The sequence below is a fragment of the Cricetulus griseus genome, chromosome 7 (genome assembly GCF_003668045.3).
Source record: "Cricetulus griseus strain 17A/GY chromosome 7, alternate assembly CriGri-PICRH-1.0, whole genome shotgun sequence".
Lineage (NCBI taxonomy): Eukaryota > Metazoa > Chordata > Mammalia > Rodentia > Cricetidae > Cricetulus > Cricetulus griseus.
Genome location: NC_048600.1, coordinates 4400590 through 4472678, shown reverse-complemented (window position 1 = coordinate 4472678; position 72089 = coordinate 4400590). Strand labels below are relative to the sequence as shown.

General features: G+C 39.2%; 1 protein-coding gene across 3 annotated transcripts; it reads left to right on the top strand.

Moving 5' to 3' along the window:
• The first annotated feature begins 16585 nt into the window (after positions 1-16585).
• On the top strand, positions 16586-59363 carry LOC100759529 (regulator of microtubule dynamics protein 2). Of its 3 annotated transcripts, none has more exons than XM_027426036.2 (12): positions 16586-16716; positions 20366-20834; positions 27540-28430; positions 40704-40878; positions 42024-42126; positions 45135-45195; positions 52027-52102; positions 52954-53031; positions 54534-54632; positions 57611-57664; positions 57753-57833; positions 58834-59363. In XM_027426036.2, the coding sequence occupies exons 2-12, from the start codon at positions 20383-20385 to the stop codon at positions 58885-58887; spliced, it is 2124 nt and encodes a 707-aa protein (XP_027281837.1). In that variant the 5' UTR covers positions 16586-16716; positions 20366-20382; the 3' UTR covers positions 58888-59363. The 3 variants fall into 3 exon arrangements, with proteins under 3 accessions (XP_027281837.1, XP_027281836.1, XP_035303358.1); XM_027426035.2 differs by lacking the exon at positions 16586-16716 and adding an exon at positions 16818-18292; XM_035447467.1 differs by lacking the exons at positions 16586-16716; positions 27540-28430 and adding an exon at positions 16825-18292.
• Positions 59364-72089: the final 12726 nt, after the last annotated feature.

Here is a 72089-nt window from a genome sequence, read left to right as displayed (position 1 = left end):
GGGTGCTGGGAATTGAACCTCTGGAAGAGCATCCAGTGCTCTTAACCACTGATCCATCTCTCCAGCTCCCAAAGGCATGTTCTTAAGAGCGTCCCTCATACAGAAGCCAAAGGAAAGAGACAAGCACATAGTGAAAGCTCAGCAGCAGCAGCGGAGAAAGCCCAGGGACAGAGGAGAAACAAGGGAGGTGAGAGAAACCTGGCCAAATTTGTCATAGAGGCCAGGCTTTGGTGACTCCCAGTACTAGCATGGCAAAAGATACAGAAGAGAGATTCCAGGGGACTCCCAACTTCACCTCACTTAACTTCACTTGGTAAGTTGGGAGAAGGTTTGGTAGTACTTTTATAAAGTGGATTTTTAATAATCCCAACGAATCAAGTGAGTTCATCTTTCCTTCCTATACAACTGATACATTTATTTAATAATCTTCATAAAGTTCAAAACTTAATGTTGTTTAAAAAAGAAAATCAATATTCTATTTTGTGATTTCAAAGGATGATCACTTCTTCGGAAGACCTACATGCAGTTAAAGAAAAATTTTAGTCTAGTTTTTGGAACAAGAATAATTTGTGCAGAGTTGAGTTCTAGCTTGTGGGAAGGAAAGAGCAGACACAGGCATTGGGGTCAGGGTTCCTAACAAAACCATGTGTGATTTGTCTGGAATGTTCTACAGGCAGGGATTTCCTTGTCATCCCTAGAGGACATGACTGTACTGTCACACTAATTAAACTAAAACGTTAAGAGATTTATTTGAGCTCCACTTAAATTCCCCCACTCACTGTATTTTCTTTTTCTCTTCTCAGCTCACTAAACTTAAAATAATATATAATTAATCTTCTGATAACTAACACAAGAAAAATCCATCCTCAGGCAGCTGAGATAACTATAATGTGTAAAGTAAATAAAAGAGAATGTCCCAAAGGACCAGGGCAAGATATTTTACACCTTAAAGTCCAGAAAAGTATGACGTGGCTTAGGTAGACCCTTGCTTCACTTCTTCCCACATCCTTTCTTTTCTGGTCTGAATCATACCCTGTCTCAGGGAGGAAAAATATTGGGTTTTTTGATGGAGAAAGCTCTGTTTAACCTTTTAAAAAATTCATAGAAAAGAATGCTTGTTGTGAATTTTATCATTCACACTGTATGTTTAGTGGTGTACTGCATGACATTTCAATTCAGTGTGTGATGATCTCACAAGGGTAATTTGCATACCCATCATTGTGTGAGTTACTTTTGAGTCACTGTGATTGTCTTAGTTAGGGTTACTATTGCTGTGATGAAACACCATAATCAAAAGCAACTTGGAGAGGAAAGGGTTTATTTTGTTCATAGTTCCATATAACATTAAGAGATTTATTTGAGCTCCACTTAAATTCCCCCACTCACTGTATTTTCTTTTTCTCTTCTCAGCTCACTAAACTTAAAATAATATGTAATTAATCTTCCATATTCCATATAAATTCATCGTCAAGAGCAGTGAAGTCAGGAACTCACACTGGGCAGGGACCTGGAGGCAGGAGCTGATGCAGAGGCCATGGAGGGGGTGCTGATTACTGACTTGTTCCTCATGGCTTCCTCAGCCTGCTTTTCTTTATAAAACACAGAACCACCAGCCTAGGGATGACACCACCCACAAGAGGCTGGACCCTCCCCCATTGGTCACTAAGAAAATGCCTTACAGCCAGATCTTACAGAGGCATTTTCTCAATTGAGTCATCTTTCTGATGACTCTAGCTTATGTCAAATTGACATAAAACTAACCAGTATAGTGACCAAATAGTAAGAAGTTCTGGAAGAAAATATTTCTCTAGCTCATTGTTTCTGAGAGATTTCAGGGAAGGCAGGCATAGGTCATGATGGTGGACATCTGCTCACATGGCCTGGGTCAGGAAGCAGAGAAAGCAAGGCAGGACCAGGAGCTGGCTGAATCCTCGAGTCCTACCCCTCCTCCTGCCGACTATATCCCACCACTGAAAGGCTCCACAGCTTCCTAATAACTACCAGCCCAAGAACAAGTAAATGTTCAAACACAGGCTTGGGGGAATAATTTTAAATTCAAACCACAACAATCATTTCAAAGATCTGCCAATTCTTTGTGTTAGGAACATCTGAAACTCTACTATTCATTTAAGTACTATGCCACAGAACATTAGAAGTTGCCACTGCTAGCCAACTGTAACCTCATATCCATTTACGCAGTTTCTCTCCATCATAGCCTTCCCATCCAGGAGCCTTTGGTAACCAGTGTTCTACTTGGCTTTTCTATGAGATCAACTGTTTTAAGTGAGAACATGCAATGCTAGTCTTACTGTACCTGACATATTTCACCTAACATAGTCTAGGTTCATCTGTTTGCACTGATGTCAGAATGTTATTCTTTTTCTGGCTGAATGACATTGTATTGGATACATACATCACATCTCTCCTTACCTCCTCATCCATCCATGGACACCAGTGTGGATCCATAGCCTGGTTATTGGGGAGTGCTGCAGTAAACATGGAATAGTACACTTCTGGACACCTTTCCTTTGATATGCGTAGCAGGGAGATTGCTAGATCAAATGGCAGTTATATGTCTAGCTCCATATGAGCAATTTACCTTTCTAGAAACAATGAAGGAGAGTCCCCCCCCCCTTGAAGAGTTGTCATGGTAGTTACACAACTCTATAAATTTGTTTGATTGGTATTAAATTTATTTTATGGGGGCACAAGCATGTCCCACCACATGCATGTGGAGGTCGGAGGACAAGTTGTGGCAATTGGTTCTCTCCTTCCAACATGTGGAAGCCAGGGATCAGGTCGAAAGACGTGGCAACAAGACTTTAAAACTCACTGAGCCATCTTGCCAGCCCCACTCTATAAATTTAACAAGAATTATTGCCTTTTTTAACTTTAGTGGCTGGATTTCAAGGTATATAGCTTGTACCTTAATATATTTTTCCTTTAAATAATGTTTAAAAATAAAAAGGCTGTCACAAAAAACTTGTCCAGTCACATAAAAATGAAATTTGTAGTAGCTTTATTCGCGACTCAAAAAGTAGAAACAACCCAAATGTCCATTGACTAATGGGTGAATAAATAAAAGCTAGTCTATTTACAACATAGACTATTACTTGGTAATAAAAATGTTGTACTGATACACTGATATGTGCTGTGAAAAAAATGAACCTTGAAATTTTTATGTCAGGTGAAGGAAGCCAGACATAATAAAGTGGGGTGTTTTTTTTTTTTTTCCTAAAGGGATGATATAGCTTTCTATGGTAAATTTTTTTATTCATTTAGAATTCTTAGAGACTGTAAGAAGGGATCTGGCAATAGTTTTTCTAATAAAGTTAGTCAATTGTGCCATCACTACCTCCTTACTAATAATTCTCTATTTCTCCTTGGTTACTAAATGCTGTGTGTATGTAGGTCTCTACTGGGCTGATGCCCCTTTCATTAATTTTGTGATTTCCCCATACTGGTTGTATGCTGTTATACTATTTTATAGTAAAATTTAATAATCAAGAGAGCTAATTCATTTTACTATTATTATCCAGTTCATTACATTTGCATGTTTATTCTTCTATTTCAATGCTAAGATCAAGTCTGAAAATGAACTGGTTTGAACAGAAATTTTGTGAATTAGTTTATGCAGACATCTTTAAAACAGTGAATCTTTGTGTGCAAGAACACAGTACGACTTTTCATTTAGTTTAGCCTTCTTTTATGCCTGTGATTGGGGTTCTTATCCTTTGTTTTGTTTTTGTTTTTGTTTTTGTTTTTGTTTTTTGTAGACCTTGAACATTGCCAACTAATTGTAATGAGACACCATGGTGCAATGTTTATAATCAAGGGCTCTGGAGCCAGACTGCTGGGACAACAATTTGAGTACTTTCTCACCCTTGACTACACAAATTGCATCTCACTGTTTAATCTCTAAAATGGAAATGGTGGGCCAGGAGATAGATCTCAGTTGGTAGAGTGCTCCCTTGGCATGTGCAAGGCCCTGCATACAGTCCCCAGTTCCTCTCATGAATTAAAATATAAGTGACAAGATTTACATTACAGGGTAGTTGGGAAAACTAACCAGATTTTGTGAGAGACTTTAAAGAGATTATTTATGGAAACCACTGTTTTTAGAATGCTTAGTTCAAGCTCGACATGGTGCTACACTGTGCCTTGCACTTGGGAGGCTGAGGAGGATTCAAGGTCATTCTGAACTACATAGTGAGATTGTCTTTAAAAGGAAAAACAAGCAAGTAAAAGAAAAGAAAGAGGGTGAGGCTGGATCATTATAAACAATATAACACACGAAGAACTTCACAACCATAACCAAAGGTTAACAACCAATAGAAAACCTGTTAGCAGTTTTCAATTGTACAGTATTTGGAGGACAATTCAGCATTACCTATCCTTTTTGTACATTTACCCCTTTGACCCAGGAATTCTAAATTTAACTACATTAATTACCTGAAAGAGACACTGGAATGAACACAAGATTTGATTTGCAGTGGGATACTTTGGGGACTATGCTCTGCAGTGCACACTCTCAGAAAGAGGCAGAAATTCTACAGTTGTTTATCTCAATAAATTTTACCTGAAGGTAGGGTATACTACAGCTAGGACAATGGTGTGCCTGGCAAATAATTGTTTTCCGTTACTTAGCAAGGGAAGTAGATCTTTGCCATTTGGGGCCACACAGTATCCTTGTTTAAACAGACTATTCTTTAATGTGTTTATGGCAAACAATGGTTTAACTGTGAAAATGGGACCAGTTCATAAAAATATTAATGCCTACTGTTCAAACCTGTCCCTAGCTGGCAGATGATTTCATTTTTCTGTTTTTCTTGTTGCTGTGATTTTTTTAATGGATAAGGGTTTATTGTAGCTTTCAGTTCAAGAGTGTGGTCCATTACAGCAGGGAAGTCATGGTGGAAAGAACTTGAGGAGACAACTGGCCACATTACCCGTGCAGCCAAGAGGCAAAGAACAGTGAAATGTCCTGATCAGCTAGCACCCTCCTTTTATACAGTCCAGGACAGACCCAAGTTCAAGGCATGGCACCTCTCTTCTTTAGGATGTCTCACCACCTAAAGGAACCTAACCAAGATTATCCCTCCTTAGCCTGCCCAGGAGTTCACTGGATATCAATAGTCCCTCAAGTGTGTGCCCAGGGACTTGTTTCCTAGATGATTTCAGACTCTTAGAGTGGACAATATTAATCATCACACTACCTCATAATACACTTGCACTAAATAATATTTAATAGAAAACATTGAAGATAACCTAGATGTCTACTAATTCACAGACTAGTTAGATATCTAACAACAAAATACTTATGAGTTATCAGAAAGAAAAAGGCAGAAATGAAATTATATCTATGATGCATTAATTATTATACATGTTTTGAATAGTACATATAACACACAAGCATGCCTGTATATTCAAGGAAAATACACAAAAATGTGCATCATAAATCATATTTTGCTTCTGGAGAGTGAAATGGTCTAGAAAGCACAAGACATTCTCAATAAACTTCCATGCTTCTAAATATTTCAATGTTGAATTGTTAATAAAAGGACTTTAATTAGAATTCAAATAAGTTTGTCTTCAATTTTCAGTATTGATTGACCTCACAAGAAATGCAAGCAACAACTAATCTAATGGATTAGAAATCCATTTGAAGTGAAGCTTGCTCACTAAGACTATTATACTGTAAAAGATAAGGTCATTTATTTTGGTCAATTCATCCAGGGAAAATTTGATTCAAATAATGCTTATCAGAGAATGTCTACTGAGCAATACTGTCTCTCGTCTTTCCTTTAGCTATAGTATTACCATTGGAGTGTCTAAGGATCATTAAGGTGACTACTTGATGCTGGGCTATATTAAGTTTGAATGAAAGCCCATTCATTCCTCCTGTGTGAAGAACTAACAATAGTCCTATAGGATGAGATGCAAGATACTAGAGTTTTATCAGGTCCAAATCTCATGCAGTGAGTTCCAAGTAGCTCAGCAGTGAAATTGAACACAGTGGGTTTATGTTAGCAAGTGTGAAACCAAACAAGTACAGCTGCAACATCAAGTACAGAGATTGGTGTGGTGATATCTTGTTTGTACAAATAAAGGGTGTCTGAAGATCAGAGGGTGGAGCTTGCCACTTGCTAACAGACAGACAGGAAGTGAGATGTCTGGGCAGAGACAGGAAGTGAGATGGCTGGGCGGAGAGAGGAATATGAGCAAGAGGAAACAGGAACTCATTCTCTTTTCAGCTGGGAAGTTGGCAAGGTAAGGTGCTCCTCCATCTCTCTGATCTCCAGGCATGCTATATTTGTACAATAAAGATATCACCACAGATTGGTTTATTGCCTTACCACAAAAAGAGATTATTTTGTTTCCAAAATGATGCCCTCTTTGAACAGAGGGAGCATGGGGGTTTTATTCAGGGATCCTATTCATACTCATACAAGAGCTGGCCATTCCCAAGCATGCCTAGTTAAGACTATAATTTAAGAGGAAGGGATAGCTACAACTTAGGGCTTGCTTATCTCAACATCCTGAGGCACATGTTTAAAATATTGAAGTGAGAGACAAAAATGTAAGCATACTCGGCTTGAAAAATAAAAGTTTAGTTAAAGATAAAGAACACTTGAAGATGTATCAGCATAGAGTTCGGCCCTAAATATTGCCATCTTGCACAGTGGCTAACAGAAGTAGGCTCTTGCAGAGTGGGTCTCTGGTCCCCTAACACTTTGTGTGGAAATGCAGCCGTCAACACTCCAGCCTTCATTTAGTAGCTCTCTCTCAACCTACATCAGACAGGACTTGCCCTCTTTCTCCAATCATATTCTCTCAACCCACATGTCTCCTTGCTTTTTGCCATCAGAACACATAAGAGGGTCAAAACAAGGCTTCCTCACGAGGCTTCCTCCTGTGTGCCCCTTCAGGTTGGTTGTGATGTTCCCTTCATTGGAACAGCTTTCGGTGAAAGTTGTCATCAAGGGTCCTCTTTCTCTTAGCCATTGCCGCTGATCCAATTTGTAGAAACATTGAAGCCTAGGTATGGGCAGGTGAAGTGTACAAATGAGCAGGCCTACACCGGCACAATCCAAAATGGCTTCCTTGAGGAGTTTCACCCTCAAGTATATCCTGCTAAAGACAAAATAGCACAGTTTTTATGATGCACTTGCCTTTTCTGTTTCCCTGTAATGGTGCTCAGAATGCCTTCAGCTTTCCATCACATCTGCTTTTAATCTAGGCAACATCTTAATATTTCTTGGGAATATTGTTCTCTACTTGATTTTGCTATTGCTGGGGAGCCAGGACACTTCCTAGACTTAATGGCATTTGGAGCCTAATAATGATCACTAACTCAAGTTGACCTCCAACTGGATATGAAGCCATATCCCAGGCTGTTGAGCATTCCAGTGGTTCTCATGGTGAGGTCCTGCCCCTTCTCTTGACCCTTGGCTATAAGAAGTGCATGAAGCCTCTAGCCTCTTTACCAACCGTGCAGTCTTCCTGAGGTAACTTATTCCTGAAGAAACTCAGAACCAGGGTGAAAAGTGGAGTGCTACCTCTTCACATGCACTATAAAGACATGCTTCTTGACTTTAAAGTTACTCAGTATTTCTTGTTTTCAGATAAGGGGTTTATCACTGATCCCAGGAGAAGCAAGAATAATCTCATTTGGCATCTCCATTCTTTCTGGGAGTTCATGAGCCCCACGCTTTCCCTTTGTCTGCTCAGTGCCATCCTCTCTGTGTGCTGCCACTAGTTCTGAGCCTGTGTATTCATCATGACTTTGCCTAGTACACAGCAAATAAAAGAAGACTTATTTGTATCCTATGTCCTTAGAAATTTGGATGCACAGGTGGGCTGGGGAAGTAGCGTCTGTGCTGCCTCTGCAGTCCCTCTCTACATTCTGAGTCTTTCTACCATAATTACTCCCATGCGACTGACTCAGTGCTCTGCTTGATGACCTCAGGAAAACACTCAGTTTCTGGTATTCTGGATAAACAAAAAGCAAATAGGTACATTTCCTCTGAGCAGAATATATTCCTAGCCATCCATACAATGAATAACTTTAGCTCGTTATGAAATTGATTCAAACACTGTCAAATTTTAGTCTCGAGGTATGCTCCAAGAAGCTCATACTCTCAGGGAGGCTAACTGTCAGAAACTGAGACACTGCCTTAAGTAAATTCCTACTTTTGCAAGTGGTTTGAACCTGCAAACTTACAAGTTCTCTGCCAGTGTCACTTGACCCTGCAAAGGCTCTCTCTTGCTGGGAACAAACAGAGCATGTTTCCCCCAAGCATTAAGAGTTCACAAGCCCAGCTGGGCATTGGTGGCCTTTAATCCCAGCACTAGGGAGGCAGAGGCAGGCAGATCTCTGTGAATTCGAGGCCAGCCTGGTCTCCAGAGTGAGTTCCAGGATAGGCTCCAAAGCTACACAGAGAAACCCTGTCTCGAAAAAAAAAAAAAAAAAAAAAAAAGAGTTCACAAGCCCATGTGCCCACTACAAAGCCTTCCACTGTGTTTGCAGAACCTTATAAGAACTCCAAATATCATTTTAAAATGTTTGGAATAAGTGACTTCCCCAGATCCTTTCAAAGTGCATGAACTTATAAACACGCTACAGAACCTTACAGCAAAGATATAAACAAACTGTGTCTCCCAGAAGAGACCTGGACTGAACCTAATTTGGAAGCAACTTAAATCAATACTGGAAGATAATCAAAGTACCTTAGCAGTAGTTAAGGTCAAAAGTAAGGACATTTCCAGACCAATGTGGCACCTCTATAGGCAATCATTTATTAATGAAGGATAACATTCCTATTCTTTAATATTTTTAAGTTTTCATCTTTTAGATTAAATAAATAATACACAAGGGAGAAACTGAAAATGAACCACTCATTTTGTTCATCAAAAATTAATTAGCATTATATTCCTCTGTTCTCTGACTGAGCTTGCCATCTTGAATATCAGAAATTAAGTGAACACCATGGATGGATTAATCCATAACACCTCTTAAATTTCTCATCTGGTCCCAGTGTTTAACACTTTACCATGAGGATTTCATTGTGGGTACTGGGGAGGACCTTCAAACCAGGGAGCATTCTCATAAGCAAAATTCCAAAATAAGATTTTATTTCTTTCTCAATACACCAATTTCAATATTGCCTTTTAACTTGACTTTCCATAAAAGACTAAAAGTGCATAACCAGGCTCACGGGAATTCCTGTAGATGACGATGTCTAAGGGTCTATTTCATCTTAGAAATGTATCGGTGACCATCGCTTAGAAACATGCAAGGGTGGTCCATGCAACATCAGCTTTGAACAGAATATTCCTGAGCTTTGCATCAGAACTAAGAACCCAAAGACACAGTGGTCAGTGGGTATGGGTGATCAACAGCCAACCCAGCTGTTTTAGACACTCGTAAGCACCCCATTTTTCAGTTTGCCACCTTAATTATAATACGATCTAAAAGATTTAGTAGGCCTGCAAAGCAGAAGCAGTGCACCAAAACACTTTTAAAATACAGTATGCCTAACTTTAGAAAGATTTTCAAACAGTAGATAGCAAATTCTGATGAGGAAAGTTAGTTTGATAAACAGTTTTAGACACAATTTTGGCTTTCACTGCAAAGTCCAAAGCTTCTGTTTAGTTTTAGAAGTTGATTTCTACTTTTCCAGCTTTTCTACAAGTTCATGTTTCACAAACAGGAGTACTTTCTCCTCTGAAAGTTACCTTACCTGCCATCAGGGTGTGTGTGTGTGTGTGTGTGTGTGTGTGTGTGTGTGTGTGTGTGTGAAAGTTACCTTACCTGCCATCAGGTGTGTGTGTGTGTGTGTGTGTGTGTGTGTGTGTGTGTGTGTGTGTGTGTGTGTGTGTGTGTGTGTCAGGAGTACTTTCTCCTCTGAAATTACCTTACCTGCCATCAGTGTGTGTGTGTGTGTGTGTGTTGTGTGTGTGTGTGTGTGTGTGTGTCAGGAGTACTTTCTCCTCTGAAAGTTACCTTACCTGCCATCAGGGTGTGTGTGTGTGTGTGTGTGTGTGTGTGTGTGTGTGTGTGTGTGTGTCAGGAGTACTTTCTCCTCTGAAAGTTACCTTACCTGCCATCAGAGTGTGTGTGTGTGTGTGTGTATTGTTAATATATAAGGATCCTGCCCAAGTCTTTTAGTTGAAAGGTGAAGAATTTAGATACATAAATATTCCTACTTATCCATATATTGGTTCATTGATTCAAGATGTATACTAAGTATCAAGAAAATTGAAATAGAAAAATGAGTTTGATATATTGTACAACATACTCATAAGAACAATTATCCAAACTTTAAAAATTAAGAACTTACAGCACATGCTTTTAATCCCAGCACTCAGGAGGCAGAGGCAGATGGATCTCTGTGAGTTCAAGGCCAGCCTGGTCTACAAAGCAAGTTCTGGGATATTTGGGGCTGTTACACAGAGAACCCTATCTCAAAGAACCAAAATCAAACACACAAACAAACAACTTGTAGCATATACTCTCCAAGCCAGGGCATTGTATAACACTATCTGAGCACCATTTAATTCTCTAGGAGAATGTGTCCATGTTGGTGCTATTTGCTGTCAATTAAAGAATCTGATTCTGTGAAGTTACACATTAACTGATAATCTATGTGCTGCTGTTGGTGTGCTGAGGTCAGGAATGCTTGGAACCATTCTAAAGCATACAACTCTCCTATGGCAACTCTCTGGCTCAAAATGTGAGTAGCACTGATACTGAGAAACTCTGCTCCAAAAGATCAAAGGCACTTGCTTGGGAAATGAGGAGGCCTTTGTCCTCAATAGTCTCGAGCAGCTTTAGTGGTGTCGGGGGGGGGGGGGGGGGGGGGGGGGGTGTTCATCTCAGTGAGTATAGGCTGAGAGAGAAAATTTTTCAAATTTTAATTAAGAATGTTAAAGTTATTGCTCAAGTGGAGAAGCAAGATAAGTGGAAATGTTGATAACTTGTGGTAGCAAAGTATGTCAATGTATTTGAATCAAATGAAAATTGCAGTTTTCATTTAGAGGTGCAATGCCTTTGACACAACAATCTAAGCCATTGTAGCATAGTATGATTTTTACCATTTCGCCATCTTAAAGGGGAAAAATGGTTATATTTTATAATTGTAAAATTTAGCAAAGGGAAAATAATAAAGTATCTTATGTCTAAGTCAGGTTCTCAAAATTAAATGTAGTAGAAATCTTTGTTTGTTGCTTAGTAAAGCCTTGCTATATTTTTAAATGTAATTATCCAGATTATCCAAGCTAGTTTATCAACCAAATGCCATTATTGAATAAGACACTTGTTGAATTATACTTCCTGCTCTAGGAGTGACTGGATGGCTACTCACTGTGCATAGCAGAAAGATTCGCCCTTGCTACTTCAGCTGGGGAAATGAGAGTTTTACAAGGCAAGTGGTAAACATGAAATCATTACAATGTAACTATCTTTCTTTTTATTTTTAAGGAGGATTGGGGGCTGTTTTGTTGTATGAGAGAAAGTCAAAACACTCTTTGGCTCAATGTGTTTTCTACTGGAAACATGGCAGAGCCTGTGGCTGGCACAAGGAAGACTTCAGAATACACTAGCTGGTAAGTAGATGCCACTGATAGAGTGTGGCTCTCTTTTGCTTGGTCACAGGCACCGGACAGTTACCAGCTGCTGCCACCACTAACGTATTTTGTAAATGGGATCAGCCAAGGCCATTGCACACATATAAGTGATACCTTGACATCAATCAGTCCTCAGAGTGCAACAAAAACCATTCTGGATGTTGTCACAGATTATAAAGGATTTTATGGGTTTGTTCAGGAAAACTAACCATTATTTGTGGCATTATTTTCATAATTTATGTCTCCTGTTCTAAACAAACTATAATTGTATTGGGTTGGAATACATATGGATTGTGACTTACTTTATAAGACAGACGTCCTTCTGAAATTATTGCACCCATAGATTTCATTTTCACCATTTTCTAGCTTCACATCTCTGGGCCCAAATATGCATATTAATTATGACTGAAATGAAATTTCATACAGTTTTTAAAACTTTGTTATTTTAAAAAGGCACCTGTAAATTTAAAAAATTACACTGATGAAATTAACCAGACCAGAAGTCTATACATCTCGGTGAACTTCTATAGTTAGGACAGTCATCCTGAAGCTGTCAAGCTCCACATTGGCTTTTGCTGTTTCACTATCACACGTTTTTATGCACTTACCCACCACCATCAAGAAAAGCTCCATGACAGAGTTAGAGCTTGAGAAACAATTAGCTTTATATCTTTTCTCATAATTCATGTCCATGACCTGCATTTAGTCCTTGCATTCCCTAATATTTAGCCTTTCTTATTCTCTTTTCTGCATGTTATACCGTACATTGTTAAAAAAAAAAAGGAATGCTTCAACAAGCGTTGACTAATTAACAAGTCTCTATTTTAGCCTTACTGATCTGTTCTACCAATAGATTTTTTTACTAAGGTGTTTTGTTTTCTTTTTCCCCTATCTCCTAAACAGTTTCTTGAGGGAAATCACTTTTCTTTGCATCAACGGAGGAAAGAGGAGCTACAAAAACTTCGAGGCCCAACTGTTTTGCAGCAGAATATTGAACAACCTTTTCACTAGGCAAGGCTTAATAAAAAGGAATCTTTTGTTCTATTTATTGCAAGTAAACATTTTCATTCACTTGTAGTCTTAACATTATTTTTCTGATGAATATTCAACTTTAGTTAATTCTAGCCAAATGATGAAACTGACCTTGGCTTACCAAGGACATCCTTCAACGTTATCTCTCAGCCTGGAAGAACAGAGTGGGGCTGAGCTTCTCTTCTTAGATCTGTTTAATTCCCCTTTAGAGTGCTTCGAATCCATGAAAGGATATGACTCGAAAACTCTTCTTTGATTTGTGAAGAAACTTCGAGGGATAAACTATAGAAACTCAGGTCAGCCACTGGATAAAGTTAGCATCAATCCAGCCAGGTACTGTTCATGGCTTTCTGAGAACACCTTTTTTTTTTTTTAATTGAAAGAATTTTTCCATGTGAAAATTGAAAAGTTTCTAATAAGAATTCAGTGTCTTAATAAGGCAGTTACATTTTTCAATAAATTGACTCAGTTTTCAATTGCTAAGTAATGTATGTATGTATGTATGTATGTATATTGGAAACTTGTCATTCATACTTATTTAAAATGCTATTTTATATTTTTTCAGTACAGGAATAGTGGGCAACCATTTTGATGTATTTAAGTAAATAATAATTTCTTGCATAATCAATTAGCCTTTTGAAAATATTTAAAAACTGTAACTGTGCACATATTTAAAGAGCCCTTGCGTTTGAGTTCCAATTTAACCACAGTTATGGTTTCAGGAATTTTTCTTTTATAATCTTCTGGTGTCTTAGAGATGCCCTAACATTTTTTAAATAACTATTTAATTGGACACATTACTGTTTTTCTTTTTTTTTCCCCTCCAAGTCTCATTCCTAATCAAATCTAAACATTGCCAGCAGGGCAATTTCACATCCTGTGGCTTACAGTGCTAAGCCTGGATGGTTTTACCCTTCATAGGGAAGTGTTCAGAGATAAGAGCTCAGTTCTACTTCCAACAAAAGCAGTGAAGGCTGAACCCTGTGTGGCTGAAGTGGGTGATAGATCGGGACCGGCTGAGGGAGGGTGAGGCCAGTGTTTGATGGAAGGCAGGCTGTCCCAGTGGGGCTTGCTGAAGCTGCAGAGGAAAGTGTCTCAAAGATTGGTTTGATTTTACCGTTAAAGCTGACTGTGCAGCTTGAACATACTTCTTCCCCTTTGGGAGGTTTCGATTCCATCAGCAGTGTGTGATTTACCTCACTACAGTCTTAGGATGGGATAAGGCAGCACATTTAAAGGATTAAACCAGAGGAGCCTGAGAGACACCTGGCAGGTTAAGAGCACTGGCTGCTCTTCCATAGAACCTAGGTTTGATTCCCAGCACCCACATGGCAGCTCACAGTCACCTGTAACTCCAGTTCCAGGAGATCCAATCCCCTCTTGTAGGGAATGCACACAGTGTATTCAGACATACATGCAGGCAAAACATCCATAAACATAAAAAAGCAATAAATCTTTAAAAGAATGAAGCCAGAAAACTGAGCATAAGATTCCACAGATGTTTTCCCTTGCAGTAAAATGTTCCCTTCAAACCAGCCTAGAAATGAAGGCAGGATTGCTGTTTTAAAATAGGAGTTGGGGACTTCATAACTGTGCTTTTTATAGTTACAGTTCGTTTGGTACTGTTTAGAGTGAAGCTCAGACTGCAAAATTTTTTAATGTTAAAGGGAAAAATCATGGGTGTGAGTTGTAATAGCTGACTGTTACTAATCCTTGAGTTTTACAGAAAAATTCCTATCAAATTGTAACAAAATGAAAAGTGGATCAGGTCAAGAAAATAGTGACAGGGCACTTAATTATCTTCTAATCAAACCTTTCATTTCCCTCAATGGTCTATCCACTGGATAATGTCACAGGTGAGTAAGGAATTGGAACTAATTAATCAAGGAACCATAGAACAGTTATCCATATGATAGACTGATGTCAGTTACAGGATTAAAACTTTGTCATTTTAATATTTTCAGAAAATAAAACTAGTAAGATAAAACCTAAGAAACAAAAATACAAACCACTGACACATTACAACTCTATGAAGAACTGGAAACTTTGTAAATGATTTTCCCCCAAGTGTATACATTACTTTCAAAGAAGTGTTCCCAACATGTTTTCAAGAAGAAGGAAGAAGGAAGAAAGAAGAAGAAAGAAGAAGAAAGAAGAAGAAGAAAGAAGAAGAAGAAGAAGAAGAAGAAGAAGAAGAAGAAGAAGAAGAAGAAGAAGAAGAAGAAGAAGAAGAAGAAGGGCATGCTATGCCAGGTCCTGGGAAACAGGTAAATGCTACCTCCTTTGTCTGGAGGATGTCACAGCACTGGCAAGCAGTAATTGCATACTAGCACTAGAGGTATGCCGAGAGACAGCAGAAGGTGTTTCATATTCCCTTAAACTATCCTTTCACGAAAGTTTTAATGCATGAATGAAGCCTTAGGGACAAGGAGAATGTGTCGGACAGCTTCTCAAGGGAAGAGATTAAAGTTCATGCATTTGCTTTACACAGTGGCAAGGAACAGGGTGCTCTAGTATGAGAAGAATGCAGCTTACAGAAAGATGATGGGGTGGTTTGTCTACAGAGGGTAACACTGGTGGAGGCTGTGTAGAAAAACTAGCAAAGTAGGTAGAGACACATTAGAATGGGAAGGTAAACACTAGTGCCAAATGGTCGGAATTGCTGTATTGACTGTGATGAATGGCATTCAGAGTGTTTGCTGGGTTTTCTTCAGACACTTTTTAAAAATCAATCGTCCTAGGGGTTATGGAGAAAGTTACTTCTTTTTAGTGTTATCCCTAACGGTGTCTAACATAGACATTCTCATTTTGGTATTTAAATTTATCTGTCAGATTAGTAGCTATTATCTGAGTTTCTACATCTTAGGTAATTTTAACTGCTTTAAAGAGTAAATAAATCAAAAGCATTGCAGGCTAGTGGGAAGACTAGTCTAGCTACATTATCCCACTTTAGAATGCAAAGATCACCCCCACCCTGCCATCCTTTTCTAGCTGACTGGGTAGGCCTCTCTCAACCCACAGCCCTTGATTTTATAAAGCCTACTTTGATCTGTGTGCCAGGATGCAGCCATGAACTCAGTGGGCTCCTGGAAAAGTTTTTGCGTTATTGAGAGTAAAGTTTCTCTTGTACCCACATCTTCTTAAAGAAGAAACATCACCCAGTAAGACAGGTGTATATCTTATCACAGTATGGTTAAATAAAGCAATTAGCATTAGATTGTAGTATCTCTATAAATCACAGTGAAGTAAAAGTACTTCTTAACTACTTTGGAAATGAAGAATAAAGTATTAATCGGCTGTCTACTTTTTTAAAGTGTGTGTTGTGTGTGTGCATACAATTAGCTTTGATTCTTTGTAAAGCAGGTGTGCATCCATCTTTAATTCTCTTAAGTACATGGTAGGGACTTTAGTAATTAAGAATGTCCTCAACAAGCCAATGTTTAAGCCAATCATGTTCCAAGTGAGGGACTTGTGAGCTGTACTTTTAGAGTCTGACACAATTATCATTGTACGAACCACAGAATGTGAAGCTGGGCAAAACCATCAGTGCCTGGTTTCGAACTAAAGGCAACCCAAAGCAGCTGGGAACTTTCATCATTAAAAAGCAACGTGCGCTGAAGTAAGGGAAACTAGAAATTAGTGCAAGATGTGACGTCTGCGTTTGACTGACATACAAGGTTCAAAGCTGTGCCAAAACCGGGAATGAGATAAGGGCGACGAGGGGACATGGAAGCCACCGGTGGCAGTGACCGGCCAAGGGACACGGAGGGTGGAGGGGGCGGCGCCTGCGGGACGCTCCGCGGGGCTCGGCATTCCCGGCGGTGAAAAGCAGGCGGGGGACCGACAAGCGCCGGCGGGAGGAGGCGGGAGCCCCGGGCCGCTAGCGGCTCCTCCCCCGGCGCCTCCGCTATCTGGGTCAGACGCGAGGGCCGTGGCGCCGGACCTCGGACCCCGCGGGCTCCGGGGCTGCAGGCTGCTCTCCGGTCCTCGCTCGTCCGCCCGCGGGCCCCGGCGTCCCCGGCTCCGGCCACAGAGAAGCGCTCACCGCGATCCCAGGTACGTACGCAGCCGGGGAGGGGGCGACACAACAGGACGGGTCCGTCGGCACGGGGCCGTGGGGAAGAAGGCGGCGGCACTTCCGGCGGAGGCTTCACTTCCGGGTCGTGGGCCGGCGCCTGCTGACCCGGCGGCGGCGGGTGTCTTGGCGGAGCCCAAGTCGCCGAGGGGTGGCAGCTAGGCCAGGCGACCACCGGAGTGGGCACCCCGCCTCTGTACCTGCCTTGTTGTGTCCGAGTGCTCCCGCGCTAAAATAATTTGGATTCTCTGCCTATTTTATGCAAACATGAAAACCTGACTAACCGCACTACTAACATTTGCAAATAAGTCTAAGGGGTCCCAAATTTAAATTATAGATAAGGAAGGGCTTGGAAATCTGATGAAATATGAGTGCTGGAACCCAATTGGAGAGCACTGGGTTCTCTGCATCGCTGTACTCAATCCGGTTAATTCCTCCACCCCACCCCCAGGGGCTCAGAACGTTTCCTTTGGAAACTTGAAGCTGATTTGTAACCTGTAATGTTTCTTCACCCTCTTGGTAAAGTTTTTCCTTTCTGTGGTTTGTGGCTTACAGCATTTTATATCCTCCCCCCAGTCCCCAGGGGCAGCCGATGAATTGCTTATGAATGCTACTTGGGACCTCACTCTGAACATTCTAGTTATGTTGCAAACATGATTTTAATATCCAGAGATGAAAATTACAGCAAAAACATGAAGTTTTTCTTTAAAAGCATTTCATATCCTGGTTTTCTTGGAAGTCAACATTTCATTGTTTCACTAGCGTTGTTTCACTAATAATCAGCTAATTAATCATGTGTCATTTTAGATAATTTATAAAAATAATGCTATCATTGTCCATCATAAATGGTTTACAACTTGGAGTTTGTAATGATAATTTTACATCTGAAATGCAAAATTTGCATCTTAAAATGCGTTGTAAGTTCTGCTCAATAGATTTTAATTGTTTTGCCCATACTCAGTACAAGAATATACTACTATAAGCAAAAGTATAAAAACAATATAATTTTATACTTTTAAATTATACTATAGGCAAGCACAGATCCTTACAACTTTGTTATTTCTCTCTTTCATCAGTGTAATTTTCCAGATGGGCACAAAAACACACACTGATTTATTTCTTGCTGTACCTTACTAGTTTTTCAGTGTTGTTTTGCAAATTATTGACATAGAAGCACATTTTATCATAAACTCAAACACTGACCTATATGTTTCTAATGGGGAGATTTTTAAACAAACGTTGGCTCTATCGATTCTAGTTCTTCTCTGATGATTTTCATAGTTTTGATGTCTTATTTCGCCTTTTAACGTCTCTGCTTCTGTCAGCATTCTCCTGCATGTCCTTGCTTGATGCTTTCTGGTCCTGCATGCAGCTAGATGTCCCTAGGATTTAGGAAACAGGAACCCAGTGGTAACCTTCCTCACTTCTATAATCAGAAAACCCTCTGGGTAAATGACAGCAGTTTGTCTGAAAAATAATAATGGCGTTATTGTTTTGAACTCCTTCAAAGAGATAATTTGCAACCTGAAGAGATAATTTGGAACTGGCTAAAGAAAGGTAAAAGTTTGATAGTTTCTCATGTGTTTAAACCTGGGGACAGGTTTTTCTTTCTCAGACTTTCACTTCTGTTTATTTACTTGCTAAATGAAAAAGCTTTCAGATGTGTGTGTTTCATAATGTAAAGTTCAAGGCTGGCCTGGCAGGACTGGGCCAAAGAACTAAGTCAGCATAGAAAATGCCTTGTGCTAGACTTTAAGATAGGCGTATGAATTGTGTATATGTGGGGTTGGCGGAGGGACAGACAATGAGTGCATGCTGGGCCTCATGTATGTTAAGAGCTGTACTATTCGACTGTCCCCCAGCCCTACTATTTTTATTAATCAGTGAAAAACACAAACAAACTATACTAGGAATCTGAAAAGAAATATTCTTTTAAGCAGCTTCTTGGAAATAGACTCCTGCTGTCTCCTCCCCCTTCCATAGGTCATTTCACATAGATCAGTTAAAGCACTTTGTCCAATTGGCCATGTAGTATACAAGAAACAATAGTGCCTTGCTAGAGTATGTACAATAATAAGGTTCTAGTCATAGATATACAATCTAACTCAGGATTGATGTCTGTCTAGTATTTCTGCCCTGGCTTTCATGCCTGGCTGTTTTGGACAAGAAGCAATCAAAGAGAACTTTCATAAACTCCTACGTCTACCCATTTAACCTGAATTTCTGCTAATGCAATCTGCCTTATCTTTTGTTACTATGAATGAGTGGTTTGTGTTCCCATTAAAAGTCAACCTTGTACTTACGAACAAGAGACCATCTCCTTTGCCTTCTTGTTTGTCGTTTTTACAATTCTCTACTACTTTGTGAACTTCCCTTTTTAATTGGATCTTTCGTATTGGAAAATAAAGCTTTTCTTGACCTTTTGCCACCATTTCTCTCTATATAACTGGCATTCTTTCTCATTTTTTCTTTACCCATCCCTTAGGCCAGTATGCCTTCCTTTGGACTAAATGAATGTCTTTAGTGTTCTGTTTTTAATCCCCCACACATAACACACACACACACACACACACACACACACACACACACACACACACACACACACAGGTTTATCTTTGTTTTTGGTTTTCTGTCCCAGACTTTGGACTCTTGTCCTGCCTTTTACTTTCTTGATCTGTTATAAATCTACAGTGTGTTGTTGTCACTTTGGCTTTAATAGAATCCATTTTATAAGTAAATATTAAGATGAGAAGACTGACTTTTATGTTTACCCATATTTGCCACTGCTGATATGTGGCATCCTTTGTGCACATTAACTGTTTCTGTCTTGCTTATGCTTGAAGAATTTCTTTCAGCATTTGTCATTTGGTGATACTAGTCTCCAATTTTAAACCACCCCAACAACAAAAGCCCCACCTCTTTCTGCCTTTGTGTCGAAAGGCATTTCACTGACTATGGAGATTTCACTTGGTAGAGGTGCCCCCATTCAAGCATTTTAGAGATGGCACTTCATCCTTTTCTTGTTTAAATGGCTCCTGAGGACACAACCAATGGTAACCCTTCTCCTTCTCCCTCCACCCACCCCTCCCTTCTTCCAGCTCTCTTCCCCTTTGATTTTTCTCTTCTTTATTTTCTTTTGGTTTTTCCAGATGGGGTTTCTCTGTGTAACCCTGGCTGTCTTGGAACTCGCTCTGTAGAGCAGGCTGGCCTGGAACTCACAGAGATCCTCTTGCCTCTGCCTCCCTCCGAGTGCTGGGATTAAAGGCAAAACCATCACCACCCAGCTGGACAACTTGAACTCTTAAATACTTCCCTCAAGCTGATGATACTTTTGCTCCTACTTATCAGTCCCTTTCAAATATAATTAAGGGATAAACTTCAGATTGATTTAGAAAGTGTAAATTCAGAATTAAAGTCAGTATTTCACACTAGACTTCAGTAATCACCTTAAGCAAATAATTCTCTTGAGGTATGAGTTAAAAAAGCACTTACTCATAATGTAGTTTAGCTTATGATTTGTAAGGCTTTTTGATGACAAAGGCCTATCTTTTCTAGATTGAAAAAGCATCAATATTTTTATCCTGCACAGAGAAACATTGTTCATTTACATTTTTCCTTCTTTAATTTTAGAAACTAAAAACCAAGAAATGCCTCCTTCCACAAACAAAGAACTGATCCTTGGCATCATGGTGGGAACTGCTGGAATCAGTTTGCTGGCCTTATGGTACCACAAGGTCCGTAAACCAAGGACAACAATGAATTTGCCTAAATTTCTTTCCCTGGGTAAGAAATTCGATTCACTAACTTTGCAAGATGAAACACACAGTGAACAAGGATCATCAGTGGTCTTTCAAAGAAGGCAACTTCAGATACTGGAAAAGTTAAACGAATTACTGACCAACATGGAAGAACTTAAGGAGGAAATCAAATTTCTGAAAGAAACGATTCCAAAGCTGGAGGAATATCTACAAGATGAACATGGAGGGAAGGTAACAGCTCATAAGATCAGTCCTCAGCACAGAGCTAGAAGAAAAAGGATGACAACAGTTCAAAGTGCAGCAACAAGTAATAGCTCAGAGGAAGCAGAAAGTGAAGGAGGGTAAGTGTCCTTGGTGTTTCCATCTAACTGATCACTTCTCACACTGTTCCTGTTTTGTAGGTAGCAACTCACTCATATGCTCTGCTCTGAATGGAAATGAAAGCAATGATTGCTTTGCCTTAGATTACAATAAAAAATGTTAAATATTACTGATATTTTAGATAGCTTAGATCACATTGGCTAAAGGGATGGATAGATGGATGGATAGACAGACAGACAGACAGACAGACATAAGATGGCATCCCGTTAGAGTTAAGGAAGGCCATCATTATTTTCCAGAATAGATAACTTATTTTCTAATGTGGTTATTAGAAATAACCAGTAGTAAGTGGCATCATGTAAGAGTTAGGGAAGACAATCATTTGCCAGGATGGATAACCTATTTTAGAATGTTATTATTGTGTGGCTTTTCTATACAAACTCCCTAGGCCAACGTGGTTCAGTAGAACTTCTTGTGATGCTAGAAGTTGACTATATCAGTGCTGCCCAACATAGTAGCCACTAGCCATGTGTGACCCTTAAGCACTTAAAATGTGGACTGGAACTACTGAGGAAAGGAACTTATAATTTTGACTCATTGTAATTATAATTTTATTTCATGTAATTAAATGCAACACTTGGAACTAATAGATACTGAATTTTATTGCAGGTCTAGAAAACTTAGAGGATATATAACTGATTCTGTTTCATCCCTACATGCATTAATATCTTTAATCTTAGCTCTAAGAACAAATGTTCCCATAGTTCGGAAGCCAATAATCTATGAATTTAAAACATTGGCCTTGGGTAATATTTTTGAAGAACAAAATAGCCAGGTTTTTGTCTGTTTGTTTTTTAAGGATCTGTACAGAATGTGATAGCTCCTGGCATCCTTTCAGAGGGGGAGTAAGGTGTCTTTTACAGAGTAGGTACCAGTAAGAATGTCTTAGCTGAGAGAGCGAGCTGCATACTTTCTGTGGAATTAGAAGGTGTCATCTGAAGACAAACGTAATAATCAAGTCTTAGACATCAGTGCTAGGTCCAGAATTGCCAAGCATCTTTTTGATGGTTGGGAGAAAGACTATGAAGTTCTTTTGGTAGGGAACAGTCACTGATGCCAGAGTAAGTGATCAGGTCTAAGAACTTGGTATTCCTGAACAGTAACAAAATGCCCTAGTTTTAAAATGAGAAAGTGGGGTGTTTAGAAAGCATCTGAGGTACACTGGGAAGTGTGAATCGGAAGAGAGACCTGGGAATTTCCTTGAGAATGGGTAAGAGCAGCTAAGTACTCTAATAGTGATCAGAAATCTACCACATTATGGAGCATCACTGAGAGGTACAGAAGAGCAACCAGTGCTTATCCTGCCTGCATGGACATCTTTCATCAGGAATATTGGGTGAGGTTTGAGCAGTCCCTTCACAGACGGGACACATTCTTAGAGCCAGGAGTACAAGCTAAAGTGGTCAGTGGCCTGTATTCTTAAAACCCTGTCTCAATGAATTTAAGCCTGCTTTCTCAGGAAAGTCTAAAATTCTAGAAAGAGAAGCAGCCCTTGTTCAGTTTAGAACAAATTAAAAAGAAAATAATTACAAAATTTAATTAAACTCTAAATATTGGGATAAGTGTATAGTGAATGTGGGTTCAAGGAATATTTGTGAAAACTATGAATGGCAAACCAATATGGATGTATCCAAACTTTAAGACAGAGACAGTGACACAGTACTTCTTGCTTGTTCATGGGTATTTTTGTTAGCAGTAACATACAAGGGTAGGTTCAATACAGTCCTACTAACAGACTAGACTATAGGAAATGCCACTAAACCAAATAAACAGGAAGAAAACTTTCCTATTTAACACTACTTTTAAAAAGTTTTTTAAGCAAAAACAATCATTTAAGTTATTTTTTGAATGAGATACAAAAAGATGAATCATGTTTTTGTAGATAAATATCTGTAACCAAACCATCTTCCTAGGCCTTTTCTCTCCCCCTGGAACTTGCCTGATTTCAACCAGCTTCCCACCAGACACTCTTTAGCCACCACAAGCATTTCAGAGACCCCAGGAGAAAACCAGTCAAGTCCAAGGCATCTGCCAGTTAGATTGTGCTAACTCAGGATAACCAAATGATGGTGAGGGTGGGGCAGCTGACTGGTCCCAGCTTGCGGAGTCTCCTAGGAGACCATTTAACTCTGTGGGCTGAAATACAGACCTTGCCTTGGGGGATTGTTTGTTATTGTTTTTGTCATTTCTATTCTTACAGTTATTTCTTTCTGTTGAAATACAGATCTAGGTTTCCAGACAAAGACTCAGAAGTTGATGATAGTGGTGATCTTGTAGCCCTCAAAGTTTTTATAGTTAGAAAATGATTTTTTCAGGTCTATTAAAAATTTAACATTGCAATTGAAATCTTTTCTTTAGGAGACAGTCATTACCTTAATGTGCATGCAATCTTTGACAGTTTCAGTGTTTCTTCTACATGTATGTTGAAGTGGTGTTTTTTTCCTAAATTTTACAGAAATGGCATTATGTGATGCATTGTTTTTGTAGATGTTTTGCTTTAATGCTTTTTCTGTTTTGAGGCTTTTCCATGTTGATGAGTGTAAACATGTTTCTTTTTTAAATGTGGTACTGCATTCCATTGATGGGATATTGATACTTATATTGTTCTATTATTAAATAAAACTCAAGAGTCAGCTATCAGAGTAAAAATGTGATTGATCAGAGAAACTGGAGAAGCAACCAGTGACCTCTCTTTCTCCTTCCTTGTTCCAAAAAGGCTCATCAATCTTTCTAAGCCCCTCCCTTCTACTTCCCATGTCTCTCTATATGTCCTGGGTGCTCCAAAACCTCTATGGCTAATTCTGGTCACCTAGTAGCTATATCCACCCTCTGATTCAAGGTAAACTTTATTGGCAGTCTCGGGAGTGTCAGAGTGCAATCAAAATATCCCACAGCAGGATATAAGTATGCCTTATTAGTGAATTTTTAGGTCACCATTTGTTTGCTCCCATAAATAATGCTTCGTGAATGCCCTCATAATTCCTTAGGCATATGTGGAAGAAGTTCTGGAAAGCATGTGTTTGAAGTGCTGACTTAGAGACTGTGTGTATTGCTTATATGTATATAGTAAGTCTCACATGCATATTAATAAGTCTTTAAAGTACTTCCGGTTCACAAACCTGACTGTTTGAGAATACTTAGTGTTCCATATTAATACTTGTAGTGTCAGTCTTCAGAATTTAGACAAAATTTATGAAGATGAAATGTTAACTAATAATTTTCAATTTTCTGTTTCCCCGAATATTAGTAATGTTGAACATATTCTCATAATATGTTTGCAAATAGATCTTCACTTCCATGAAGGGGGTCGGGAGAGAGAGGGAGAGGTGAGAGGACTAGAAAGAAAACAATAGGAATACAGCTGAAGTCCCTCTTATTCACTGACTGTGTGTCTACTCTGTACCAGGCACTGTCTGAACTCTGGGGGCACAGGCGAGAACAAAAGTCTCGTCAATGCAACCACTATTTTTTAAGATGAAGCAGGATGTTGAAGAGGAACACTTTTAGTCATTTTAACCAGAGCCCCAAAGGTGAAGAACCACACAAAACCTTTCAAGTGCTTGGCATCCTGTGTAATCAGGTGGTGGCCCTCCTGGCAAGGACAAGGACATACTGAGGGGTTGAAGCCATTGCCCAGGTGAGCACTCAGTCACCTGCAGCTGTGAAAGGAGACTGCTGCAGAGATGAGAAGTTATTCCATTGTTGACATCCCACTAGTATGCTTGCAAAGGCCAGATTCTGTAGGAATGGGTGTTGTTGCTCCAGTAACTGTGTATTGTGGCACCAGTACTACTGGAATGGGTGGAGGCGAATGAGTCTGCAAAGGACACTGAAAAGTGAGACAAGTATGTGTTGAGCTTGGAGAACAAAAACAAACAACCCATCCCAGAACAAAGCAGAGAACAGAAAAGCTGAGGAAGACTGAGGTTTCCAGAGAAGCAGTGGCCCTGTGCTTTCGTCATTCCAACCCAAGTATGCATCCTGGCTCAGCTTTGACTACAGAGATGGCCTCAGTTCCCCAAACCTGAATTCTTTTCTTAAAATGTAGCTGAGGTTAGTGAGATGGCTCAGAGGGTAAGAGCCTTTGCCACACAAGCCTGACAACCTGTGTTCAATCCCAGAACCCAGGTGGAAGGAGAGAACTGACTCCCAAAAGCTGTCCTGTGACCTCCACATGCATGCCATGATGTCATGACTTGCACACCCCCACCCCCAGACAAACATATAATAACAAGTGAAATTGCTTTAATTAAAATGTGGTTAATGGCTGGCGGTGGTGGCGCATGCCTTTAATCCCAGCACTCGGGAGGCAGAGGCAGGCAGATCTCTGTGAGTTTGAGACCAGCCTGGTCTACAAGAGCTAGTTCCAGGACAGCCTCCAAAGCCACAGGGGAACCCTGTCTTGAAAAACAAACAAACAAAAAAATGTGGTTAATAATATATGTATCTTGTTTTTTTAGCCTTAGTTGAGGTAATGCAGGCAGGTGCTTTGCTCCCTGTCTAATCCAAAATGAATTTGGTAAAATAGCAATTTTTTTATCAGTTAGAAGGGAAGTTGACCTGGGAAAGCAGCTTAGTGTTAGTGAAGCCCCTGCCTAGCAATTGCAAGGCCCTGGCACCATAAAGGAAAGGATTAAATGTATCAAATGCACTAAAATAGGGGCAGGGATTTTTTTCTGCAAAAATTTTAGGAATTGAAGACATAAAGGGTCTACTCATCTCCCAAGTTCTGCCACTGGAGTGTGAAAGTAACCGCTGACAACATGGGTAAGATTGTGACTCTAAAAACAGTTTGTTTGTTTGTTTGTTTGTTTTTTTGGTTTTTTTTTTTTCAAAAACAGGTGGCAAGTAGAATAAAGATAGTGGGTTACTTGAGCTATGTCCCTTCCTGTAACATAATCTGTGGCAAATACAGGTGTCTTGGGGCCCTCTGCATTGCCCTAGGGCAGTGGGCCAAGAAAGGCCAGCCCAAAGATTCTGGCTATTAGACTGTTTGCTCTGTCAAGAGTCTGATGTCTCTTGTTGCTGACCTAGGAATTCCATGTCTTCTGTAAGAGGTTAACCGATTTGATTGCATGTAGAATAAAATCACATCACAGAACTAATAATTCTGTGTTGGAAACTGAGAACTGTAGGCCTCTTGTAAGGAATCTGTTGAAGGGTTTTCTGAAGCAGAGTCTTAAGAAGGGAACAGTGACTAAAGGAGGTGTTAGAGTATAGAAGGACATTGTGCAGCAAATAAAAGTATTTGTGAGAGATATATACATACTTTAGAGACAATACTCTAAACTGAGATAAGGAAAGAGCTCTTTTCTTGTAACTCTGCTAAACTTACTGTTAATGGGTATAAGTTGTTCAAAGAATAATAAACATAGCAGATCTCCTTAGTCTATGCCTATGAGCCAGACATCAGAGTGCTATGCTTCCCTGCCATTGTGAATAAACATTTGCTGCTTTTTAAATGTCTCTTCCCCGATTTGTACATCATCAGTACAAATGTTTAGGTGTCACCTTACCACTTCACTGGATGTAAAGACATTGAACAAAGAATATTCAAGTGATAGAAAGAAGGATTAAGAGACCAAGTATGTATAAGATTTCCATCCCAAGGAAAGAACTATGCAGAGATTGTATGTGTTATCGCCTTCATTCAGCTACATTTTTACCTCTTGATTTGTCAGCTGACTCCTTGAACATAAAGAAATCGGAATACACATCCCATAGCCATAGAAACTTCAGCTCTTCAGAAAGGAGAGCCACAGTGCAGTTTTATTGTAAACCAGTGTCATTAGGTTCTAGAGTCTGCCGCCATCACATTCTGTGTTGGTGCTGTGGTAGTTCCACGTGCATCTTAAGTATTCAGTCTCCTGACAGCTCTGTCATTAGGTTCTAGAGTCTCCCACCATCACAGACTATGCTGTTGTCATGGTAGTCCCACATGCAGTTTAAGTATTCAGTTTCCTGACCTGTTCCACCTACACAGGGCATTTTACGTCTTATGAATGATGGCCTAGAAGGGAAAGACTTGCTTTGGATTAAATTCAGTATGGGAAAATGCTTAAGGTATGCCTCAAAGACAAAGCAAAATAAAACAAAAAAACACTTCAGGTGTTTCATGTTTTGTGTGCTGAAGAACACTGAAAGTATTCAGAAACCCAGTGTAGTGCTGCTGTTGGGTTCCCACAGTAACTGGAAATCTGTGTGTTTAGCTGAAGTATCCTCAAACCCCAGAAAGATTTTTGCTTCTTCCATGGCAGATATGTTAAAATGTAATTAGTCAATGGGATATGGGTTTATATTAGTTAATTCCCTTAAATATGATAGTCTGGTAGGAGATGGGGGAGTTCTAACTCTCTGGGAACTTATGCATGATGTCATTTTATGTTTCCCTTCATTTTTCTTTCCTTCTGTCTACCTCCCCAAGTCCTTCACTCTCCCCACCCCTGAGCTTTAACAGAGGGGGCAGACTCTCGTAGGGAGATAATCTACCTATCTACATATTCTTTGGGGTATATCTGTATGCCATTAATCTTAGCCAACCCATTTTCTAATTAACTGTTGTTTCCCATTGGTATGGTAGAAATTACTCTCCAGGAGACTTGATAGGTCTCCATTCAGCTCTGTGTTTGCTTTTTCTTCCTCATTTGGCCTTTTTTTCGCTCTAGCTGCTGGAAAGAGGACCCACGCTCCCAACAAAATTATCCTGAAGATCTAGTTCCTCCACAACACGAGCATCATGGATCCTCTTGTATTTTACAACCAAAAGTAGCTCTGAGTTTCATAACATGTCGTCCTTCTTCAACATGTAAGATAAGTAGAAAATTCTCTTGTTGCTCAAGTGCATCTAATCACTTATTTGGCTCTAGAGGAATACACACCTTACTGACAAGACTTCAAAGGAGATGGAGACAGCCAAGTAGAGTTAACTTTGATTCTCAGGAAGACATAACTTCCAATGCCACAAGATCCTCAGGTTTCTTTAGTGCCATTACATCTCGACGATATTTTTCATCCCGCAAGCTAAGTGTAGTTTCCTGTTACAGGAATAGCATTCTCTATGATCCTCCACAAGGCAGTCTGAACTTGCCTTGTGCAAACGAAATTAAAGGCTTTCCTAATAAGTCAACTAATATTGATGCTCAAAAAAATATATGCTTCTCTAATTCCGAACGTGGCAATAAACGCTTTCCAAATTTGGAAACAAAAGCCGTTTCTCCAGGCCAATGGACTATTGAGAGAACATCTTACCTACCAAGCCTAATGGCATCCCGCTTTTCTCTTCCAACTGTTCTTTCTTCTTCCAGTCAAACAAATATATCAGTTGCTGATGGCCCAGAGAATGGCCAACTACATACGGATTCGGAAGATGCCCTTCATCACAGGTCTCAGAGACACAGTAAAAATTACTCTCCAGGTGACATCGAACAACTTCGGTCTCAGAATATAACTTCTGCCGCGGATGTCAATACCATAATTGTTGAAGTTACCTCAGGCCCCTTTGCTGCTTCACCTCCAGATGAAGACACACCTTCACCTATTGCAATGACTGGAATAAGGTCACCTAGATTTTCCTTTCTCTGAGAATGGCAGCTCAAATCAGAAAATTTCCCAGAAATCAGTCTCCAAAGTCACTAGAAACCAGTCCTCATTTCTCTTGGGAATCTGTTCTTACAGCTGTACTGCAGTGGGGGAAAGAGATTTCTGTATTGTAGTCAAAGTGTAATAGGGTCTGGTTTTGAAAGGTTATAAACATTTTTGAATGTGGAAGCCAAAGATGATTTCATGTTTCAGGCTTCTGTCAGATTACACTGCAGAGATTGGCTAATCCTGGCTTTCTAAGTGAATATTATATATCAGAGTCTCAAAATGACACTAAGTTTTTATGTGTAACCTACCTGAATATAATTTGTCCTCAGAGTACAGTGCTTCCTTTCATCCAAATCACTGGAGATGGTATCCTTATATGATATGTGGTTATGATGATTGACTCATATTTTCATTCATATCAGCTTTTACGCATCAGAATTCTCACATACACATCACACTGACAAAAGTTTTCATTAACATAAGAATTAAATAAGGTAAACAGTAACATAATGGGAAGAAGTAGCTTATTTAGAACCCAGATTTTTAATTACATTGATTTATTTGGGGGTGGTGCATATACATGCCATGGTGTATATATGGAGGCCAGATGACAGTCTTTAGGAGGTCATTCTCTTTACCATCCAGGTCCCAGATATCAAATGCATGTCATCAGGCTTGGTGATAAATACCTTTATCTGTTGGGCCATCTCACCAGCCCATAGCCCAGAAATTTTGACTAATAACTTATTCAGTATTTGTATATGTACAAATCAGGGAACTCAATGAGCTATGGAATCAGAAATTTAAGCGTGTGTGTGTGTGTGTGTGTGTGTGTGTGTGTGTGTGTGTGTGTGTGTATGTATGTATGTATGTATGCATGTGTGCATATATGTGTGTGCCCCTCAAAACTGTATTTTAACTATTTTTTATTCTTTTTCAGTAGGCAAAAGTTATATAAGTACTCTCCCAAAAGTGATGAGTAGAGAGATAATTTAAGCAACTAAAAAGCATTTGTTTGAATATAATTAGACTTTGTTCAAAAAAGGGTTTGTGTTGTTTTCAGGTATTTATCATAGTAAAATAAAACCCCAATCATTAGGTTGAAATGTTACTTTTACATGCAAGGGTTTCTACTCATCTTAGCATATCAAATATTTATTTTTAATTTTAAATGTATTACTTGCAATGAGCATGAAATTTATGTATCATTGAAACCATTCTGAGGTGTGTAGTTCAGAGGTATTAAATATATCCACAGTGTGATAGGACTAACACCACCACTTATTCCCATGGCTCTTTTCGTCTTGTAAAACTCAAGTTCTACACCCATTAAATAATAGCTCTCTGGTTCCTTTTCTTCCCATACCCTGTCCACTAACCTTTTGTTTTCTATGAGTTTGACTAATTAAATGGCTCATATAAGTATAATTGTTAGTATTTGTCTTTTCCAACTGACTTATTTCACTTAGCATTATGTCATCAAAGGTTTATGTAGTATATACCAAAATATCCTGTCTTATTTTGAAAGGCTGAATAACGCCCTATTTTATTTATGAATTACATTTCACCTGTGTTTTCATCTGTCAACAGATAATTTGGGTTTCTTCTGTGTTTGTACTGTGGTAATTCCACTATGAACTTGGGTGCAAATGCTCTTTGAGATGCTGCTTTTTAATGTCTTATTAGCATTTATCAATTATACATAATAATGAGTTTCACTGTGACATTTTTATACATGTACACAATGTATTTTGATCCTATTTATTCTTACCTTCTTGTTTCCCTCTTCCTCTGATCCCCTTTTCTTAACTAGCCCCTCACTTGTATTTCATCTCTTTTTTTTTATTACTCAATTTCATTATGGTTACTATGGGAAAATGAGGAAGGTTTGTTTAAAGTAACATGGACACCTTACTAGAAGCTATGCAATTGAAGAAAGTATTTCCCCATCAAACATTAATAATGTATAAATTCTCAGAGATGGAAAGGGCCTCAGGAGTCTCTCTCCATTCCATGACAGGACTTTGCCAAGTCTACTCTGGTGCTGGCCTTGTGCAGCATCTGTAACTTCAAGAGTACAGCAGTCATGCGATGCCAAGTAGTCAGCATTCCACACCACACACTGCTTCCATCAGCTTCCATTCTTCCCACCTCTTTTGTGATATGTCCAGAGTTGTGTGTGCATTGGGGAGGGGTAATATGGATGCCCCGTTTACAGCTGAGCATTCAGCAGTTACTTATTCTAAACACTTGATCAGTTGTGTGTCTCTGCAGTTACTGCTGGCCACTGCAAGAAGAAGCTTTTCTGGCTGAAGCTGACAACACTGATCTACTGTCATAAACATAGAGGACAGTTTGACAGCCATGTCATGCCCAGTTAGCAAAGCAACAGCAGTAGCCTCCTCACTAGGGACTGTGACCTTCCCAGCCATAGGCTTTTGGCTGGGTTTATAGTACCAGATATTAATTACCTCCTGTGCAGTAGGCTTCAAATCCTATCAGAAAGCGGGTTGGTTACTCTTCAAATAGACTTGCCATTATTGCACTTGTGTGTGTATCTTGCATGGACAATAGTTATTATTGCACTGAAGGGTTCATAGCTGAGTAGCTGAGTGAACTATTAATGGTAATTCTCTCCCAGCATCTGCATAGCACTTTCCATCAATTTGAGGGCTAGCCAGGCAGAGGAAGCTTCCAGCTCAGTTCCAGAATGACTTCTCTGTCATAGGGCCAGGGCACATGGTAAGATCTTACTTTTTAGACTTTGAGTCTGTACCGAAATTTCTAGATCATATTATAATCTGATCTTTAATTCTTTAAGGAACTATCTTAATGTTTTCTGCAATATCTGCACTAATTTTACATTCAAACAAGGAAGGCACAGGATTTCTTTATTTCCTTAATTTGTCAACATCTGTTTTGTTTTAGTGGGTGGGAAGTGACATTTCATTTGAGCCTTAATCATCTTTTGGTGTGATTCTCTTTGGGGATAATCTATTCAAATCCCTTGCCCTTTTTTTTTTTTAAATCAGATAGTCCATTTTGTTGTTGCTCTTTTAGGAGTTCTTTATGTATTGGGGATATTAACTCCTTATCAGAGATATGAGTTGGAATATTTCCTCCATATGTCCCTGTTGAAGTTTTACTTTGCTGACTGTGTTCTTTGATACAAAGAAGCTTTATAGCTTGGTATAGTCCTAAACTATTCATCTGTTTTAATTTTTTCTTTCATTGCCTATGCATTGGATATTGTAGTCAAGAATATATTAATTCACTAGCATGATGCCATTATCTTTGTTTTCTTCTAAGGACTGTATGGTTTAGTTTTGTTGTGTGTTTCAGAGTTAATTATTGACTATGATGCTATTTAAGGAGGTAAGCATGTAATTTTTAAAGATGTATTTATCTGTTTATTTCTGTATGCCTGAAACATAGCTTGCTACATGGGTACTGACATCAGAACTTTGAACCTCATGTTTGACAGCAAGTGCTTTTACCTGCTGGGTGGGCATCTCTCTAGCACCACAGGACATGATGTTATCCAAACTGACTCTTTGCATATAGAAATGCAGTTTTCCCAGCACCACTTGTTAAAGATACTGTTCTTTCTTCCTCAGATGGTCTTGGTATATGCCTAGGAATAGAACAATAGCTGACTTACATAGTAGTGCTATCTTTAATTTGAGGAAACTCCAAACTGATTTCCATAAAGGCCGTATGAATCTGTGCTCCCACTAGTGGTGAATAAAAGATTCTATTTCACCACATCCTCTCCAAACTTCATTCAGATTTCTTGATGATAGCCATCTTGACTGGAATGAGATGGTATCTCAAAGTATTTTTGATTTGCATTTCCTGGATGACTAGGGATGTTGATCACTCTTTAAACTAGTATAAATTGGATGATGAGGAAGGGCAGAATGGAGGCAAAAAAGAAAAGACAAATTAATCACTCAAGGGGACATGAAAATATAATTCAACTCTTTCATAGTACTTTTTTTCCTTTTTGTGGTGAATAAGTGAATACAAATATGGCTGATAGTGAAGTGTCAAACAATCCGCAGAGCCCCATGGCTTCAGAGTAGCTGTCCATCTGTATAGGACAGAGTCCACTGAGCTGAGCTAAGACAAGTGCTTGAGTGACTGCCTTAACCCATGTGATTCTTTTATTTGTGAGTTCATTATAACCAAGAAGTTTTATTTAAAAAATTCAAAATAAAAGGGTCTTGGCATGCTTGCCAAAATAATTTGACCATACACTTTGGTGTGGGTTTACTCTCTTGGTTCTGTACTGTGTTTTGTTGGTGCATATGCCTGTTTTTATTCTCATGTCACACTGCTTAAAGTCTATTTTGTGATAGATTTGAAATTGAGAAATGTGAGATCCCCAACATTGTTCATTTTTTCAAGATTGTTTTGGCTACCAGTTGTTCCTTGTGATTTTAAATGAATTTCAGGATATATTTTTATTCAAGATTATTATTGATATTTTGAGAAGAACCACATTGACTCTGTAGACTATTTTGAATAATATTAGCATCTTCATATTAAATCTATAAACATACGATGAATTTCTTTTCTATCTTCTTTATACTCTTTGAGCAATGTATTATAAGGATGGTTCATGCCTAGAGTTCCAGCTACTTGGGAGGCTGAGGCAGAAGGATCACTTGAGTCTAGAAGTTTGGGATCATAGTGCTTCATGGTGATCAGGTGTCCACACTAACTTCAACACCAATGTGATGACTTCCTGAGAGTGGGAGACACCACGTTATCTAAGGAGGAATGAACCAACCCAGGTCAGAAGCAGAACAGGTCAAAACTCTCAGGATACAAGTCATTAAACTCCTTAAACTAATCTTTCATTCTTTGATATGCTGTTAGGAATGGAACCTGTTTTTACTGTTTACCTTTTATACAGCTCATTACTAATGCATAGGACAACTGATTTTTGCTTGTTGTATCTTCAGCTTTGCTGCACGTGTCTGTTACTTAGAGATTATAGCATGTGTGTATGTGCGTGCACCTACCTTTCTTGTGTATATGTGTGTGCCTGTATGTGCACATGTGTGCATTATGTGTATGTGTTTTTGCTTATGTGCATACATATGCATGTGCATCTATGTGTGCGTGTGTGCGTGCGTGTGTGTGTGTGTGTGTGTGTGTGTGTGTGTGTGTGTGTGTGTGTGTATGTATGTATGTATGTATATATGTAAAACATTTGGGTTTTGTTCTTTCCCTACATATAAATCAGATTAGCTGTGAGAAGAAGGCAACTCTTTTTCTTCCTTTTCCATATGGATGCCATTTATCTCTTCATTTTGCCTAATTGCTCTGGGTTGATCTTTGAGTGATATGTTGAACCAAACTATTGAAAGCAGGCAACTATATCCCATTCCAGGCCATCTTTCGTCACTGACATGTTACCCTTGTGCTTTTCTTTCTTTTTCTTTCCTTTTTTTTTTTTTCGAGACAGGGTTTCTCTGTGTAGCTTTGGAACCTATCCTGGCACTTGCTTTGGAGACCAAGCTGGCCTCAAACTCACAGAGATCTGCCTGCCTCTGCCTCCCGAGTGCTGAGATTAAAGGCGTGCGCCACCAATGCCTGACTGTGCTTTTCATATGTAATCTTTGGTACATTAAAGCAGTTTTCTTTAATTTTTATCATAAAAGAGTGTTAAATTTTGCCAAGGGCTTTTATTTTTATTTTTTTTTACATTAGTGGAGATGATCTTGAATTATTTCTTTGCCTTTTGTTGCTATAGTATATTATGCTGGTCTGGTTTATTTTCACATATTAAGTTACCCTTGCAACCAAGAATATATCCTACTCTGTTGTGGGGCATAGTCTTCCATGCTGTGTTGTTCAATCCTGTAAATGCTGTCTGCTTGTACTTGAGAATTTTTTTCCTAAACATTTGTCAGTGATATTGGTCTATCATTTTCTTTTCTGATAGTCTCTTTGTCTGGTGTTCTATCTGGACGATGCTGCTGACCTCACAGAATACATTTGAATTGCTTTTACCTCTTCAAGTGTTGGTGCAGTGAAGGGACACAAGAATGTTGCTGTCACCTCTACTTTAAATGTGTGGTACTGGGCCTGGTGACATATGCTTTTAATCCTACAACTCAAAAGGTAGAGTCTGGTGAATCTGTGTGGTTTGAGGCTAGCCTGGTCTATGTGGTAAGTTTCAGGCCAACCACATATGCAGAGTGAGACCCTCTCTCAAACAAAACATAACCTTTGGCAGCATACAAGGAAGCCATCTGGTCTTAGACTTTAAACTTGTTGGTAGCTTTTGATTACTAATTCACAAATCCTTTGCTCATTTTCAATATTAAGATTTTCTATGTCTTCCTTATTCAGTCTGGTACTTCTGTGTTTTGAGAAATTTGCTCATTTCATCTCAGTTATTTAATGTGTTCACATCAATTCCTCTTATAATCCCATTGCTATAAAACCAGAAGTAACGTCTCATCCTCCATTTTGGTTGAGCCTCCCTTTTGTTTTCAGTCAGTCTACTTAAATACTTATCAATTTTCCTGATCTTTCTAAAGAGCATACTCTTTGTTTTGTTGATGGTTTCTTCTAACATTTTTCTAGTTCTATTGTTTGTTTCCACTCTGATCACTACCATTTGTTTTGTCTTGTTTTGTGAGTTGATTTCCCAATGTGTAAATTGAGACTGTTGTTTTGAGACCTTCTTTATCGATATAGGAATTTGTAGTTATATAAATTTTCCTTTTATCACGGCTGTATTCATAGAATTTGTTATGTTTTCATTTGCATTCGACTCAAGAAATTTTGTAATTGTCATTATGGTTTCATTTTTGGCCTATTGGTTGTTTAAGAATATTAATTGTGGACTGAGAAGATAACTCAGTAAGTAAAATGCTTGCCATACAAACATGAGTACCCAGCACCTATGTACAAAGCTGTTTGTGGTAGCCCACACTTGTCATCCCAATACTGGCAAAGCAGAGACAGGCAGATCTCTGTGAGCTTGCTAACCGTTGGCCTCGCCTAATCAGTGAAACCCTAGTTCCCAGTGAGAAACCCTCTCTCAAAAACCAAGTGGTGCCAGTGAGATGACTCAGTGATAAAAATGCTTGTCATACAAGTTTGACAACCCTGAGATTATAAATGTGAAAGGAAAAAACTCCATGAAGCCCCTTCTCATTCTCCTAACTCCCTACCCCTCTTCCCATGCTCCCAATTTGCTCAAGAGATCTTGTCCTTTTCCCCTTCTCCAGGGAACCATGTATGTCTCGCTTAGAGTCCTCCTTGTTTTCTAGCTTCTAAGGCAGTGTGGATTGTAGGCTGGTAATCCCTTACTCTATGTCTAAAATCCACATATGAGTGAGTACATACCATGTTTGTCTTTTTGTGATTGGGTTACCTCGCTCAGAATGGTTTCTTCGAGTTCCATCCATTTTCCTGCAAATGTCAAGATTCCATTGTTTTTTTTCTGCTGAGTAGTACTCCATAGGGTAAATGTACCACATTTTCTCTATCCATTCTTCGGTTGAGGGACATCTAGGCTGCTTCCAGTTTCTGGCTATTACAAATAATGCTGCTATGAACATGGTTGAAGAGATGTCCCTGCTGTATGAATGTGCTTCCTTTGGGTATGTGCCTAGGAGTGGAATTGCTGGATCTTGTGGTAGACACATTCCCATTTTCTTGAGGAATAGCCATACTGATTTCCAAAGTGCCTGTACAAGTTGGCACTCCCACCAGCAGTGGAGGAGTGTTCCTCTTTCTCCTCATCCTCTCCAGCATAAACTGTCATTGGTGTTTTTGATTTTAGCCATTCTGACAGGAGTAAGATGGTATCCCAGAGTTGTTTTGATTTGCATTTCCCTGATGGCTAAGGATGTTGAACACTTTCTTATGTGTCTTTCAGCCATTTTAGATTCCTCTATTGAGAATTGCCTATTTAGTTCTGTACCCCACTTTTTAATTGGATTGTTTGGTGTTTTGGAGACTAGCTTCTTGAGTTCTTTGTATATTTTGGAAATCAGCCCTTTGTCAGATGTGGGGTTGGTGAATATCTTTTCCCAGTCTATGGGCTGTCGTTCTGTCTTGTTGACTGTGTCCTTTGCCTTACAGAAGCTTCTCAGTTTCAGGAGGTCCCATTTATTAATTGTCGATCTCAGTGTCTGTGCTACTGGTGTAATGTTCAGGAAGTGGTCTCCTGTACCAGTTAATTCAAGGGTATTTCTCACTTTGTCTTCTAGTAGGTTCAGTGTGGCTGGATTTATGTTGAGATCTTTGATCCATTTGGACTTAAGTTTTGTGCATGGTGATAGACATGGATCTATCTGCAGTCTTCTACATGCCAGCATCCAGTTATGCCAGCACCATTTGTTGAAGATGTTCTCTTTATTCCATCATATACATTTGGATTGCTTGTCAAAAATCAGGTGTTCGTGGGTGTGTCGATTAATATCAGGGTTTTCAACTCTATTCCATTGGTCTACCTGTCTATTTTTGTGCCAATACCAAGCTGTTTTCAGGACTATAGCTCTATAATAGAGCTTGAAGTCAGGGATGGTGATGCCTCCAGGAATTCCTTTATTGTACAAGGTTGTTTTGGCTATCCTGGGTCTTTTGTTTTTCCATATAAAGTTGAGAATTGTTCTTTCAAGATCTGTGAAGAATTGTGCTGGGATTTTGGTGGGGATTGCATTGAATCTGTAGATTGCTTTCGGCAAGATTGGCATTTTTACTATGTTGATCCTACCTATCCAAGAGCATGGGAGATCCTTCCATTTTCTGGTATCTTCTTTAATGTCTTTCTTTACAGACTCAAAATTCTTACGGTACAGGTCTTTCACATTTTTGGTAAACGTTACCCCGAGGTATTTTATGTTGTTTGTGGCTATTGTAAAGGGTGAGGTTTCTTTGATTTCTTTCTCCACCAATGTATCATCTGTATATAGTAGAGCTACTGATTTTTTTTTTTGAGTTAATCTTGTATCCTGCCACTTTGCTGAAGGTGTTTATCAGCTGTAGGAGTTCCCTGATTGAGTTTTTCGGGTCACTTATGTAGACTATCATATCATCTGCAAATAGTGAAAGTTTGACTTCTTCCTTTCCTATTTGTATCCCTTTGATCTCCTTTTGTTGTCTTATTGCTCTAGCTAGAACTTCAAGGAGAATATTGAAGAGATATGGAGAGAGTGGACAGCCTTGTCTTGTACCCGGTTTTAGAGGAATTACATTGAGTTTCTCTCCATTTAATTTGATGTTGGCTGTTGGCTTGCTGTATATTGCTTTTATTATGTTAGGGTATGTTCCTGTTATCCCTGATCTGCCAAGCTCTTTATCATAAAGGGCTGTTGGATTTTGTCAAAGGCTTTTTCAGCATCTAGTGAGATGATCATGTGTTTTTGTTTTTCTTTCTCAGTCTGTTTATATGGTAGATTACATTGATGGATTTTCATATGTTGAACCATCCTTGCATCCCTGGGATGAAGCCTACTTGATCGTGGTCGATGATTTCTTTGATGTGTTCTTGGATTCGACTTGCCAGTATTTTATTGGGTATTTTTGCATCAGTGTTCATGAAGGATATTGGTCTGTAGTTCTCTTTCTTAGTTGTGTCTTTGTGTGCCTTGGGTAGCAAGGTTATTGAAGCCTCATAAAAAGAGTTTGGCAATGACCCTCTGCTTCTATTGTGTGGCATACTTTGAGGAGAATTGGTATTAGCTGTTCCTTGAATTTCTGGTAGGATTCTGCACTGAAGCCATCTGGCCCTTGGCTTTTTTTGGTTGGGAGATTTTTGATGACTGCTTCTATTTCATTAGGGGTTGTAGGTCTATTTAAGTTGCTTATGTGTTCTTGATTTAATTTTGGTAAGTGAAATCTATCCAGAAAATTGTCCATTTCCTTTAGATTTTTGAATTTTGAGGAATACAGGTTTTCGAAGTATGACCTGATGATTCTCTGGATTTCCTCCATGTCTGTTGTTATGTCCCCCTTTTCATTCCTGATTTTATTAATTTGCATGTTCACTCTCCGCTGTTTGGTAAGTTTGGATAAAGGTTTGCCTGTCTTGTTGATTTTTCTCGAAGAACCAACTCTTTGTTATATTGATTCTTTGTATTGTTCTCCTAGTTTCCACTTTATTGATTTCAGCCTTCAGTTTAATTATTTCCTGGTGTTTACTCCTCCAGGCACTTAGCGCTTTGAACTTTCCTCTTAGCACTGTTTTCAATGTGTCCCATAAATTTGGGTATGTTGCGTCCACATTCTCATTGAATTCTAGGAAATCTTTAATTTCTTTTTATTTCTTCCTCGACCCAGGAATTGTGCAATTGGGCGTTGTTTATTTTCCATGAGTTTAAGATTTTCTGTTGTTGTTGTTGAATTCTAACTTTAAAGCATGGTGGTCTGATGTACTTACAGTTTTTCCACTTCCTCCCATATACACAACTGTTTTAATATACCTTAATTTTTCTAGCAATTTTTTGGAGATTTAAATGTTCTATTGTATTCCTCTGCCTATTGCTTCTTATTCCTAGGTACCCATGAGTCCAAAGTCTCATTACTGCTTTCATCATCTTTCAACCTTCCCCAGCCCAAAGTCCTTCCACAGTCTCCCCCAAAACACATGTTCAGGTCTGTCACAGAAATAATTCACTCTTTGGTACAAATTTCTATCTTAGTTAAAGTTTTTCTTTTGTGATAAAACACCATGCCATAAGCAACTTGGGGAGGAAAGAATTTATTTTGCTTATACTCCCATATCACAGTTCACCATCAAAGGAAGTCAGGACAAGAACTCGGGTGGAGCAGGAACCTGGAGGTAGGAATTGAAGAAGAGGCCAATAAGTGCTACTTACTGGCTTGCTCTCCATGGTTTGCTCAGCTTGCTTTCTTATATCATCTAGGGCCACCAGTTCAAGGGTGGCACCACCACCCACAGTAAGCTGGGCCTTCCCATGTTGATCATCAATCAAGAAAATACCCCACAGGGCAATCTGGTGGGACTGTTTCTCAGACTGATGTTCCCTACTCTCAGATGACTCTGGCTTGTCAAGTTAACATAAATCTAAACAGCACAGAAAGCAGTATTCATTTTTGAGAACTAAACTAAAGTTAGAGCAATGGGAACTTTTAAAAATGGTTCAGTCAGAAAAGGGCTTGCCACACAAGCATGAGGACCTGAGTTTGGATCCCCAGCACCCATATAAATGCTGGGTGCAGCCACACCAAGCTGAACCCTAGCACTGAGAGAATGGAGACAGGCAAGTTTCTGGCATGCTCTGACCAGCCAGTGTGGCTACCAGGTTAGCTCCAGGTTATATGAGAGCTGCTGTCTCAAAAAGCAAGGTAGAGAGTGACTAAGAGAGATAGCTGATGTCAACTTCTGGCCTCCACATACCATTCGTGTTCATCCCACTATACATGCACATGTACATGAACACACATACACCATACACATAAAATTAGGACATCATGTTCAACTGTGCATGAATGTGCAAATATGCACACACACACACACACACACACACACACACACACACACACACACACCACATTTTTAAGTGCCTGCTAAGTTCCTTCAGCTTGGTATATAATCTATTCACCATTCAGCAACATCCAGTGAACACACACTATGTGATGCTACTTTGGGTACCTAGCTCTTCAGTTAGTGAACCTTACCACTAAGAAGCAGGCATTCTTGTGGAACTGATACAGAAAAAAAGAACATATGCCCTAGGGTTATTATTTATAGCCTATTAAAGGGAATATTGCTTGGGGGGAACATCAGACATCAAGAAGAGAAAGAAAGACTCGGGCTGTGGCATTTAGATAGAATGATCTGCATGAGCCACACAGTTACATCAGTGCAAAGACTTGAGTTAAGAGTAGAGATTATGTTGCTGTCTAGGGAAAGAACATCCATCAGAGGGAACAGCAGGTAAAAGTAGGAGGTAGGGTCCATATGTGATAAGTCCTGAGATAGGAGCATGCATGACAGGCTGAGGGGCCAGTGTAGAGTTGAGTGACTGGGAAGGCGAGTTAGAAATTAAATCAGAGAACTATTAGGGGTGACGTACAAATTGCTCAAGTCCTTGCAAATAGTCAGCTCTTGGACCTTTTCTCTGTGTAACAGTGTGTGCCATAACATTTTCTAGCAGAGTGGAATAATCTGCCTTGCATTTTCAAAGGATGCTCAGGCCATTGTGCATAAGTCTAAAGGGAATTGGTGGTTGTTTCTGCCATCCTAGGTATATTACAGCTAACACTGACACAGAAGAGCAGAATTTCCCGGTCGCTAAGGCTTTTAACACACACATAGAGGAACTAAAGTTGGATGTCCTCCTTCAGAAGGTAGACCATTTACGGATAAATGAGTCTAGCAAATTGGAGACTTTTGAGCTACTTTGTGACCACAAAGAAAAGGTAAGAGCTGCACGATAGTAAAATGTTCATGCAGCTTTCTTAATTTAAGTGCTACCCTGTTCATATTGGAACTCTAATACTGTGTCATAGTTCATAAAAAATGGAATCATTGTTGTATTTTTTATAAAATAAGTAATTTTTAATTAAATGTGAATTAATTAGGTTTACCTAAGGTCACAAAAACAGGAACAAGACTTATATAGAGTTACTTGGATTTTATTAACTTTGATATGTAATGCATGTTTTATAACATGAAGAATAAGACATTATACCCAGACATATAGTATATTTTCTCTGGAGAGAATAAAAATTGTATTTGAAGTTTTCCATGTTGCTATCAATATAATATCTATCAGTATTTTAAAGTTGTTTCTATTGATAGAAACAACTGTAGTGTTTAATGTTGGACTTGAATTTAAGAGCTAATCTGTGTCACCATCACCAATGACAGAAGGATCTCCTTAACAAGGGATCTCCTTGAGCTCATGATAGCTCAAGGAGAAATAAAATCTCTTTTTTGTCCAAGAGCAATATAAGGCTAACCTTGGCCAGAGGGTTTAGCAACTCCAACACACTGTGTAAAATCTGTGACTCCTAACTGATTAACACATAACATACAAATATACCAAAAGATCAGTTTGTGCTCTATAAAGATGGGCAAGAATTATCTGTCAATAAAAGATTTAAATTTTTAAATATATCTACAATTATAATTAGGTCATTTAGGTAAAAATTGTAATGTCTCTTTTGAGTATATGCACTCCAGTTTACAACTACTATCTACAATGCTCAATAAGATACTTATTGTAGTGGCAATAGACAACTTACAAAGAATAATGAGAAAGGGTGTGACTTAGTTCAGGGTTACTGTGTAGGTTCTGACACCTTCCGGTTCAGTCCACTACACAGTTGGATCTAGTTTCTATTTAATAGTAATTGAGTTATGTTCCAAATGTAATACTATATTTGGTCATATTTCTTAACCATAAATATTTGGGTTTAAAATGTTAAATGACTATATGTATAAATTCAGTCATCTATAAATACCATTTTACCTGCCTAAATTTTTTTAAGGTCCAGTGAAAGCAATTATGTCAGTCTGGACAAATTAATGCATTGATCTCGTGTGCAATTCTGTCTTCCAGTTTAGTGAAGAAATAGAGTTTCTGTGGCGGCTTGTCCGTGCCTATGGAGACATGTATGATCTATCTACAAATACACAAGAAAAGAAACATTATGCTAATATTGGTAAGTAATTTGTCAAGACTGGTTGTTCTCAGATGGCATTATTTTCCACAATAAGCCATTAGTAGTTTTAATTCACATTAAATCATCTTAGTTAAAGACTCAATCTATTTCAATATATTCTGTACATGGTCTCAGAACAAAATGGCCTTCCAGGACTAAAATGTATGTTCCTTTAAAATAATTAAGCTAATAATATTAGAGCAGGGAACTGAAAAAAACTCTGACTTCCCTTTTTAAAACTTTTTAAAGTTTATGATATCACAAGAAGCTAAAACACCTGTGCTAAGCAATGATAGTCCAAGGAGGGCTCTTTCTGCCATTTCTCTGAGGAGGCAGGTTTCTCTGTCTCTGTCTCTGTCTCTGTCTGTCTGTCTGTCTGTCTGTCTGTCTCTCTCTCTCTCTCTCTCTCTCTCTCTCTCTCTTACACACACACACACACACACACACACACACACACACACACACACACAACTCTTACTAAAGCACGCAGGCCTAGAAACACAGAAATAACCCTCAGATGTCAGTAATTTCCAAAATGTGTCTGCATGAACAAAGTCAGCCCTGATTTGATGATTATTTAAGATGTGTGCACGGTAATCCATTATACTGCCATGGATACATTTTGCATATATTTGAAATTTTTCACAATAACAACAATCACAATAAAAACCAAGGAGAATGTCAAAGCATTGTTGTTGGTTGTGTTTATGGCCCACTGAGTGTCAGAATGCTCTCTTGCAAAAGCCTCTGAGCTCCCATCTCTCTGAGCTTCAGAATAATTGATATGGTGGTTGGTTTTTACTCTCCTTTTGTTTCAAATCTTTCTCTTTTACTGGCTTTTCTATGATAGTATGAGAAAGAAATAGTGAGTGAGGACTCCTCCAAGTCTAGTCCCGGCATTTTTATTTCCATAAAGGACGTATCACCAGAATCTTCGGTAGTCTTTCTTCCTCTGAAAGATTGCCTTGCAAAGTGACCTCTGCACTTCGATTTCTCCCTCACTGGAGGAAGATGAGAGTCTTCCCTCTTGTCCTGTTCATATTTATCCTTCACCTTCCCAAGGTCAGTTTTCTGTAGCAATCCAGTTGGCAGGAAATATACACAGTGGAGTTCTAGAAAATAGATTAATTTCAAATAAAACAATTTTTCCACCAGAGTTTAAAGGGATTTATATTCCTATCTGCAAGGGGGATAAAGCATATGGATGTAAAAACTGTTTGGCATTCATCAGCAGTTTTGTATTTCTTTTTCTAGCACTTCCTTCTCTTGGATGTTCTGTTGGCAGATGGGACTGGGAGTACAAACTAGATGAGGTCTCAAAATAGACTGAGGGGTGCCTCTGACTTTGTTGGACAAAGACAGTACTGTTCACATAATCATATATAAAGAGAACAACAGAGATGGGCTGTGATTGTAAAAGAGTGCTAGGTGTTCAGAGTGTAGAGCCAAAAGGGGAAGTCAATAGTAGGAGCTAGAGTCCATAGCTAGAGCTAGGGACGTTTTCTTGTAGAGGTTACCAGTTCCCATAGGTACAATTTTTTGTTGTTTGTTTGTTTGTTTGTTTTTCGAGACAGGGTTTCTCTGTGTAGCTTTGGAGTCTGTCCTGGCACTTGCTCTGGAGACCAGGCTGGCCTCGAACTCACAGAGATCCGCCTGCCTCTGCCTCCTGAGTGCTGGGATTAAAGGCGTGCACCACCAATGCCCAGCCCCATGGGTACAATTTTTAGTCTGTTTTTAAGTTGAATGGGAGCTAGCTTGAGTTGCTCTAGTTAGCTTTAACTGTCAACTTGACACAGCTTAGAGTTGCCTCAGACTTCCAAGTGCTAGAACTGCAGGTGTGCACCAGCGGCCAGGCTCAGTTTAGTTTGTTTTTCACATTAAAGAACACATTTTTAGCTGGGTGTGGTAGCTCATACCTGTAATCCCAGTACTTGAGAGTGTGAGGCAGAATTGCCATGAATTCAGTCAGCCTGGGATACGTAGTGAGTTCCATACCAGTCTAGGCAACAGTGTGATACCCTGTCTCAGAAAATTGGTATGTTTCTACCTGGGGGAAAGAAAAAGGAACATGTTTAGTATTTAATTTAAAAATAATTGGCCCCTTTGATGTTTGTCCAACCAATGCTTACTTTAAACTTTTTCCATTTCAGTTTTATTTCTATACAGGGTATATCCCTTAATGAATAAACTATAACATGCACCTCGAGCAAGTAATAAATTAGAGACTGATTTTAGATGATCCCTATGTGAGCTTATCTCAGCCACTTTTGTAGAATGATCTTTTGTAGTCACTGTGTAGTGTCTTCAAGACATTAAAAAGGGGTAGAAGCAGGGAAGAAAGAGGCACAGAAAAAATTCTCTTTTTGAGAGTCTCAATACAGTCAGTCATTAGAAGACCTTTATGAAAAACAGTCCACACATGATTAAAAGCTACTCTAAACTGAGTATAATAGTTTAAGAGCATCGTTTATTCCCTGGACCCATTCTTGTTGTGAAGGAGCAGGCCAACCCTCTTGGGCCTTCTCTGCCCCTTCTCACTCTCTCTACTGTCCTTTGACACTGTCCTTACTTTTCAATCAAGTTGCTTGTTTGTGTACTTGCTGTATACTGAAAGCTGTGAGCCCTGGAAGACAACAACCATCTCTAATTTGATGTTTTAGTCCCAGATGTTCACACAATATGACGGCTAATGAGCACTCAGCAATTGCTGTTTGAATTGATAACAGGAAAACAATGTGTTTTACTTTTAAGTAATGAATAAGAAACTTTCCTTGTCCTCGCCTAAGCCAGTGAACCCAGTGGGTCTCAAATATGAGCTCTCGATAAAATCCTTGGAAGCCAGTAAAGCATAGATGATCAGGCCTGCCCCCAGGGGAAAACTGAGCCAGGTGGAGAATGTCGTCTTCTAACAAGTTACAAGTGAGACAGATGCTTCCCATCCTAAGACCCTTGTTAGAAACCACTGACAACTCCTTAATGGCAGTAACTTTGGTCTCTTTGTCTTTCAGGGAAAACATTAGGAGAAAGAGCGGTCATGAGGGCACCCATGAATGGACACTGCCATCTGTGGTGAGTGCTCAGGATCCCTATAGCCTTGGCGTCACAGTTCTGAAGAATATGCTTCTGAAGAATGTGCCAGCCACACTCAGCACTCAGAATGATAGTGACGGCACAGCTACTGTTACTATGTTTATTCTCCCTTATTTCTCATTAGATATGTTTTAAGTGTGAGTGTCTCATGAGAATCTAATAAGCCTCATGCCTTTGGGGCAAACTGTAATTAAGTCTACTAAATATACCGTAACTTTTTAAAAAACATGTACTAAAGTTCTGTCATGTGTCTGAACAAAATGTAGAACAAGTGCTCCAAAGAATCAAAGCATAGAAGTCATTTTCTCTAACCTGGAAGTTATGGGAAACAAATTCCCCAGGACAAGGAAATCTAGACTGTGCCTAAGTTAACACAAAGCAATGTAAATGCCTGTGTAGACAGAGGATGGATACCTTTGTATCCTAAAAAATAGAAAAGAGAACTAAAAGATATTGCTCTAAATTATCCTTCCTTTTACTTGCTGTGCCAGTTTTACCTTTTTAGATCCTTAGTTGTTGCTGCTGCCATTGGCTTTGTTCTTCTCGTGCTGCCCCAGATATTAAGACTATACCGTGGAAAATTAATTTATGGACCTTCCTTCAGTGTTTCCAGAGATATGCCCCCTCTGGGGTTATTTTCTTTTTTAGGGATATCATTTAGGTAAAATCTGTTTCAAAACAGCTACCTCTTTCTGTGTTCCTGTTATCCCTAAGGATTTGTTGACAGGACAAACCAGAAGCAGACCGGCTGTTTATTCGGCCGTCAGAAGGGGGCGCTCCATTCACAATCACTCGCTTTCACTCCCTGAACAAAAATCCAGCAGTTTTGTGGACCCCAAATTCTAAGAAACATACTTCCAAGTGGGAAATGAACTTTAGGAACGAGAACATGGACTCGATTCCAGCACACCTTACATTGACAGTGGCCCTTTGAATAGGAAGTGAGTGGAGAAAGCCCCTGCAGACTTAAAAGATCACAGTACTTGAGAGTCTGAGGCAGAGTCCTGGCTTTCACATCTCTCCTTAGTCTGTCTGGGTCATCTAATCTCCATAGCACAAATCTATACTTTTAAATTAGCGTGTGTGTTCCGTCACTTTGGGGGCACTGTAATGGGTTTGTACTGAGAAGCTCTTTTCTCCATTCATCTCTTTTGGAACTGGGTGTCTGGGGCCTGGTTAGCCAGATCTGGGCACAGAGAAAGGCACTCCTGTTTCACCCCTCACTCCAAGTTTCTCTCCTTCTCCCAACTCCTCCTTCCATACCCTTTCTCTCACTTCCTCTCTCCCCTCCTCTTCTTTGTGTTCTGTTCTTCCCTCTAGACAACATTGCAGTTGGATTTTTCACTGGAAGCGTCAACTTCCCAACAGTGACACGGAGTCTTATTAATTATGAAAGTTCGGCCTGTAGTTTAGGCTTGTTTCCAATTAGCTCCTGTAACTTAAATTAACCCATTTCTATTAATTTGCTTTCTGACTTGTGGCTTTATTACCTCGTCTCCATATTACCCATCCTGCTTGCTCTGTGTCTCCTGGCATATCTCTGCCTTCTTCCCAGCGTCCTCTCTGCCCTGAAAATCCTGCCTAGCTATTGGCCATTCATATTTTTTGTTGTTGTTTTGCTTTGTTTTTGTTTTCTTGAGACAGGTTTTTCTGTGGCTTTGGAGTCTGTCCTGAAACTCACTCTGTAGACCAGGGTGGCTTCGAGCTCACAGAGATCCACCTGCCTCTGCCTCCCGAGTGCTGGGATTAAAGGTGTGCGCCGCCACTGCCTGGCAGCCTTTCAGATTTTTAATTAAACCAATCAGTGACACATCTTCACAGTGTACAAAAAAGATTGTTCCACAACACGACATTCCTCTGAACCCATGAAGACTCACATTAGAGATGTCCATTGTCTTCTATGAGGAACTTTATCGATGTAAGTTTTCAGTTTTCATACAGAAACAATAGTGAATCTTCTTCCAGGGCCCCTTAATTAAGTACCTGTACTGGGGCTTGCTAAGGTGGACTGTGCTGAAATCACCCTCTGTAGGTGCCACTCTGCCTCTCCTTGATCCCCTTCACCCTCTCTTTCATTTTTGTTTTAAATTAAATACCTTGTTTGTGAAATGGGACTTATTTCCCAGATTAAGTTTAATTACTACAAAGTAATGATCCAATTATGTTTCGCATAACTTTTTAAAATTCAGTTGATGAAAATTTACTAAGTTTGAATGTCAATTTAACCTTAACTCTTAAAGTGTGTTCTATCTACTCAATAGAAAATTCTCCATTCAATCAAATAGTAAAATTTAAGGCAGTGATGAAAGAGAATCTTTAACTTTGATTGTGAAATAATGGGTAGCATTTAGATAAACTGATTGCATAGCTAGTTCTCTTACAGTGTTGATGAAAAGACTTCATTCTTCTGGAGTCTTTCATGGAACATTAAGACATTAATAAGACTTTTCTCATTCAGTCAATAAGAATTGCAAATTGTGGTCTGAAGGCTAAATAAATATCTAGCCAAATAAATATTTATTGGATAGCTAGGGTTATAGGTCAGCTTGGAAACAGCTTCTCTGCTATAACAATAAGATTCTGTTGTCTTTATAATATCAAACTAAGATACTCTGAATCAAGATAATAAAGTATATTTGCAGCATATTGACCAAATAGTGGATATAAATATAGCTTCCACATGAGTTGTGCTCTCCTGTTTGTGAGTTCTGGTTACACACCTTATAGCATATGTGTCACAGGAAAGTCTGTTTCCATTTTCTAAATCCAGAAACAAAGCCCCATACGTGTGTGTGTGTGTGTGTGTGTGTGTGTGTGTGTGTGTGTGTGTATAAAATCAGAAGTCTTGTGAAAGCAACAATTCTTCAAATAACCTCTAGATGGAGATAATTCACCATAGTGCAAAGTAACTTTCTTCAGAATTCCCATCAGACTAAGAATTTGAGAAAATAAAATATTAAATTGCATTTTAAATTGAACACTATAAAAATAACACACACATTGCTAAAGTTGATTAGAAAAAAAGAAGTGATGACTGTTTGGGAGAAAGTGAGTGAGTAACCTTGCAGTTTATAACACAGAAGAAGACAATATTTTTAGACTCAAAAAACAGATTTCAGGACAGATTATAAATATCCTAAGTCTCTAGGGACATATTATTTGAAAGGGAAATAATGTTCATAACTCATGGAATTTCTTTGTCTTTCCTCTTCACTCGAAGTAACTTGGAAAGACTTGAAAGCAGATTTAAAATCCAGAGATTATATAAGTAGTGCTGATTTTTCAGAAAATATAGGTGGTGTTTTTATAAAATTATAGAAAAAATTAGGAGGTGCTGTGTTTGTGAAAGATGACAAGAAAATTCAAAAGATTTTACCATGTTAATAAAAAAAGATCCCTAATAATATGTGAATTAAAGTATCCAAAATGCTGAAAATCACTAGAGAAAAGCAGACATTCGAATGAAGTTTGAAGCTTAATTAATAATAGTATGTTAATACTGTGTTCTGTATCATAATTATGCATGACTTTATGATCTAAATAAATGAATGGAGAAAAAAAGAAAAGAAAAAACAAAAAATAATGGTATGTTAATATGGGTTTGTTGTAACAGTCCTTTATCAATATCAATACATTTAAAAGAAATGTACTACAGAAATAGAATATGCTAACAATGGGGGAACTAAGTATGGGGTATGCTAACTGCCTGTACTATATGCAAACTTTTTTGTAAATTTATAGCTATTCCAAAAGGAAAGTACACTTAAGTAGAAAGTAGCCTGAGGTTTTGAGACCATATAAGTTGAAAAATTGTAATACTCATAACCAAAATAGAGGTAGTTCCATGGAATTCCAGAAGGTTTGAAATCACTGCAGAAGTCTGTAGTAATAATGCAGCAGAATTTTAGAGAGCACTTCACAAGAACATATGGATAGACATAGAATAAATAATTGACAGGAACCAGGCATGGTGGCACACACCTTTAATCCCATTACTCAGGAGGCGGAGGCAAGCTTGTCTCTGTGAGTTGAAGGCTAGCCTGATCTATGTGAGTGAGTTCCAGGACTATATAGAGAAACCCTGTCTTGAAAAATGAAATAATAAGGGATTCTCTCAGCCTACATACACAGGGGAGGGCCTATGCCCCATCCCAAATGATGTGACAGACTTTCTGATTCCCCCATGGAAGGCCTCACTTTCCTGGGGTGTGGATCGGGAGTGGGAGGGGGGTGTTGGTGGGAGGCATGGGAGGATGGGAGGGAGAGGGAACTGAGATGGATATGTAAATAAGATTGTTTCTAATTTAAATAAAAATATCAAACAAAAAAGAAAAATGAAATAATAATAATAATGGTATATTCTATCACATATTTAAGGAATATAACACGCCATCTTTCTACAAGCTCTTCCAGAATTGCCTCTCTTTGTTCCAGCACTATAATACTTCTAAAACAAGATGAAAATATTACAAGAAAACTGCAGGCCAGTGTCTCCCATGAGTGTAGGTATAGAAATAGTTTTTTAAAGTATTAGTAGACTGAGTCCCCACAATGTACGGAAAGGACACACGGTAGCCGTGTGGATTCTCTCCCGGACTTTTGGGAAGCTGGGTCAACACAGTTAGTACATTAACAAACCGAAGAAGAAGAAGACGATCATGTGCCGACCTCAGTAGATGCCGAAAACCACGCCGAGAGACAACTTTCATTCGTGGATAGTAAAACAAACAGACAGCACCTCTCAGCAAACTAGAAGAGCGAACAGGAACTTCCTCAGCTTACAAAGAACAATCCCCGGGCAGCTGCGGTTAACATCAATCCTAACGCCAGAAAGTTGCTTTCCTGCTGCATAAGCAAAGAAGACGAGTGAAGCCACTGCATTCCTCTCGCCACTGCATTTTCCTCTGAGAGTTCCAGCTAATATACAGAAGGACATAACAGATACAGCCTGAGAAGAAAAAACTGTTTGCTGAGGACGTGACATTTGAATTTAGTCCACAAAGCAAGGATGTAGGATACAAAGTTGATGAACAAAATCCAGTCGCTTTCATCTACACTAGAAATAAGCTATTGAAATTTAACGTTAAAATACATTGCTGTTTGCATTAGCATGTCCCCCAAATTTAAAAACTTAGATTTTTTTTAATGTACAAAGTATATACATGATCTATGTGAGAAAACGGTGAAACTCTGATAAGGGACATGGAGAGCTAGTTCATGGCTTTGGCCCAGGATTGTTAAGATGTCCATTTTCTACAATTTCATGAAATGGCATTCTTCTTGTCCATCATGTTTGAACATTTGATTTCTTATGGCCATATTTGTTGTTCATAATCATTTTCTTGCTTTGTTTTTAATAATCAGTCTCTTTGTCTACATAATAACATGTATTAATAAATATAATAATAATAATAAATAATAATAATGATAATAATAATAAAAGATGTCCATTTTCCCACTGTGGCCCAGAGAGTCAACATACTACCAACCAAAAATCCCATCGACTTATTTTGGAATATCATGAACGTATTTTATATGGAGAAACAGAAGACTCAAGTCAGTGTTGGTAGAGGGGACAAAGCTGAGGAGTAACACTCCTTGACTTGAAGGCTTGGAGCAGTAACCCAGGAGCAGCAGTGGCCAGGGATCTGATGGCAAAGGGTACAGATTCACAAACGAGGTTAAGAATGCTCTGGACACCACTCTTTGAATATCCAACCTCTGCGTGCAGATGAACAAAATTAAGTCTCATTTAAAATCCGTGAATAGTCACTGGTTTTACTCTACATTCCAGCTCATTTCTAATAGGCTGGATTGATTGTTCCTCCTGCCTTTGCTGTAGTGGATCCCATTGGCTGTAAAGCGAACAGAACAACAGTACAGCTGGAAGGGGACATTTTTTTGGTTGTCCATGCTTGGTTGACTTCGTCATCCTTTGTTTCCCAGGGTGGTCTTCTTGTTCCAGATTAAGAAATTGCTCACTTCATTTCTATACTTAGATATGTTGCTTATTCAGAGAAATGATTGAAATAGCATGGATCTCAATCACTATAACAGTGCAATGCAGCAGCAATCACATAATCAGCAGCATCCCTAAATCCTCTGAAGACTTCCACAGACAGAAACAGACAGGCGTGAAAAACAATGTATCCTCAACCTTTAAAATAAATAAGCAAGTTGCTGAACACATCCAACCTATAAATTTTGTATTCCTAGTAGGAAAAAAAATATCCCTAGGATATATTCTTGTACTAATACACAGGAATTGAGAGAAATGAAAATTTTTTTCAAAGCATGCTGTAAGATTATCTTTAATTTTATTTTTTTAATAATGATAATTGTTTTCATTGACATTTAAGGAGGTTGAGAAAGTTTTATAGAGGCACTGTTCTTTAAATATTGCTTTTAATATGGTTTTTAAATGTATAATTCTGTTAACACATTGTTATCCAATTGATCACATGAATAGACTTTTCTGAGAGCCCACCATCTGATGATGGCATTGATGATGGCCTCTGTCACTGGCTAAAACCTCCTACTTACCAGGCATTGTTCAAATCACATTACATTTGGTGGCTCATTTGCTCTCACCATATGTGTGTGGCATAATCAACACTCCTGTGCCCAGTTATGCCTCAAGTGCCTGGCTTCATATTAAAGTCAAATGTCTATTTATAGGGCCCTTGCATCTATATTATTGCTTCTATAAAATACTGATGAGTGCTTTAGAGATATAAGTGTTATATGATAGTAACATTTGTTTAAATTTTTACATGGCAGACACTGTTTTGTTTCTTTTTTCCTTTCCAGGTATGCAGTTTTGTGTGGTTATGTATCTGAGTTTGAAGGCTTGCAAAACAAAATTAACTGTGGACATCTATTCAAGGTATTTCTTGGAATTCAAAATGTTCCATTTTTACTAACTGCCATGAGATTGTTCAGCATGTTAAACTCTGGGGATTTATTCTGATGTTTAAACAACAAAAAATGGAACAGTTAATACTGTAACAAAAAGAATCAAACTACTTGGGTGGCTAAATATCATCCAAGATGGTACAGGAATCCACATAATAGATGAATGTTGGCTTTTTGGTCATGAACTCTGACGTCATAACATATGACTGGGACTAGGCAGCCAACAGTCTACTGACTTCAGAGGCAAGGGTAGGGGATATAGGGTCTAATCTAAAGCTTAAAGCTACCATGGTGCATGAACAAAATAAGCAACCTGCCTATGTACTCTTTGCTGCTAGTTCTTGTGACCCAATAACTAATCTCTCTGACTTGACTCAGTAGTTGTAGTGGAAGAAAACAGCTCTTCCCTGTGTCCCAGCTCTCAGTACTCACTTTCACAGTGCTGGGGAAATCAATCCATCACCTCTCCAGCACTGTCCTGCCTTATGCCATCTTGCATCAATAAACTCGCTTCTGGATCAATGTGCCTTCACTGGGGAAGTCTAGGACTGAAAGACATTTGATTTGGACATATTCTAGTTTCACTGTGGAGCTGGGCTTTAGGTTAAGCATGGTCTGCCTAAGGCACAGGTACAGCTTTCGCTGCAGGTGCAGGGATTTCAACTTTGAATTATTGCTGAGATTTAGTTGTGTTAGTGGTGATAAATGGGGAAGTTAATGAGACAGCTTTGTCAGATCACTGTGAGCTCCCTGGGCTTTGGCACTGCTTTGTCCAGCAGTGTCTGAAAGTAGAAGATGACTTTCCTGTGATTTTTCCCCCAGGAGCATCTAGATATAGCCATCCAGCTCTTACCTGAAGAACCCTTTCTGTATTACCTCAAGGGAAGATATTGTTATACTGTAAGTTAACACCCTCGCTTAGAACTCTTGACTATGGTGTAGGTTTTTAGAACATTTTCAATGGCTTACCCATTCTTTTCTGTTCTTACTGATTGCACTCTAGAGAACATTGTAAAATTAGTTCTTAATGGATGGTGTGTATGTTTTGAAATTGAATATTAATTTTAAATTGTAATGTATATATTTTATCATTTATAAGCTTACATTTTATATTACTTCTAGAGGTAGGTGTCATATGTGTGTGTGTACATTTTTTATCTTTCCATGGGATTGCAGAAGTCATACTTTGGGCTCTCTCAGGTTGAGATCAGTTACACACACATATTGTATATAAGTGTACCATGGTTCTGTGGAAAGAAAATAAATACTTTTTATAGTGCTAGGGATCAAATTCAGGACCACCTTACACATTCACTACTAAACTACAGTTCCAAAAGTCATCTTCAAATATGACAGAGGCCAGGGTTCCTTCAAAGAACTTAATTTGATGGAGTATGAGACATTGAAACAGCTCAAATAAGGGCAACTGGTCAACCTAAGACCTAAATAACACTATTAGCTTATAGAAGAGTTACAAAATGTTATACTCATCAATCTGATAAAAGTAATGTTAGATGAAAAAATCACAAAGGAAATAAATAGTGTGACATAGTTTTTACAAAACTAAGATATAAAAATTAGTCAAATCAATGAATAGAATTGTGTAGAAATGTGCATAGTTTTGTCAGCACCGGGGATTGCACCCTCAGCCTTACGCATGCTCTTTAAGTGCTGTACACAGAACTACATTCCTAGCTCCACAGGTATGTATTTCTTTTTGCCAAAAGATGACTACATAGAAATTTAAAATGGATTGAAAAGATGTTTGATGCCACTGAGGGGACAAGAGCTTCAACAATGCCTTTAAGTAGCATTTCTGAAATACATGCCCAATATTTGTATTTGGGGGTGTTGAACAAATAAATGGCAATATAAAGTTGAATTTAATTATTTTTATTGTCTGAGCATTCCATACATACATCCAAATAGTTTGTTTTTTTCTGAATCCACCCCGGCCCTTTCTCTCCAGTTCCTCTCCTGCCCTCCTTGCCACTCTGCCCTTCCAACTTCAAATGTTTTTTTGTTTGTTTTGCTTTTTTAACCCACTAAGTATGAGCATGGGTGTAGGGCCATCTACTGGAGCATCTACTGATAGCCTGTCTGTGTCTTGAGTAGTAAATAAGTATTCTTTTCCGGCTAAACTCCCTAGACTAAGAATCGTGATTTCATATCCATCTCTAAGAAAATGACTGCCTTGGGAGGATGGTTGGTAGCATGAAATAGGGAGGAGAGGCAGAGGCAGGTCCTGTCTCTACTGCATACTATATTAATTAGGAGTATGTTTGTTAACATGTATTATGTATATACACATAGATACATATATGTTTACACATATAACTGGAGAGAGATTGTCCATTCAAAAGGTGGTAACTTCCTGAGAGTGCTTTCCTTTGTATGTGTAGGTCTCAAAACTCAGCTGGATTGAGAAAAAAATGGCTGCTACTCTGTTTGGGGAAATACCATCTTCAACGGTTCATGAAGCTTTGCATAACTTCCTTAAGGTGTGTTTTTCATTTTAGTGTCATGCTGCCTCCTCCACACCAGCATCAACTGTCCTGTTGTCAAGGAAATATTTCTTCTCTCCATGTGCCCCGGTTTGAATTATAGCCTTGACAGTATTGCCTTTAAGTCTCTCAAGATTCAAGTTATGCTTCAAGTATTAGCTTTATGGTTCTAAAATGATTTTCTTGGTCCTAGGAATGACACAATAATTTTTTGTTTTTTGTTGGCTGGCTGGCTAGCTGGCTGGTTGGTTGGTTGGTTGGTTGGTTTTTTGAGACAGGATTTCTCTGTGTAGCCCTGACTGTCCTGGAACTCACTCTATAGACCAGGCTGGCCTTGAACTCAAAGATTCACCTGCCTCTGGCTCCAGAGTGCTGGGGATTGAAGGTGTGCACCGCCACACCCTACTGGCACACTACTTTTTAAAAGAAATTTGGTAGCCTAAATAAAGGTGCAGGTAGAGCAACTTTTACTACCAAATCTGAGAGCAAATTATTGAACTTGCTCCCAACATCCCTCATGAGCCTGACAGGGAACCAGTATAATCTTAAAAATTCTGTTATGTAACTTTTCTAGGGAAATGGGAACTGGAACCAGGCAGGACACTGATGAATAATTGATTCAACCCAAGCCAGAGTTTATGGAGTTACTTACAAAAACACAGGTGACTCAAGGCAGCTGCACCACTGCAAAGAACACCCCAGTGTGGGTAATGATTGGAGAAGCAGCCTCTGCAGAGCTCTCGCCCAGCTTTCAGGCTGCTCCATTGAAAAGTCTCCTTTCCCAGCAACTGTTTTCCCCGTGAAGCAGGGCCTTGTGAGTCTTACACTCTCTGGGTTTCCTGAAATCTGGCTAAGGTCCCCAGTTTCATGTGCCTCCTAAGTTTCCTTAGATTCTTGAGTTTGATAGTGTCCCTTCTCTCTCCAGGGAAGAATGTTTCAGCTGGAGCAAGTAGCTATCTAAAAGACGGGAAGAATTGTCTTAGCAACCACTTTCTAAATTGCAGACACTTCTATAGAAGGTTCTGCGGGTATCAGATCAAACCAGTGTTCTTATTCTTACTTTAAAATGTATAATGACTCTGCTGATACAACTTTGAACACTTAAATATAGTATTGCATACATCTAAGCATGTGTTATATCCACCTATTAAATTAACTTCCTATTCAGCTGGTCTCTTTACCTTACTCTGGGACCATTTATACAATCTTATAGTTACAAACTAAATGATTGACATCAGAAACCTACAACTGGAAATGCCTCCACACCTCCAATGTTGGAGCACCTTCCTGCCAGTTCTTAAGCACATTGGATTTCCAGTTTCCATATTAGAAGTGCCTACCTCATGAAGTCCATGCACATATTCCAGTTATTCTGTTATTTGAGGGAGGGGTGCAGGAGAGAGCACTTGAGTGGACGTTATTCAGATAGGGTTTGCACAGAGCTAAGGCAAGTACTGAACATAGAAGCGGGTACAGTTGGATGATCAGCCCGAGGCCCTCTTGGAATGGCTCACTAAATACTCTTACCAGATGAGAAATATTGAGTTGGAAGTGATTAGAAAAGAGAAATGTGGGGCTAGAGAGATGGCCCAGAGGTTAAGAGCACTGACTGTTCTTCCAGAAGATCTGAGTTCAATTCCCAGCATCCATATTGCAGCTCATAACTGTCTGTAACTCCCAAGATCTGATACCCTCATACAGACATACAGGCAGGCAAAACACCAATGCAAATAAAAAAAAAAGAGAAAAGAGAAGTTCCTGGCTAGCCAGAGTCCATCAGTACTGTGGGTGGCTCTAGAGCCCATCCAGAGCTCTAGCTGAAACCAAAACGACAACTTCCTCCGACTGGCAGCTGCACTCTCTCCTTCGTGCCATGGCAACACATTGTTTACCTGTCAGTCTTGGTCTTGCCTACAGATGTGTGTTCTTTGACAGTGAAAACTGAGAACAAATTTAAATGTCTAATGGAAGAATTTAATGACAGTATATTGATAGTTTGGAATACACCTTTTAGGACCAATGAAGCAGATCTATGTATGCTAACATGAAGATGTGTCTGTGGCTCCAGGAAAGGAAACAAGTATAGACAAATAGCCCCATTATAGGTCTTACTTTTCAAAAACTAATTCTATTTCTATAGTCAATGAATAGTTTTGTAGGATGACTGTTGGACAGTTGATAGTGGTACTCCTGGACAATGAGATTGAAGCTGAGAACAAAATTAGAAGGGAGATACTTGGCTTTTTAAAAATCTGTAAATAACTAGACCTCTAAAGTTCTTTAGGTATATCTCTTCCCTTGGGTTCTGTGTCCCTCCAGGCTAGGGACTGGTGTCAGGTTGGGAGCTCACATGTCCAGCCACCTTGACAAAGGTGGCTCCAAGGCAAAGACTGACTTGACTTGGGTCCTTAGACGAGTTCTCTAATACTCTATCTCTAAAGGAGTTCTTGTGCCTCAGAGATTGGAATTGTAGGTGAAAGAGGAGAGTTGGGCACATTAATAGTACCAACTTTGTCTAATGCTAGGACTAGCTGTTTCAAGGATCCTGTATTTCCTTTAAAAGCACTGCATGTGATAGACTTCATATGTTATTGAAGTCATGTGTCATGTGTTCCTAAGCAATCAAGCCTTAGTCTATTAGATGCTTGCCATGGGCTAACAGCCATGTTCTACTCTCATTTCCTAAACAGACAGTGGAATGTATAAGAACTGTCCTGGGGAAAGAATGTTGCTAAATATTTTTTTGTTCGTGGAAGTTTAATGGCCATTTGGAAGCACCAGTCCACCCTAATAGCTATCTTTAAAAGCTGTGTTTCTACCCAAAGATACTTAAACCAATAAAAGTATTCAAGCATGAAACAACCAAAATTCTTGTGGCAGTTTGGCCACGGGTTTTATGTCCTTTTTCTGTAATAATAAGCTTTCTTGTAATAACGTTGCCCTGTTATTCTCTTGTCTGCTTTCTCTTAATTCAGACTGAAGAATTGAAACCTGGTTATTCTATGTCCAACTACATGTATGTGGCCAAGGTAAGGAAGAGGACTGCTTAGAGATCACTTGAATGCATTGCAGTAAATGTGGGTGGCCTTTAACATGCGTTTTGTTTTTCATTTCTAGTGTTACATTGATCTTGACGAATCTCAAGATGCTTGGAAATTCTGTAACTTGGCATTATTGCTGCCTATTATTACCAAAGAGGTAAGTCTAGACAGTGAGAGTGAGTGCAAGGGCCTCACTGGTACTGAGGTTCAATGATCTTATCTTTTCTAGCCTTCATTATATTATTAAACTTTTTGGAAGTTGCATATGTACTGTCAGGAACTCAGTTTCCTTTCTGTTGAGAGCATAGGATAAAGTGATTTATTTATATGTATAACCACCTGTCTCTCAAATTGTTTTTCAGTCTGAAATAGACCCACTTAGTGATTTTGCTAATTACTTTACTCATTGCCAAACTCACAGCACTACAAATTACAGTGCACATACTTCACTGTTAGTTTTCTTCCCTGCCTGTGAGCTTTCAGAGCATCCGTCATCTTTCTTGTGGCACCTGTAACTTCTTTGAATTAGAGTAATCTGTGAACGTGACTTTGTCCCTTATCAGGACATTCTAAACCTATCACACAGCTAGTTGCTACTCAGACTATCAGCCATTTGGTCTCTAGAGCCCAAATTAATGTGTATAAACAAACAGCTTTGCAGTCCAAGAATCCAAAACTACAGCATCTCTATTACTCATGTGAGCATCTCTTCACTTTAAGGGACTAATCACAGATCCTAAGAAACATTCTTTAAAACAGAAAAGAAAAGGAATTTCTATGTGTAACACAATATATAATGACTGCTGAATGAAATACTGACTTCATCAATAGCCTCACCGCTGCTTGCCTAGCAACAACATTCAAGTTCAGCAGCCTGGAGTGTACTGAGAAAATTCAGATGGGAAAGTAATTATAATACTTTGATTTACAGTGACAGAGGTACTAGTCTGAAGGAGAAACTGTGCTTTAAATTGCTATAATATTTTCAGATGGTGTTAATCACTCACAGGAGAGTAATCTCCAGGATAAGCTACTTGATAAAGTCAATAATGCAATGTATAACATTTATGAAACATCATAAATAGTCAATATTGAAGTCCTTGGAGTATCAAGATAAATGTGTGACATTTTATTGTACATTTGTATTTTCTTCATAGGACAGAGATGCACATAAAGAGGTGAAAAGAATAATCTGTTCTTTGAAGAGGTAAATAAAAGACTTTATTCTTCGGCAATCCCAATATGGTCCTCTAGAGTTTTTCAGAATTGTATTTTTATAGTCCTTTTGCCCTTAATGTAAAGATTATGTGTTCTCATTTGATCTGAAAGTTATAATTGTGCTTTCTGCAGCAGCTGCACCATAAAGCAAACCATGTTATTTGAAAACAGTATGTAATGTTAGTATGTAATGATCCCTAAACATGTGTGCTTCATTTTTTTCATGTCAATAAACTACAGCCTTTAGAATATTTGTATAACAAATACTTAAATCAATCTAACAAAATCCACCCTAATGAATGTTATCATTGTTTCAATAGAATTTATAAAATAAAATAAAATAATTTCATTCCTAAGGATGAAATGTAAGTACTGGGCGCAGTGGGTAGAAAAGGAAGAACAGAAAAGGCATAGCTAATAATCAGAGAAATGTAAATACAATTACAATAAAATACTGCTTAATATCAAACTCTGAAGTTGTTTTCTTTTTTTCAGGAAATGGCCAAAATTAGCAATATTGCCATTAGATGAAATATGTTTATATACTGTTGGGGGTGTGTTTTTGCTGCAACCCTTGGGTTAAAATATATCTAAAACCTAAAAAATATATTGAGTATGATCCAGTAATGCCACATCATAGAAATAACCATAAAGAGAAAGCAAAGGTGAGCTATGTGCTTTCCCAACAACATAACATGAGAAGAGTCGAGCATACTGTAGTTTCAGTATGGTAGAAATATTTTGATATTAAAAATAACTATATGTTAGACATGGTGGTAAACTCATTAATTCCATCACTCAGGAAAAGGAGGTGGTATGATCATGGGTCCTAAGGGAACTGGTTAAAAAAGCAAGGCCCTGTCTCCAAAAAATACACACACTAAGATATGATATGATATGATATGATATGATATAGGAAAAAGAAGGAAAATCATGAGTCCTACATGGATATAAAAGCAAGACTGTTCTCTCTCTCTCTCTTTCTCTGTGTGTGTGTGTGTGTGTGTGTGTGTGTGTGTGTGTGTGTGTTTTATAGTGAAATGCATGGAATATCTTGTGAATAAATACATAGATGTGATGTCAACTATGTAAAAATAAGCCAGAAAGGTATTAGTAAAAAAATAAACTAAAATAATGCTAGTTTTATTTCTGTGAATCTGTTTTATTTGTTGTATTTCCCAATTTTTAGTAATAAACTAATACAATTTTTAAAAATTAAACTTAGTCATCCGTGATTAATAAAGATCCTCTGGTATCCTTTAACCTCCTAGAAATAAAAGTAAAACTTAAATTTCCTGTTTGTTCTCCCCAACACACACACATTTACACACAGGCACACACACAAACTCCCAACCCCTCACTTAGAGATGTCTGCTAATTAAATGAGATTATTTCTTCTCAGACAGTGGCCAGTTGAGGTACCACATCATAAACTTCATGGAAACAGCTCCACAGCTTCTTCCAGTAAAAAACAGTTTAAGAGATTTTTCTCAAAGGAGTATGAGAGATAGAAACAGTGCCTGGCAGATAGAAGGAAGAATGTGGGAAAGAGAAACAGTGTCCTGGAAGATAAAAGAGACTTGAGACTCTGGTCATAAGACCTGAAATTCATTTATTTTAACAAAATTCCTATTTGGTCATTGCTGTCAATATGTCTTCAATGGTCAAGTTGAGAGCCACTGGCTAGGGAATTAATGTGGTAGTTTGTGAATAAGTACTTGATTCAACATCAGTGTGACACTCCTACTTTAGTCTTCAGAGTACTGACAATTTCCAGCCCACAAGGCAATGTCTCCCAGAGTGTTAGCTGAAGACAGTCTCCACCCCACCCCACCCCACCCCACCATAGTCACACTTCCAAATACTAGAAGTAAACCCAGGCTGCTGCCCACACATGCACACAGCACACACCCATTCTGCACTCACATCTTGTCTGACTGCTGTCCTCACCAAACCGTGTGATGCAACACCATGTGATGGGACCAATTCAAGACATGTCTGCATTAAATGTCTTTGCCTTGTAAAAGATATTTGTCATGCATGACCCACCGCATTACATACAGACTATTCCATCCCCCTCAAGGGAATTTCACACAAGTACATCTATGTGGACACTCATTTTCTGTGGTTACTTCACTCACCACTCAGAATGCCTGACTTTGGAAAAGCCAGAACCTGTTCAGCATTCGTGAAATGAGGATCACTTCCGGTGGATCACTGAGGCCAGGCTAATGAAACCCCTCCCCCTTAAATATGAAGTACACACAGTCTGACCTCTCGAGAGACTTCATGTCCAGTGCTAGGAAGAGGGAGTTCAAATCCAGGATTTTGAATATCTCCTGAAGATACGAATCAAAGCTGTGTGTTACAATTTCTCATAAAACACTAAAGAAGTAAACACAATTTCCCCCTGATATTGTAATGCTTTGATGTCCTTTTAGCTGTGTTGTCCTGAGGGACAAATGGCCTTTGCTGTGATAGGAAAACTGAAGTCACTTCAGTTGTGCCCAAATGTTATAGCAAAGCTTTTTACTTTGTAATGTTTTTATACTTTTGAACTAAAAAATGCATTAGTTAAAGCTGAAAGGGATTATAAATACATCTTCTACACCAAACTTCCCATTTTTACAATGAATAGCTTACACTCTGATGTAAGAGGAACACAGTCAGGGCCAGAGAATTGTACTGGCCAAGCTGGGCCTGGGATCCAGATCTTGGACTCTCATGTATTCTCAAATCTGCTTTGAGCCTAAGGCTGTTTACACATCATGACTGGAGTCCAGTGTGCCTGACATAGAATGGGCACTCTTGATAGCAATAACTTGTGTGGTGATTAATAACTACTCCCAAGTTGTTCTTCCTGTATCAACTCATTTTATACATCAGTGGTTCTTAACCTACCTAATGCTGCAACCCTTTAATACAGTTCCTCATGATGTGGTGACCCCCAAACACACAAAATTATTTCGTTGCTACTTCAGAACTGTAATACTGTTACTGTTTTGAATCATAATGTAAATATCTGATACGCAAACCCCTAAAGGTTGAGAATAACTGTTATACACCAACCCTATGAAGAAAGGGCATTTGATTTTTACCCCTGTCTATATCATGGAAATCGGAACACAAGATACAAACTGTCACGCCCTGAACAGTGATGGTGAGACTGGAAGCAGGGAATGCCAGGATCCATGCTGTGGTCTGAGCCACAGCATACTCCTATTGGTAAATGGTGGGGAGGGGGTACACAGGCAGAAGTGGAGGGAACAAAAGACAGAAAGTAGCAGGAAGACACTAAAAAGGAAAAGAAAGGGGTGTGAGTAAGGAAAACGTAAAGAAAAATATGTTTTATATTAGCACGTGTTTTCTAGTTTTATAACATAGATTTCTGACAACCTATTATATAATCTAATATGTTAAATCTCTCTCATATGCTTACCTTAGCCCTCTCCTCTAGATAAGAGGAGAGACTAGCGAAGCCTAATTGAATGACATGCCCTATTTTATCTGTGTGTGTACGAAGAGCCTCAAGGTAGACTCAATAGATTATTAATTGTGATAAACAAGAAAAGTTTCTCTCACAAAGGCAAAGTAGGTTTTAGAGACAAGTAAAGTTATTATCTAAAAGTTCTGTGATCTTGGATCTCCCCAGCATACATTTTGCCTTAGATTCCTGCAGCCAAATCATTAAAGATGAGTTTTTAAAACAGCCTTATTGAGAGATTATTGACCTACAACTAATTGCATATATTTGACATGTATCATTTGACAAGTTTTGACATACATGTATACCCATGGAATCCCTAGCACAATTGAGAACATTTCTACAGCCTCAAACTCGTGTCTGTGCCCTGTGTAGTCTTCCCAGCCTCTGTCCCTGCTCCCTGCTGCAGCTACACACAGCCACCAATCTACCTGCTGTCACTGTAGGTTGAGTCCTGTGATAAAATACAGCTCAGAAGTTGAAAAGGAATGAACTACTACATGTTACAAAATGGGTGAATCTCAAATGAATTATGCCTAAAGAAGTCAGGCGGAATGAGATCCATAATGTATGTTTACATAAGATTCCACAGAACTCGATCTATGGCAGCACCTTCTAGCACAATGAAAGCTAGCAGGGGGGAGGGTGTTTCCCCAGTCAGTTCAAGACTGATGTCTATGTCCTGCAACCAAAATGTATAGGGGCTTCATCAGCAGGCTGACACCTAGCTATTGTGAGCAATTAGTGGCAATGGCTTCTGTCATTTTGGAGACTGGTGGGGCCTGGGCAGTCACTACAGATGTTCCATGCTTGGCAATGAGATTCTTTTTAATGACTCACATCTCTGGGAACAAAATGTCCACCCATGCAGGCTCCTCCTTTCAAACTCCTTTTAAAATAATCATAACATAGATGAGACCTTTCAATCCTCTCCATGTGTCTCTTACATCACACAAGTTTGATATGCTGTGTTTTGTCCTTTATTCAATGGAAGATAGTTTTTAATTTCTGTTTTGATTTCTCCTTTGACACATGAGTTAGTTAGAAATCTGTTTGCAAAGGTCTCTCTGCTGTTGGTTTCAATTCCACTGTGATCAGAAAACCTGTTTTGTCTGTGTTGAATTGTTTAACTTGTTGAGACTCTATGGTACAAATAGTTTCTATTTTGGTTAATGATCAGTGTATGCTTATAAAGAATATGAGCCAGGCATTGGTGGCGCACACCTTTAATCCCAGCACTAGGGAGGCAGAGGCAGGCAGATCTCTGTGAGTTCGAGGCCAGCCTGGTCTCCAGAGCGAGTGCCAGGATAGGCTCCAAAGCAACACAGAGAAACCCTGTCTCGAAAAACCAAAAAAAAAAAAAAAAAAAGTACTATTTTGGGAGAGAAAATATCTACTCTGTCCAGACTAGTCTCAAACTCTATCTAAGTGATCCTCCTGCCTCAGCCCCCCTAGTGGCTGTGCCTATAAATATATCGCCATTGCTGGAAGAAAAATATATTCTTTATAGATCAACCATGTCAAGTTGGATAATATTGTGCCAAATCTTTTAATTCCTTTGGTCTCCACCCATGGCCTGGAAAGTCTCAAGGTAGTGAGCTGGGCAGCTGTAGGGTTCGTCTTGTTGCCCACCTCTGAGGAATCACTTCTTCTCTTCTCTTCTGTCCAGTATCTTAAAACCATTGCTGCCCATGATGCTCTGTCCATGTGGAGAGCTACACAGGGGAGCTTTGGGAAAATGCACCATTGCATATGCACACTCATCCACTCGCCGCCTGTCTAGTCCCACAAACAATTACCTGCCATACACAGCAAACCCAGACGTGTCACACTGCATTGTTATAAAAGCTTCTATAACTTTTCAGATATGTCTGCTCTATGAAATAAAACAGCTAAATCACCTAGGAAGTTGGACTTGGGTTAGTGGTGACATAACTCTTGTTTTTAAACAGTGTCCTTGCTCTTGGTAATAAAACCAATTGCCTATGAGGAGTTAAGTCATACTCCCCCACCCTTTGAGCCTTTCATGTTGGTTCATCTTAACCAAGTTAAAGTTCGAAAATCTAATTTCATGACAGGAAAAGAATCTACTGGAAATCACTGCATTAGAAGTTACTAATGCAAAAAACAACAACAAAAAAAGAAGTTACTAATGCCAACTAAATGTGGCCCCAGCAGAGCCTTAATTGGACAGTCCCTTCCAGCCAGGGAGAATGGCCCTGCCCTGCTGGATACAGAATACATCTGGCTTGCAGTATTGACTGCCATAATTTTTTAAAGGTCTCAGTCATAAAGATAGCAAGTTTACAGCTGAGCCATTGTTTTCCTTCCTTGTTTGAAATGTATTTTAATCCCCTTGTTTCCTTTAGTTCTGGGAGCTCAGGAATTCTTGCAATTATAATTAATCAACGATTTATTAAACTAATATTAAAAGACCATCCAAACACTGATCTGGATTTTAGGAGGACCTGAAGCATGTACAGTTTGTAGAATTTTCAATAGGAAAATACAGAATTAGCTTTGAAGGTCACCATTATTTTATTTACAATGCAAAAGATATTCCAACAAATTATAAAATTTCAAAAGCTGAAAACAAAAACTATCATAAAAATTCAGAAAAAAATTACTATTAACTGTATGGCATTGCTTTGTCATATTTCAACATTTTTCCATATACTCTTTGTTCATTTATCATATGAAAGTAAAATTTCCAGTGTCACTGATCTTCCTCTGACATTATGGAGTAACATTTGTGTCTTGTTGCACATTATAGGAAAGTCCCTCTCAGCCTCACCTCATGTTTGTAGTGATGTGGTAAAACTTCTTGGTGTCCATTCTTCCTAACGTGGTCCCTGGGCTCTCCAGCCCCTTGAATTCCTCAGGCTGCCACAACAATAGGACCAGCTCTACAGGGCCTCTGTGCTTCCAGAACCCACCCCCATCTCACCTGCAGTCATGGTGGGTCACAGAAATCCTTGAAGCCTAAGTCATGGTGGACCCTCAGCAGGGAAGCAAGATCTTGTCTTCAGAAGTCAAAATCAGGATCTGAAGCTCAGTGTAAACCTCCAGAAATAGTCTGTTACCACTGATGTGGAAGTTTCATATTGACCATTTTAAATATCAAATTCTATAGGATATGTAGGAAACCCATATACACACCATCCTCCTCAACTCTCCAAACCTTCCTCCTGAAGCTTTTTTCTTGGGAGGATAATGAAACAAATGACAGACTGATATCAATATCCTGTGGTCTTTTCCATGGTATCCTCCACTTAAAGGCCAGTACCCCATGCTTCTGCTCAGCTGTCCTTCCAACAGACCTCCATGGTTGCCTCACTGTGTACACAACTGTCTGCATGCCGGACACACTGGATTAATCAATTACCCGGAAGCTTTCTGGTACTCCTGCCCAACTGCTTGGTCTTAGTCCCTATGGGAATAAATCCCACCCCCCAACACACACACACACACACACACACACACACACACACACACACACACACACACACACACGGGGGGGGGGGAGAGAGAGACTGCTCGCTTGGTGATGAATGGCCCCTCCATAAAACCTTATGACCCACGTCATCAGTTGTGATCTAACCCACCTCAAAATGACAGAACGCTTTTCTGTGTCTTCTTCAAGCCCAACCAAAGTGACAACAAAGGTCATTGTCATATACCTTCATAGTTTCTGTCAATATGTGCTCATTTAACATTAGTAAAACCAAATAAAACAAATCCAGGGTGTTAAAAGGGAAAGTAGAGAGCCACTGTGGTCCTTGGCTGTGCTCTGACAGGAGAGGGGCAGAGAACAGGCACAGAGGGAAAGACAATCAAAGGGCAGGGCAGGGACACAGAGGACTAGAAAGTCAGAGGCCAAGCAAGTGACAGCAAAGCTGAGGTGGTGCAAAGAGAAGTATAAGAACTTGCCGGTCACATCGAATGATACAGCAAAACTGTCAGCCCCTGGGATAGGGGAGGGAAACTGGATGGAACAAAACTTAGATTTGATGAAGTCATACACCTAGTTCATAAAAGCAAGGAAGTAGACCCAGGGGCCTGATTTCCAACATTGGTTTGGACAGCACTGAAATAAATCATATCAAAGTTATATATTCCATTTCAACCCACCTAGGATTAATATCCTTAGAGATTAAATCTATTTCCCTTTACTTTGTTTCTACTTTTCCCAAAATTAAAGCAGCTAAAAACAATAAACAAACAAACAAACAAAGGGTCTTGAAATTTATATCATTGTTAACTTAGCCAAGAATATAACAAGTGTCTCCCGTGGGAGTAGTTCACTGGAAAGGACAAGTTTAAGGGGAACTTTGAAAAGAGACGTTGGTGGCCATATGAGATAAAGTCATAAGAATGGCCCACAAGGTGTCCTACCTCTTAGGGAACAACTCACTTGTCCCTGATAGTGATGATTTCTCCATGAGATGTTTCTCAGCTATACTTTGTGTCCCTTTTCATTTCACATAAACATGCATTTTCACTGCTACTTAACTGTAATTTATACTTCATAGCATGCTTGAAATTATGTTCTGTCTAACATTTGCAAATCCCCACCCAAACATGCTTTGAAATTGGCCAGAGAATTTAGGATCGAAGTAGAAGTTTATCTGGGTTCTCCCAAACCCATTCAGCCTCCTTTCTTTACAAAGAGCAATTTGCTGGGATGTGGAGTACAGTAACTCCACATTGTCCCCTGGCCTTCCTCCAGGTTACCTGGCTGGACATTTGTTCAGAGTGGAACCACTTCAGGATGCACAGGCCTATGAGACATGTAGTGACCACCAATAGCTAGGTCTCCATACAAGGTCTTGTCCCCCTAAACATGGCTCTTTTGCCGAGCACACTTTTGAGATTTATATATGACTGAGAGATGTGTAAGTTTTATTCCATTTGGGGGTATTTCTGGCTTGAAAACACCAAATTTGTTTCACCTTGTGGTTCGGAGCTATGGAAAGCTGACTTGAATTTTCAGGCACTGGCTTTTTGGCAGATTTGGGTGTTTTGTTTGCTTGGTTGGTGGGTTCTCCTGCAGGCATGTTTTATTGAATGAATAAGTGGAAGACAGTGAAAAGCTAGGAGAGGTGCTGCTGTCTCTCATATGAGTATGCATTATAGCTTCATAAAAAGCAGCCAAACTGCTTTTCAAATCCTTGCACCGTCTTGCACTCTAATCAGAAACGTGTGTATTCTGGTTGGTCCATGTGCTCAGTCTTTACACATGGTAGTGGCTGCGCTGTGCCTGTGTCCTTTCCTGCACACATTCCTGGTTGTTGGTGTTGAACACAATTTCCTGTGCTCTAAGCATCTTCCTCCTGGACTCAGTTGTGCTGGTTAGTTCAGTGTCAAACTCTGATGAAGTCTACAGCCAGTAGAACCATAGAGTATCATTGTCGGTTACTAGAAAACTGGTTCCTTTCTCTTGACGTTTCACTCTTGTTGATACATTAACTAGCAGCTCTTCCTTCCCTCCTATCTTGGGTTGAGATTACCAAACAAGATTTTAAAAAGTCTTGTTTGCCAGGAAATGGAACCTGTGATACCAAACTTTGCTGCTCAGTCACACACACAGGAACCCTGTTGATACAATCCCAGCCATCAGTTTGTGCTGTGGCCTCTCAGAGCATTCTCCAGACTCCTTGTTTTGGTATTTAGTTACATGTCTTGCTGAATTGTTATCTCGTCCATAAGAACACGAATTTATTTTCCCTAGGTATTAAAAGGCAACTCCGTTTACCTTGACTATGTGCTCTTACACTGACCAAAAAGTACTTTTAAAGTTGATCTTGCCCTTTTCCTTTTGAGCAATTCAGTCTGGCGTAAAATTTGTTCTATACTTCCAAGCAGTTATTTTGTGGGAACCCAAAATTCCATCCCTAGGACATTCTGAGGTTCCTCCCCAACCCCCTGCCCTTGTCAACAATGTAAAACAAACCTCATTTGGCCTGCGTCTTATCTCTATTGAATAGTCAGTGTATTGTTTTGAGTTTTTCACTGCACCTATTAATTTTAAAAGAACACATGTCTTGGGTGAGTAAAAATTTATAGAAACCCAGATAAAAGGAATACTGAATTGAGGTGTTTACACCTCCAGCTCTCTTTTTTTGCTTTTAAAGATGGTGAAGAATACTGATGTTTCTTCACTTTTTAGAGTCTCCTTGGGGATGCTCTGGCAGGGGTACTGACAGGAAGTCACCACTGTGCTGAAGCTAGGCAGTGGTTTATGAGGTCTGGATGCCTCCCATCCCTTGCCTGATCTTCCTGGAGATGTGCCAGTTCCTACCTTGTCATTTCCAAAAAGATCTAATTTCAGCCAAGACATTACCTGTGCTAGACATGATTTGTAAAGGTTGCTTCTAGGATAGACTGTCCAACCCTACACCCCTAACAACATCACAGTTTGATGCTAAATGACAAGGATAGTGAGTTCTAGGAAACTCAGTTCTAGCTGCTTCCTTAGAACTGTCTGAAAGACAGAAAGGAAGCCCAGGCATAAAAACCAGACTTTTTCAGAGGAGAACGTGGGCCTTGCAGGGACTGATTCTCAAAAGACCTTCTATCAATCAATAAAATAACCAACAGCCATCAATTATCCAGAAGCAGTCAAGATCCCCAAAGATATTCTGCATTCGCAAAGATTAAATTATAGGTGACAATTAAAACATTTTATATGGTGCTATGTAATATTAGAATGCTCTAAACCCACATTCTCGAAACTTTGTCTTTGTTTGGTTGGTTTTGTTATTGTTTTGTTTTGTTTGTTCATTTTTTGAGACAAAGTCACACAATGTAGTCCAAGCTGGGCTTAAACTCATACTTCTCTTGTCTTGGTCCCCTGAGTACTAGTTTTATAGATGTGTGCTGCTATACTCAGCTTCCAAATATTTTTAACTTACATTTTAATTTTTACTATTATTATGTGTGCTTAAGTGCAAATGTATGTATGCCATAGCGTGTGTGTGTGTGAAGTCAGAGGGCAATTTTATGGAGTTGGTTCTCTCTTTCCACCTTCACACGGATTCCAGGGAACAAACTTAGTCTTGGGTCTCGCACAGTATCAGAACATGGTCCAGGAATGGAGTCATGTAAGAATTTTGAGTGTTTGTGAGAACACTCCAAGCAAGCAAGCAAGCAAGACAAGAGTGACCTCAGTTTCTTCAAAAACACAGAATTGTTCTTGGAGTGTGTTTCCTGCTCCTCCCCAGCGTAGCAGAGGGAGTTTACTTCAATTACTTGTTATTGCTTGCTGCTGTTATTCAATTAAATGCTTAAACTAGGCTTTTGTGGAAATACATTTTTTTTTTTTTGGTTTTTCAAGACAAGCATGAGAACTCTACTCATAGGAGTTCTCAACCCTTCGGAGTAGACATTGTCTGAGACTCTGAGTTGAGTTGGCTGTTGCGTGATCCTTGTGTATCGGCTCCTTCTCCCAGGTCCCACTGCCTTCAGAGTGGTGACAGTACAGCAAATGCTTTTACTGGCTAGGTCATCTTGCTGGCCCTCCAGATTCCAAATCTATTGATGTTGAATTAAAACATTAACATTCCCTAGTACACTTAGATTTGTTTCTTTATAAATTATGGATATTAATACCATACTAAAATGTTCATGAGAAAATATACACAATTATAAAACATAGTAGGGGTAGGAAGACGGCTAGGTTGGTAAGTGCTTGCTATGCAAGTGTGGGGATCACCAGCCCCCACATAAAAAGCCAGGCATGTTGGTGCACATCTATAATCCTTGCACAGGAGAGACAGAGGAAAGACTGAAACCCTGGAGATCTCTGCTCTGCTAGACTAGAAGAATCAGTATGCTTCAGGTGCAGTAGAGACCCTGTTTAAAAATACATGGAGAATGTGGGGAAGATCCCCAATAACCTCTGGCCTCGTGTGTGTGTGTGTGTGTGTGTGTGTGTGTGTGTGTGTGTGTGTGTGTGTTTGTGTGTGTGTGTGTATACATATATATGTGAGCATGTATACACATACAAGCAAAAAAAGAGAAAACTTGATCTTGATTTCAAAAATTCTTCATGAGAAAATAAACAGATATTTTCTTAATATAATTCACCATGCTGAAGAACAAAAACCTTGAGAAGCACTTACACAGAAGCTAGGAGCTAGGTACAGAACATGATGACAGTGTCACTACTGTTACGATGTAATAATGTCCTAGAGGTATTTGCTCTGATGAGCAAAACAACTAATGAAGTAGAGAATAACATTCCATAGAGTGCAATAAATACCATTCTGATTCTTATATGTGTGGAAAACCTGAGGGACCAACTGCAAAACTATGTTCAACTATAACAGGGTTCATTAATAATGTATAAAATAGTAGCCATCGCAAACAGATGGCAGCCAGTTAGAAGAGCCTGGCATATAATGCTTCAGTTAGCATAACCTAAACAAAATCAAATATCTAAGAATAACAACAGGATAGCAAAAATTGAAGGACTCCAAAGGTTTGAGCAAACAGAAAGACATACTATACTTTGACAAGAAAGACAACATTCTATAGATTATGTATGCCCTGCAATTTCAAAGCAAGAACTAACCAAGACTGTCTCTGTTTTAAGTTTCAGGTGGAAAACACACAAGAAGAACTACAGAGACTAGATAGTGAAAATAAAATGTGTAAAACTACAGTCCTCAAAGACACACTGGGAGTGGACAGACACATTGATGGGATAGGGTAAAAAAAAAAAAAAAAGGCCTCCGTTTGCATGGATATATTCAAATGCATGTGCTAATTTAACATATGGTAAAGGGGTATGTAAAAAAATTGCTCAAAAAATAAGATCTTGGGGGATTGGAGTAGGGTAGAAGAGAGCTAAGGCGGGCTGTAAGATTTTTGAGCAATTGATTAAGCTCTTGTTCATTCAGTTAGAGTCAGGAGTAGCCCATACTTCTGCTACCACCATGGTGTTCATAGGTCCACTGGGGAGCAGTAACTGTGTCTTGCTCATTACATCCCAAGCAGTCCCATTTGTATCACAACACAGCAACAATGACATGTTGAGAGCATTTGTGACACAGTAGCTGATCAACAGAGGTGATGAGTACATATACTAGCTCTGAACACAGCAGCAGAGAAATGCCAACTAAGACTTAAGAGAAATGAGGATGTGGGGGTGGGTATGAATAGCATGACCTAGCTTGACACACTCACAGGAACTGTCCAGTACGACTCAACTTGAAGATACAGGAATGCCTATACTAGAGAGGGGCGGATATCTCATCACAGAAGTACCTGCCGTATCATCAGAGAGAAGCACAACACCCCTGCAGTAGCACCACCCAGAGATTCATAGTCATGATTCTGCATGGCCTCAAACAAGACTTGTGCCTCTTGCCTCCAGCTCTCAGGGTTCACATAACATTAAGTGGCAAACAGAAGTATGCTTTTCCAACCCTGGTAGGTGCCCAAATAATAATTGTTATCTTTGAGTGCAGTCTTGTTTGTGACAGGTACTCACTTCACTCTTGCCGCCTTCCACTTCCACAGGAGTCCTGAGGGGCATGGACTAGATAGACCCAGTAAGAGCTCCCGCTTGTCAAAGAAGTTAAGGCTGGGAGCCACAGACTGATTGACTGGCATTTTCTTGATGCCCTGTCCAAGGGCAGGTGAAGAAAGCTGTTTCACTTGCAAGCCTCCTGCTGCATTTGTATCCATGTTGGCAGGCAGTGATGG

Coding starts and splice junctions, on each gene's coding strand:
- LOC100759529 (XM_027426036.2), top strand. CDS start 20,383: ATGCCTCCTTCCACAAACAAAGAACTGATCCTTGGCATCATGGTGGGA. Junction 45,196..52,026: donor AATGGACACTGCCATCTGTG/GTGAGTGCTCAG, acceptor TTTCCTTTCCAG/GTATGCAGTTTTGTGTGGTT. Junction 57,665..57,752: donor ACTACATGTATGTGGCCAAG/GTAAGGAAGAGG, acceptor TTTCATTTCTAG/TGTTACATTGATCTTGACGA.